This window comes from Meriones unguiculatus, chromosome 1 (genome assembly GCF_030254825.1).
Source record: "Meriones unguiculatus strain TT.TT164.6M chromosome 1, Bangor_MerUng_6.1, whole genome shotgun sequence".
Taxonomy (NCBI): domain Eukaryota; kingdom Metazoa; phylum Chordata; class Mammalia; order Rodentia; family Muridae; genus Meriones; species Meriones unguiculatus.
In genome coordinates, this window is record NC_083349.1 from 104,672,056 (window position 1) to 104,735,097 (window position 63,042).

Here is a 63,042-nt window from a genome sequence, read left to right on the forward strand (position 1 = left end):
ACATACCCCAATACAAAAAAAACAAAAACCATGAAACAGTTACCACATTTGAACTTTGGAACTTGGGGTACCCTGTTTTCCTGGGCCTTGTTCAGTCATAATTGGTGCTAATAAACCTTTGCCATCCCTTTTGCTTGCTAAATCTTTACCATATGAAAAAGCAGGAAGCAAAGCAGGTGAATTGCTGCTGGGTTAGCTAGCAACTTATAATGTCATCACGTGTTGCCGGCCAGGTGGCCACACCTGAAAGGTGTGGTTACCTTGCCCCTTAAAGGGAAAAACCGACAGTGGTCACAGTGGTTGCTCTCTTGCTCTTTGCTCTTGCTCTATGGGGTGCCCCCTCTCTCTTCCCCTTCCTCTCTCTTTTTCCCCTCTCTCCCTCTCTTTCTCCCCATCACGTCCTGCTCTCCCTTACCCCTTTCCCTCCCTCCCTTCATACAAACCTAATAAACCTCTTGCATAGAAGATCGGTTGCCAGCCTCATCTTTAATTAATAGATCTAACAGAATGAGTTCAAAGTCTCATTTCCCAGCTGCTTCTGTCCCAGTTGTGTGCTGCAATCGTACTTACTAGAGAAACCCACTGAGTGCTTCCTCTTTTGCACCATTTCCTCTCACTGATCAAGAAGTTTGGACCTTGAGAAACAGCTTTTCGAGAAAGAAACTTACTTCTTCGTTGTTGTTATTCTTGGTTTTTCGAGAAAGGGTTAGAAAGAGACTTACTTTTAAGATGACTTTTCTTCGCCCGTCAAGAGGAAGACAACTGGATTGCTTGGCCAGGTACCGTGTTTGATCTGGGACCCGTATATGAGAGAACTGACTCAAATATAACCTGTGGAGTCAGTATAACATACTTGTATATATAGTTCAGGGTTAACCATTAGACAGTGGGCCTTTTGGTTATCCCTGGGAGGACCACCTCTTTTGCTTTCAGCTTTACTCCTCGGTTGTCTGTAGTTCTCTAAGTAGGATTAGGCTTCCCAGTCCCTGTGCAGATGGCATGTTTGTTCAACTCATGTCTGGAACATCATGTGGGTGAGACTTCATTAGTATAGATTCTGACATTACTAGAAGACACAGTCTCACAGCAAATCCCCTGATCATCTGGCTCTTACAGTCTTTCCATCCCCTCTTCCACGATATATTTATTTCTATGTCAAGTGTTTTGCATGCTTGTCTATAACGTATACCCTCCATATACCAGATACTCTAGGGGGCCAGAAGTGGATCCCCTATAACTGGAGGTACAGATGTGGGTTCTCAGAGTTAAACTCGGGTACTCTGAAGGAGTGACAAGTGCTCATAATTGTTGAGCACCCACAGCCCAGTGGGTAACTCAGAGCATATGAGATCCATCATTGTGTTTTGATTTTCTTTTTTAAAGACAGGGAGTCTCTTTGTAGCCCTGGCTGTCCTGAACTCGCTTTGTAGACCAGGTTGGCCTTGAACTCACAGCAATCCATCTGCCTCTGCCTGCCTGAGTGCTGGGATTACAGGTGTGCACCACCAGATCTGGCTTGTGTTTTGATTTTCAAAGAGATTAATAATTAGTTATTTGGCTGGGCAGTGGTGGCCCATGCCTTTAATCTCAGCATGTGGGAGGCAGAAGCACATGGATCTCTATGAATTGGAGACCAGTGTGGTCTACAAAGTGAATCCAAGACAGCCAAGGCTACACAGAGAAACCATGTCTCAAAAAACAAACAAACAAACAAACAAACAATAACATTAAAGTTGACCAGTGGTGGCACATACATTTTAATCCCAGCACTTGGGAGGCATGAGGCAGATGTATCTCTGAGTTCAAGGCCATCCTGTTCTACGGAGCAAGTTCCAGGCCAGCGGGCGCTATACAGAGAAACCCTGTCTCAAAAAAAAAAAAAATTAGTTATTTGACTCTGCTTTGGTTTTCTGTTGTCGTTCTGTTGCTAAGAACAATATTTCCAGTATCCAAACTGGATACAAATTCTTAGCATCTTTTCCTGCTGATCCGTGCAGTGACTTTAATTGATTAATTGATTTAATTGACAAGTGAGTTGATGACCCACTCTGGGAAGCTGATTCCACTGACATAATAGAAGAAATTAGGCCTGGCACATTGGTGCAGGCCTGTAATCCCAGCATTCTGGCAGAGGCAGTTGGGTCACTGTGAGTTCCAGGCCAGCTTGTCCTATAAAGCCAGTCCAGGACAGCTAAGGCTACACAGAGAAACCCCGTCTAGAAAAGAACAAGAAGGAGGAGAAAGAGAAAGAGGAGAAGAAATTTTATGGGTTCTTCTTCTGTTTTCTCCTTCCTCCTCCCCTCTCTTTCTGTTCTCACTTCAGCAAGTGGAGGAATGATCTTCCCTCTTTTGGGAAAGGAAGATATTGCATTAGTTAACTATTCTATTGCTGTGAAGAGACACCATGACCACAGCAACTCTTATAAAGGAAGCATTCAATTTGTGGCTGGCTTACAGTTTCAGAGGTTTAGTTTATTATTATCATGGCAGCATGCAGGCAGACATGGTGCTGGAGAAACAGCTGAGAGTTCTACCTCTACAGCAGCAGGGAGCAGGAAGTGAGAAGACACCGGGCCTCGCTTGAGGTTTTGAAGTCTCAAAGCCAAACCCCAGTGACACACTATTTCCAATAGGCACACCTACTCCCACAAGGCCATGCTTCCTGATCACTTGAAAGCATCCCACTTCCACTAAACTCTGACATGTATAAGCCTATGTATTTAAGCCACTGTCTTCCAGACCCCAGAGCTGTGGAGGCTGCTTTCACTGCTCTTTCCCCCTCTTCGTCACAACTCAGCTCGTCAGTGGTCAAGCTGGGCCCTGAGTCCAGTTGTACCAGGCCTCTGCTTGTCCTCCTCTGCTGTGCCTACCCTGTCTTCTGGCTCTTTCTTTCAAGGCTCCCTCCTTATGGCCATTTTTCTCTCTATAACTTGTCTTTTATTTTAACTTCCTGGTGAAACCTCAGTAGGTCTGGCTCCACCTTTTGATATTCAAATCTAATTTGTCTACTAAGCTCTGACTGGCGTCAACGGGAAGCAACTGAGGAGTTGGTGAAATTCCACTTGATCATGGTATATATCTCTAGGCAAGGAGTCCAGACAACTGGGTTATCTTTAGTGGCCATAAATAGTCCATTTTGAGTGTGTGTGCGTGCGTGAAAAATCCAGAGGTCAATGTCAGGTGTCTTCCTCAATTATTTTCTAACTTTTTGTTCTTGACAAAGTCTTTCACTAAACCTGGTATCACTAGTCAACTAGTGGAACCGGCCAGCCAGTGACCTGTGTCAACCTGCCCTCTATACTAGGGTCAGCTTTTTACTGCTGGAGATAAGACATCAGGTCCTCACATTTCTACAGCAAGCCCTTCAGCCCCTGAGCAATCTCCTCAGCCCCTGAGCAAGCTCTATAAGAGAAGCACTGCCCTGACAATAAGCAACTTTAGTCTTTGCTTCCCTTTGATTGTTTCCATTCTGTCGCTTTCTTAGGATGAATACTAGCCTCGTGGGAAGAAGAGAAAAATAGTGCAATCATATTTGGCATTCCTATTTGGAAAAGAAATCTACTGAGAATAAGAAAAGTGGAAGGCTTTGACTCACAAGTAAGTTACTACAAACAACACCTGTGCGGTCATATATATTGATGGCATCAAATTGAAAAGCAATTCATGCTTTTATTTATCTGTGGGAGTCTTTTTTCTTCTTCTTTGAGACAGGGTTTCTCTGTGTAGCCTGCCTCTGCCTCCAGAGTGCTGGAATCAAAGGCATGTCCTACCACACCTGGCCCTGATTTTTTGGTTTTGTTTTTTTGTATTGACTGGTGGGATTTTTAAATACTCTTAAAAAAAAAGATTTATTTATTTATTATGTATACAGCGTTCTGCTTTCATGTATGCCTGCTCACCAGGACACCAGATATCATTATAGATGGTTGTGAGCCACCATGTGGTTGCTGGAAATTGAACTCAGGACCTTGGGAAGAGCATCCAGCGCTCTTAACCGCTGAGCCATCTCTCCAGCCCCCAATTAAATAGTCTTATATTATCTTGATAATTCATTAAAATATGGCAAGCCTATGGAAAAAGGCAGATGATAGATGGGGCAAGACCATTATAAAGAATGACTAGGTGGTACTTTAAACTGTTCATTCTGGCCACCTGCTCAGTCATAATCTTCCATCCATATTTCAGAAAACTATGTCCAATCACCTCAGAGAAATGGTGAAGACCCAACTGGTACCCAAATTAACTCTCTCCATCTTGATGCCTGTGTTGACCGGTGGTATCTGGTGTAGTTGCCACTAGCCGCTTGTGGGTATTTATCTGCAAATTTAAACTTAAAACTTTAATTAGTGTAAAACTCAGTTGCACATGAGGGTGTAGTATTGTCTACCCATGGTCCTAGCACTTGGGAGCTGAGGAAGTGGGGTCATGAGTCAACCTGGGATATATAACAAAATGCCCCAAACCAGCCAACCAACCAGCCAGGACATAAACAAACCCAAGCAAAATTCAGTTACATACTCCTTCTCATCCCACAGCGAGTGCTCAGGGACCATGTGCACTAAGGGCCCTCACACTGGAGAACGCAAGCAAGAACATGGTTGTCACTGCACAGGGTCCGCTCTAAAGTGCAAATCTAGATGCAAATGAATAATGAACTCTAAAAAATGAATAATGAACGAACAGGCTTCATGTGTGTTAAAAAAGAGCAGAATAGCTGGGCATGTGGGGCGAGCCTTTGATCCCAGCACTCAGGAGGCAGAGGCAGGCCAATCTCTGTTAGTTTGAGGTCAGCCTGGTCTAGAAAACGAGCTCCAGGATGGCCAAGACTACCCAGAGAAACCTTATCTCAAAAATAAATAAATAAGTAAACAAACAAATAAAAGAACATCTTTAGTTACATAACATAGAAGTAATTATCCATGTATTAGTTATAAGCATGGTTAGTCATGATGGTATCTTACAGATTCATAGTTAAGTCATATAGAATGGAGATAATCCATACCTAGTAACACAATTATTTTAGATATAGAATATCATAGTATGCATATGCTTGTATAATATACTTTTTAAACATTAAAACACACATATAGTTTAAACAACTTACTTTTTTTTTGGGGGGGAGGGTTTTTCTATGTAGCCTTGGCTGTCCTAGATTTGCTTTGTAGATCAGGGTGACCTTGAACTCACAGAGGTTTCACCTACCTCTGCCTCCCAGAGTGCTGGGACTAAATGCTGGCACCACCTTGCCGAGCACTTTTTCTTTTCTTCCCTTCCTTTCCCTTACCTTTTGTTTTATTTTCTAAAGGTGTGAGCCACCTAGCATTTTTCTTTTTTTTTTCTTTCCTTTCCTTTTCTTTTTGTCTCTTCCCTTCTATTTTCTTTTCTTTTCTAAGAAGGGCCCTTTTATGAATTTCTGGCCATCCTGGAACTCACTACGTAGACCAGGCTGGCCTCTGCCTGCTGAGTGCTAGTATGAAAGGCATGTGCCACCATGCCTTTAATGCCCACCATATCCAGCCCATCATTTTTTAATGTCAAAAAAAATTTAAAGATTTATTTATTCTGTATGCAACAATCTGTCTGCATGTGTTCCTGCATGTCAGAAGAAGGCATCCGCTCTCAGCATAGATGGTTGTGAGCTAGAATGTGGTTGCTGGGAATTGAACTCAGGACCTCTAGAAGAGCAGCCAGTACTCTTGACATCTGAGCCGTCTCTCCAGCATCAATATCACAACATTTTTAAGTACTAAGAGAAGTCTTCATTTTAAAGTGGGAAGATATCTAGCCTCAGAGGCGGTCCATATGAATGGGTAAGGGTCTATAGGCCTTTCTGAGACTTATATGTCTTCTGCTGTAAAATGAATATCACAGGTAAACACAGGTAGTAATTATCTTTATAGGAAAGATTCGGAAGCCAAGGATACAGAGGAAACTCTAGAGGGAGAGCAATGGGGCTCTCTCACAGAACTGTGGTGTTCTGCTGAGGTTAGCCCTGGGAATCTGCAATAGTGACAAGGAGGGAGCAGGAGAAAGGCCCCAGAGGAAGTCAGCAGTAGCCCACTGTACAAAGAGAACATGCAGACTGAGCGTATGAGACAGGGAGACCTGCCTCTGAGCTGCCAGCGAGATGCTGTCCTACAGTTCCTGGACACAGTTTTGTCCGAATTTGAGAGTTAGGCCATGAACTGGGGCTGTGGGTCAGTGGCAGAGAGTTTGCCTCCTGTGCATGAAGTTGGAGGTCAATCTCCAGTGCTGGCAAACCAAATCAAACCAAAGCAAAACCAAAAATATATTAAGACACTGCAGAGGAAGAAACTAACTAACTAACTAACTAACTAACTAACTAACTAGAATGTATTAGCCTCCCTAGACACCAGGAGAAATGAGAGCTTGGACTGAACACCGTCTAATACTTTGTAGCGCTCTTTTTCAGAAAAGACTTAAGCTTGTGAGAGGTAAAACACCTCCTTTGAGTTGTGACTGGAAGGGAAGAAATGGACATTGTAGCTAGCATGTTGACATATTACTTTGTATTCAGTGGAGTATATAAGGTCTACCAGCTCCCCAGCTTTCAGAGTATGTGCCATAGTTGGTTCTCACTGGTGAAATGTTGAATTATCAGATTTTTTTGTTAGCCAGTTAACATATATGCTTATCTCGAAACTAGCCATGGCAGAAATGGTGAATCCCTTATGGGGCTCAGTAAATGCTATAAAAAGAGATACTCTGTTCCCAAAGTGCCAGTCTGTTACATAGTTGCCAGTTTTTCTAACTGATTCAGAGAGAGTTGCCAAAGGTTACAGATGGAAAACAATTGGCAGATCCTACCTATTGCATTAACTTTACCTGGGGGAAATGTGAACAAATATCTAGTCCCCCAGACAAAGCTCCAATAAGAGACTAAAGTCCATCTAGTTTGTTGAACCAGTAGGTTTGCTGGTCTTACTTGTCAGAGCCCAGGTAACCACGAGGCGTCCACATCTCTGTGAAGCCCTACATCAGCATGGATGGTGATTCTCTGTCTGTGTAGGTATAGATGGAGTCCCCCCCCACCCCCCGTTAGCCTTCCACCCTCTAGCCTAACACCTCCCAAGTCAGTGTGAAGTTGAGGCAGGATGGCTGGGAGGGAGACATGGGAACAGAGTAGCTGGACTCTCAGGCAAGGACCTAATGGTTCCCCCAACTCCTCCTCCTAAATGTTGACAGGTGCAATATTGTAAGGAAGGGTCTCTTGCTGGGGTAAGACGATAATGGCTCTTCTGCTTGGATAAAGGGCCGTTTATTACTTCAAAATCCATGCTTTCACTACTGCGACTTCACCAGTTTCTTTTCTTTTTCTTTCTTCTTTCTCTTCTTGTTCTCCTTATTCTTGGTCTTGGTCTTCTTCTTCTTCTTGCCTTCCTCCTCCTTCTTGTCTCACTATGTAGCCCTGGCTGCCCTGGAACTCACTTATACAGACCATGCTGGCCTCACACTCACAGAGATCCTCCTACCTCTGCCTCTTGAGTCTGGGATTAAAAGTGCGTGTCATCACCTGACACTCACTAGAGACTTTCATATCAGTGGACAAAGTTACCCACCTTTTCATCACCAAAGCAAAATCATCTTGCTCACTGACTCAAGTTAGGACTGTAGAGTTTTGCAGAGCCCTTCTGGAGGGCCTGACTGTCAAGCATTTGGCATCTTCATAGTTCAAGATGGGTCTGAGGTGGAAAAAAGAGGCCACCCTGATGCTCTGGTGACACACACACACACACACACACATTCAAAGTAAATAAATGAACAAGTAAACAAGTATTTACTCCCTTCCCCTTCAGTGAACTTTGTGAAGGAAAACAGTCCAGCCCTCATTCAAAGGATGGGCATTACAGTTATAAAGCAGATCTCTGATGATCTGTTCACATCAAATGTCCTCAACTCTGAAGAAGTTGCCATCATCTGCAGTGAGAGGGTGGAGCAGGACGCTGCCCGGTGGATCATTCATATGATATTGAAGAAGGGCTCAGAGGCCTGCAACCTCTTTCTTAAGTGTCTTGAAAACTGGAACCCTGCCCTGTATCATGACTTAACTGGACAAAGTAAGTATTGCTTTGCTCACCTTTGTCCCACCGAAAGGAATCAGCCCTTGGGACCACCCTCAATCTCCTCCATTGAACTTCTTCGTATTACTGGCCAGGGACTTTGAGCCATTCCCAGTAGACACTTGACAGTGAAATCACATAAGTAACCTCAGAGCTGGGCAAGAAATGAGTAAGCATAGTCTCCCTTCAAAGCACCACTGGAATGACAGGTGAGCTAGCATTGGCTACCACAGGAATTTGGGGAAACTGAGGCAGGTAGATGGAGAGATTAAAGTCAACCTGGGCTATATATGAAAATGCTGTTTTTATAAAAATTATTAACTAGAACACAAATAGACTACACAGACAATCTTTGGTCGGTCATCTGTGGGTGAATGCCAACTACTTATCTCACAATGCAGTACCATGGAAAGGTACTCTGCTTTCCACACCAGAGTAATTTCATCATCATCATCATCATCAGGCTATGCCTTCAATTCATCATTTTAATTATTTTAAATGAATAAATTGCGTAATTGGCGGAGATCTACCCCATCCCACATTCTCAGACAATTCTTTCACTTTCCTTAACGATTAGAAGGCTTCTTTCACTTCCAATCTGCTGACATAAGATTTGATGGCAAGAAAAATAAAAGAGAAAGTAAAAAAGAGGAAATAAGGAGAAAGGGTCGCAGGGGAAATCAGTGGCCGCTGTGGTATCTTAGAACTAGGGAAGGAAGTCAAAGTCGCCCCCAGATGATTCTCAGGACCTGTGTGGCTCATCTCCCTGAGCCCTGGGCTCCGAGCAGGTGCAGAATCAATCACGCTCTTTATAGCATCACCTTTTCTCTAATAGGTCTCTCTCATCAGAACGCGGAAGAAGACTTGGAAGTTTTGGCCCAGAATTTAAAAGGCTTCTACAGCAGCCCTTCCTTTCTGAACTTCTATCCCCTGGGTAACGATATCGACATCATTTTTAATCTGAAGATCACCTTCACAGAGCCCGTCTTGTGGAGGAAGGACCACCGCCATCACCGCATGGAGCAGCTGACCCTGGACGGTCTGCTGGAGGCTCTTCAGAGCCCCTGCCTCGTCGAAGGGGAGTCTGGCAAAGGGAAGTCCACCCTGCTGCAGAGAATCGCCATGCTCTGGGCCTCTGGGGAGTGCAGGGCTCTGAGAAGCTTCAAACTGGTCTTCTTTGTCCGTCTGAGCAGTGCCCGGGATGGGCTGTTTGAAACCCTGTGCGATCAGCTCCTGAATGTGTCTGACTCCTTCAGCAAGCCAGCCTTTATGGCTCTGCTCCTGAAGCTGCAGAAGGACGTCCTCTTTCTCCTCGATGGTTACAACGAATTCCAGCCCCAGAACTGCCCAGAAATCGAAACCCTAATAAAGGAAAACCATCGTTTTAAGAACATGGTCATTGTCACCACCACCACCGAGTGCCTGAGACATATCAGGCAGGTTGGCGCCCTGACTGCGGAGGTGGGAGATATGACGGAAGACAGTGCGCAGGTTCTCATCCGGGAGATGCTGATAAGGGAGCTTGCTGAAGGCCTGTTGTTCCAGATCCAGGAGTCCAGGTGCTTGAGAAACCTCATGAAGACCCCTCTCTTCGTGGTGATCACCTGTGCCATCCAGATGGGCAGAGAGGAATTCCAAGCTCACACGCAAACCATGCTGTTCCGAACCTTCTACGACCTCCTGATACAGAAAAACAGGCACAAGCACAGAGGTGGGACAGAGTGTGACTTTGTCAGGAGCCTAGAGTGCTGTGGAGACCTAGCCCTGGAGGGTGTGTTCTCCCATAAGTTTGATTTTGAGCCCGAGGATGTGTCTGGCATAAACGAGGACATCCTGGTGACAACTGGGCTCCTCTGCAAGTACACAGCTCAGAGGCTGAGGCCCAAGTATAAATTCTTCCATAAGTCATTCCAGGAGTACACAGCGGGACGGAGACTCAGCAGTTTGTTGATGTCCAGAGAGCCAGAGGAGGTGAGCAAGGGGAATGACTACCTGAAGAAAATGGTTTCCATCTCTGACATCACATCCCTGTATGGCAATCTGCTCCTGTACACGTGTGGGTCATCCACAGAAGCCACCAGGGCTGTCATGCGTCACCTTGCAGTGGTGTATCAGCATGGCAGCCTACAGGGGCTCTCTGTCTCCAAGAGGCCTCTCTGGAGGCAGGAATCAATGCAAAGCCTGAGAAACACCACGGAGCAAGATGTTCTGAAAGCCATGAATGTAAATTCCTTTGTAGAGTGTGGCATCAATTTATTCTCAGAGAGCATATCCAAATCCTCCCTGAGCCAAGAATTTGAAGCTTTCTTTAGCGGTAAAAGTTTATACATCAACTCGGAGAACATCCCTGATTACTTATTTGACTTCTTTGAACACTTGCCTAATTGTGCAAGCGCGTTGGACTTCGTTAAGCTGGATTTCTTTGGAAAAGCTGCAGCCTCACAGGCTGGAGAGAATGAGGCCAGAGCCCACATGGAAGGGCCCTCAGAAACCTACATTCCCAGAAGGGCTGTGTCTTTGTTTTTCAACTGGAAGCAGGAATTCAAGACTCTAGAGGTCACGCTCCGGGATATCAGCAAGTTGAATAAACAAGATATCAAACATCTGGGGAAGATCTTCAGCTCTGCCACAAACCTCCGTTTGTACATCAAGAGATGTACTGCTGTGGAAGGAAGGCTCAGCTCCATCCTCAGCACCTGCAAGAACATCCATTCCCTCATGGTGGAAGCCAGTCCCCTCACCATAGATGATGAGCAGTGCATCACATCCGTGACAAACCTCCAGAACCTGAGCGTCCACCAGCTGCAGACTCAACGGCTGCCAGGTGTGGGCATATCCAAGTATGCTAGCAAGACCTGTGCAGGTGCTAGATGGGACTGAGGCTTTTGGTAACATTTCTAATGCATTTTACCTTCTGGGTGTATCACTGAGCCTACCTACCATCTCTGTATTTCCTCTGTTCTTCCTCATTTCAGCTCCCTTGACTATCTGTGGTTCCTGCCCCCAATCACTCAGTGGAACTTTTCAGCTGCCACAGATTTACTTGTTTTCTGTTTTATCTCTCCTTTCCTCTCCTTTCCTCTCTTCCCCTTCCTTTCCCTATCCCTTCTCCCCTTCCCTTCCCTTCCTTCTCATAGATAGCCCAGGATGGCCTCACATTTGCCGTAATCTTTCTGCTTCAGTCTGGCAAATGCTGGGATTGTAGATGTGAGCATAACAGCCAGCTACCTTTTATCTGTCTGTTTACTTCTATTATATTTGAACTCTACGCTTATAGCTGAGTGCTATACCCATTTTTGACAAAATAACTCTTGAAGGATTTCTGCAAATATCACCACTGGTGGGGAAGTGAACCACAAAGATAGAAATAAGAGAGAAAACTTGGAACAGTGACATTTTTGCAGATCAAGACATCTAGAGACTGACCCTGTGGTTTACTTCCCTTACACATTTAAACATAGTAGAACTTGTAACCTGTGACCTTTACAATAAGCATTAATTCTATTGTCTGATAAACAGAGCTCAGGGAAGGATTGATGGTAAGCACAAGGGTAGATCGATTCTGTTGGTGGAAGATGCAGAGTCCATGGGCCTCTTTCACAGGGATGTGCTCTATTCACGGAAGAGACAAAGCTCAGGATTAGGGCCTAAACAATGCTCAGGACATTAAGGGATTCAGGAAGCCTGGCCCATAGAATAGCAAAAAGATCACCAGGCTGATTGGGCACTTTTCACTCTGGCATTCCAGGTGACTAGGCGACCCTCATTTCCTTCCTTTGAAGAAAATGCGCCCACATGATTGACGATCCCAGGTTCTCCAAGGCTTCTTCTGAGCTGTGCTTCCTACAGATAACCACCTTCCTGTGAATTCCCTGAGCACTCTCTGCACTTTGTGATAACTGAAACCTCCTAATTGGTAATGGGTATGACAATGACCTAAACAATGACAGCACAAGGGAGGTGATCTGCTCCTCTGCTTTCTTCCGGCAGGCGGTCTGACAGACAGCTTGGGTAATCTGAAGAACCTCGAGAAGCTCATACTGGACAACATTGGGATGAACGAGGAAGATGCTAAAAACCTAGGTCAGATGTTCGTTTCTTTAATATACTTATTATTGTAGGTATGATGATAAGACTGGTTAGCTTAAGATCATTTTGCCACATCTGTAGAAGGCATGTCCCTCTCCAGGCACATCTGTAGAGGGACATGTTCATGGCACGGCCCACATGTAGGGTGTGGTGCTTTGAATATGAACAGCCCCAGCAGGCTCATATATTTGAATGAATAAATCTCCACAGAGTAGAACTCTTTGAAAGGATTAGAAGGATTAAGAAATGTGCCTCTGGGCTGGAGAGATGGCTCATCAGTTGGCAACACTGACTGTTCTTCCAGAAGTCCTGAGTTCAAGTCCCAGCAACCACATGGTATCTTACAACCACCTATAACGTGACCTAATGCTCTCTTCTGGCATGCAGGTGTGTATGCAGATAGAGCACTCATAAACATAAATAAATAAATAAATAAATAAAAAAGAAATATAGCTAGGTTGGGATAGATGTGGCTGAGTTGGAGGAAGTTTGTCACCGGGGGTTTGTTTGTTCATAGCAACAGAGTGCTGACTAAGGCCGGTCAAAGGATAACTACAGCTTCTGTCTTCGCCTTCCACCTTGTTTGAGGCAGGGTCTTTTGTTTGTTGCTGTACTCTGTTTAAGCAGCTTGGTGGCCCACAAGCTCCTGGGGATTCCCTGGTCTCCACCTCCCATTCACTTTAGGAACACCGGGATTAGAGATGCAAGCTAGATGCTTGACTTTCCATGAGTCCCGAGGATCTGAACCTAGCTCTTTGTGCAGGTGTTGTGTGCACTCACCGAGCATCTCCCCAGCCCCAGCGATCTAGTTCATGAACTTGTGACCACGTTGGTTTCTTGGGACGCTCTCCTTCTGCTATGACAAGCCTTCAGCAAAACCCCATTCAAGCTTTGCCCTTCATATGCATGATCTTTCTTATAGGGGAAGTCATCACGTGTTCAATTTCCCTTTCTCTGGATGATTTAAAAGCTCAAAGTTGTTTCATTAGTAAAACTTTAGAAGAGAAATGAGATACAGGAAAGTGTGAACCCAGGAACAAAAGCAGAACTCATGGGTTGCCACAGAGCCCAGGCCAGGGAGGGCTGAGTGGAAGCCACCTTTTGGCAATGTCTCTGCTTTTCTTTCTCTCTTTTTTTTTCTTATTCTCATGTTTACTCTTTTGCTCTCTCTCCCCTCCTAAGCCCTCCCTAAAATGCTCTTCTTTTTATTCAGCATTGTTCTTCACTTTACTTCCTTCCCAAATATAACTAAATGCAATAACTAAAATGTGCTTGACCTCTTTTTCTTTATATGATTATCAAATTAATTTAGAATTCAGTAAGCACACACATCATACCTACGGGTTCCTTGGAAAGTCGTAGCTGGTAAGAGCCCGGGCACAGCTACTTCAATGCATTCATTTGTAGAAACAGGTTCCTAGCATGGTTTGCTGATTTGCCCAAGGTCTCCGGAGTACACCCCACCCCAGGACAATGTGCTTGCATTATTAAAAAACCTAAATGTAGCCAGGTAAACTCCTGTTTTCTCTGCTTCTGGGGGGTGGTAGTGGAAGGATCAGGAGTTTGGCTACAGAGTGAGTTTAGGCAAACCTGGGCTACATGAGAAGTCCTCTCAAAAGAAAAAAAAGTTCCAGGTCATCCAGGGCTACACAGTAAGACCCTGTCTAAAAACAAAGCAAAAAACAACCAAAATAATCAAAAACCAGGGCACATGAGATGGCTCTGAGAATAAAGGCACTTGCCACCAAACCTGATTTCAATATCCATGCCCACATGGTAGGGAGAACTGATGCCTACACGTTGTCCTGGGTCACTCTCTGGCACCATGGCATATATGCTTTCCTACACAAATAAATGGAATACATATTCATTACTATTATTGGGTTTGTTTGATACAGGGTTTCTCTGTGTAGCCTTGGCTGTCCTGGACTCACTTTGTGGATCAGACTGGCCTCAAACTCACAGATACCTGCCTGCCTCTGCTTCCTTGAGTGCTGGGATTACAGGTGTTCGCCACCATGCCCAGCTACAAGTATTTTTAAATAAAAATAAAATAAGAAATAAAGAATCAAAATCTGATCATGAAATCAATATAGCTGGATGGTGGTGGCGCACACCTGTAGTCCCAGAACTTGGGAGGCAGAGGCAGGTGGATCTCTAAGTTTGAGGCCAGCCTGGTCTACAAAGCACGTCCAGGACAGCTAGGGCTAAACAGAGAAACTCTGTCAAAAAGAAAAGAAACCAGTATAATGATAATGATATTAGTAATAGTTACTATGTATTAAAGAGCTGCTGCACACTGGGCCAGAAACTTACCTTTTGCTTTTCACACTTTATTTTAGCAAATCCTCACAGCAGCCCTAGTGTGTAGGACTAATGACCCCCTAAAGCCACAGCTGAAATGTTGAATCACTTGTCCAGGTTTATACAATCATCGAATGCTGAATCTAGAAGTCTAAACGACCACAAAGCTCATGTAAACACCTCCCCTGGAACCAGCATTTACTGTGGGTTTGCAGTGTTATACCTACCGAATGCATCACATATGTTACCTGCAGTTTTCCCTATGCTTCCAGACACAGGGACTGATAAAGCCTGAGTCTGAGGGATGCAGCTCAATGGTAGAGCACTTGCCTAGCATGCACAGGGCCTGGGTTAAAGCTCCGGTGTCCAAGAGGCAGAGAAGGAAGAGACAGACTGTACCCCAAAAGTCACTGTGTGGTCCCTCCTCCTGTACCACTGACTCAGGACGGAGATGCATGATTTCAGTTCCGCCTACTCAATCCTAAACTCCAGCGCCAGGGCTAAGAACCAGGGACACTCTATTGCCTTCAACTGTGCCGCTGGTAGATGGGAACACTGACCTCGGCTAGACCTGCCGCCCTGGGTGTCGCATTCATTGATCTGAAGTTCAGAGCAGGGGTCTCGGAGGCTGGGAAGTTGCACTACCCTTCACAGGCCTGCAGCAGCTGCTGCTCCTCTGGACTCTGCCTCCTGAGGGACGTGGAAACCATGAGAGAAAGTGAAAACCAGGAAAACATTTTAAAAAAATTAGCTCTTTTGCTGGCTGAATGGCAACTGTCTCCTTACCTAGAAAGCAAAGAAATGCATGAGTGTATTAAAAAAAAAAAAAAAAAAAAAAGACCATGAACCAGTTTCTACACAGTTGTCTTCCTTGCATTCCACGAGTCTGTATTTAACGGGATAAACTGGGTCTGCTCATGAATTCCTTTCCCATCTCCTTGTAGCGGAAGGCCTGGGAAGCCTGAAGAAGATGCAATTGTTTCATCTGACTCATTTGTCTGACATTGGGAAGGGGATGGATTACATAGTCGAGTCTCTATCGGGGAAACCCTGCGACCTGCAAGAGATGAAGTTGGTGGCCTGCTGTCTGGGCGCAAATTCTCTGAAAACTCTGGGTAAGCATCGGCGTCCTTGCCTCTACTCCCCGGATGCGCAACAGAACGTCTGACATGTCTACACTAACTTCTGGGTGACTCATGTGGACATACACTCTTAAAGGAAACTGGAAAAAACGATGTGGTTCACGTAGAATCTTTATTAGCTGTCCTAATCCTTTGAAAACCAGTCTACAGGAGCTAGAAAAAACAGCTCAGAGGTCAGGGCATGCTTCCTGCTCTTGCAGAGGAACTGAGTTTGATGCTTCCTTCTGGCCTCTGTGGGCAATTGCACTCACTTGCACACCCATATAGAAACACACACACATTTACAAACAAAAATAAAATTTAAAAAGCGCTGGGAATCCATAAAGAAAACCTTTTTTTTTTACATTGATATAAACTTATATCCAAAGAAGCCTGTGGTTGGAAAAGGCTAGCCCAATACTGGGGAACATAGAATGATGAGAACACGCCTTCAGTTCTCCACTTGCTGGGAATTCCAACGGAAAAAGGGCTTAAAAGGGAAAAGAGAAAATATAGATAAAAAGCTTTACCTGGTTTTTGAAATAGGTATTGAGCTTTGTTGTATTAAAATCTATTTCACTTTGATACAAGGTACCATTTTAGTATGGGTATCTCATTTTTTAGGTCCCCAGTATCTACCACTCCCTGCCAGTCCAACAGGGGCCTGTGACTGCCCCTGTGTGTGTGACCCAGGGTCACAGACACCCTGACCCTGAAGCTGTGTGAGCAAACAGCACAAGAACTGTGGCAGTTTTTCCCAGTTGTTTGAGACAGACAACAGCTTTAAGGCTGAAACTTGTCTCTTTTCTTTGGTTTTTCAAGACAGGGTTTCTCTGTGTAGCCCTGGCTGTCTTAGACTCACTTTGTAGACTAGGCTGGCCGTGAACTCACAGAGATCCATCTGCTTCTGCCTCCTGAGTGCTAGGATTAAAGGTGTGAGCAACAACTGTGACCAGAAGTGAATTTTGTCTCTTTCTGAAAAGCTGTGGAAGACAATCTATTCCTTTTAAAATATGTCCAAAATGTCCAAGTGTGATGATGAACGCCTCAATCCGAGCCCTCAGGTGGCAGGGGTGAGTTTCAGAGTTTGAAGCCAGCCAGGACTGCATAGTGAGACCCTATTTTAAACAAACAAACAAACCAAATTCAATAAAGAATAAACTACAATGTCGTGTCTAGAATTATAAGCTCTATATTCCATACAGCTTCAGGCTCTGTGTGACCCAGACGGACCAGGAAATATCTGCCTATTTGGTCAAAGCCATGGAAATTGAAGGTTCTACACATTCTACTTCCTTTGAGAAATAATCAAGTCAAATGACAGTGTATATTGCCATCAGCAAAGATAACAAAAATACAGAATTATTAAGATGTTGAAAAATGTATATATGGGTACCTGAAAATCTTTTTTTTCTTCCAGCAAAGAATCTTCACAATTTGGTCACACTGAGTGTTCTTGATTTATCAGAAAATTATCTGGAAAAAGATGGAAATGAAGCTCTACAGGAACTGAGTAAGAACGAGGGCTTTGCTCAAACATCCTACTTTTCAGTATGTGTGCTTGATGACTAGGAAACCACAGCCTGAGCCAGGGCCTCTGTACCCATGTGGACCTTACTGCCTCATCTTTCTTAAAATGCCATTAAAGGACAGAGGCCCACGCTGGGCATGGTGGTGCATGCCTATGATTCCAGGGAGGCAGAGGCAGGAAGATTGCTGTGAGTTTGAGGACAACCTGGTTTGAAAAGCCAACACTACACAGAGAAACCCTTCTTGAAAAACAAAACAAAACAAAAAAGAATCACAGACTTGTGTCTTTTTTTTTTTTTAAGATTTATTTAAATTGGCCACTAGAGAGATGGCTCAGTGGTTAAGAGTACTTGATGCCATTGCAGAGGACCAGAATTTGGTTCTCAGCATCTACATGGCAGCTCACAAATATCTGTAACTCTGGTTCCAGGGAATCTGATGCCTTCTTCTGGCCTTTGTGGGTACCAGGCACACATGGGTACACATGCATAAATGCAGGTAAAATACTCACATACAAAAATAATTTTAAAAATTATGTGTGTGTGTATGTGTGTGTGTATGTACACATGCCTGCAGAGGCCAGAAGAGAGGACTGGATCCCCTGGAGCTGTAGTTACAGGCATTGAGTCACTGGGCATGGAAATCAGGCTCTCTACAAGAATAGTACATGTTCTGAACTGTTGAGCCATTTCCACAAGCCCCACCTTGTGTCTTTTGAGCTATCAGCTTGTATATCTTTATTATACCTGAGGCTTCTCCTGTGTGCCAACAGCAAGGAAGTCAGTGTTTGATACTGAAGATAAATTTGCTTAAGCAGTAAGTGATAAGGTTTTTCTAGCCCCAAGCTCATAAGATTGGTCTGTACACATACTGTATCAACTTATCCATCCAGGGACTGCACTGTTCTTTTTTTTTTTTTTTAAGATTTATTAATTTATTTTATGTATATGAGTGCTCTGTTTTCATACACACGGGAAGAGGGAAGCAGATCTTACTATAGATGGTTGTGAGCCACCAAGTGGTTGCCGGGAATTGAACTCAGGACCTCTGGAAGAGCATTAGCAGCCAATGCTCTTAACTGCTAAACCATCTCTGCAGCTCTGGTCTGCACTGTTTTTATGCTGTCTGATGGCAGCATGGGACTATGCGTGAGCTCTCAGATGGGTGAAACATTTGGAGATTTTTTTAAAAGCTTATTTAACTCTGCAGCTTGGAACTCTCTAAGCAGACAGGGTGTCCTTGAAATGACACAGATCCATCCGCCTCTGCCTATTAAATACTGGTATCAGAAAGATTTTTATTCTGATCATTTTGTTACAGGAAAACGAGGCAGGGAAGCCACCGTGCTTAAACCGGCACCAGAAATGCGGTGGAAGATCAGGAAGGCTTATTATGGCAGGGAGTTCATAATAAGTGGCATTCCCTTCATGACTCTGAGCAACTAATTGTATAGGATTATAGGCTTTTCAGCATTTTTTTCTTTGCTTGTTTATCGAGATGGTTTCTCTGGGTAGCCTTGGCTGTCCTGTACTTGCTTTATAGCCGAGGCTGGCCTCGAACTCACAGCAATTGGCTGCCTCTGCCTCCCAGAGTGCTGGGATTATAGGCATCCTACACCGCGCCTGGCTCAGCGTTGTTTTTAACTGTTACATCATTGGTGGGCTTAAGTTTCTATCAAAGCCACATGGCAAAGACTAACACAAGAAATTCAAGATGGGAGTGGTGGTGTACTCTTTTGACCCCAGCACTTGACTAGTTAGGCAGATCTCTCTAAATTTGAGGCCAGCCCTGGTCTACACAGTCAGAGAAAAGAGAGGGGTGAGGTGAGGATTAAGACAATTTTCATTTTATAAAACAGGGTAACTGTAAGCAGCTGTTTTTGTTTTTTTGCTGCTGTTTTGTTTTGTGGACCAGGTTGTCCTGGAACTCACAGAGATCTGCCTGCCTCTGCCTCTCAGAGTGCTGGGATTAGACCACTGCAAGCACGACCCTGCTGGCTAACAAGCAGCTGTTTTACCAGATAACTAAGTAGCCACTTCTCCCCGTGTGGTTCTTGCAGTTCTGTTTCCTCTTTAGACAGGATTTCTCTGCACATCCCTGGCTGTCCTGGAACTAGCTCTGTAGGCCAGGCTGACCTTGAAATCAGAGATCCTCCTGCCTCTGCCTGTGCTGGGATTAAAGGCCTGATTTACTTCCTCTTTCAATTTCACTGGAGTGATAAAATTCTTAAAGAGTTATACAGATATATGGTTTTGACCAAATGACTGATATATGTGTGGAATTCACTTCAGAAAAATACAGGGGTCTGGTCAGGCTAAGCAATCCATGATTTGTTGCTTTTTAAAGATTAGGTAATAGTAATAATGAAATTATTATTACAGTGTTTATGTATTTGAATATTCTCTATAAAAATAACCCAAAAAAAGAGTAGATTCTCATGAAAGATTTAAGTACCCCGAAGAGCCACCAAATGTGAAAGCCACCCCTTCATCTGCATCCTGCATAGATTTTGAGTTGATATCAGTCCCGAGTTGTTTTCTGTTTAAGTTGGCAGGCTCAGCATTCTGGAAAAGCTAACCACGTTGATGCTGCCTTGGTGCTGGGACGCGCACATCAGCTTGCCCAACCTGCTGAAGGAATTAAATGGGGCCCCAGGGCTTGGCAAGCTTGGATTGAAAAACTGGAGACTCACAGACACAGAGATTAGACGTTTGGGTAGGTACACCTAAACAGAGCCCAGAGCACATAGGCTGATTCTAATCTAATCTCTCTGTCTCTTTTCTGCACAGGGTCTCCTTGTGCAGCTCTGGCTCTCCTGGACTCCCTCTTTACTGGCCTGAACTCACAGAGATCTGCCTGCTTCTGCCTCCTGAAGTGCTGGGATTATAGATGTGTGGCACCATTGGTCCTTTAATCTCAGTACTTGGGAGGCTGAGGCAGCCAGAGCTCTGTCTTTATTCTGAGCCATCTTCCAGGCCTTCTTTCTTATTTATTATGATCCCATTTCCATTGACTGTTAATCTCTGGAAAAAAAATATTTTTGAAGTTGTTTTGTTTTGTTTGTATCCTATGTTGCCTTTTACTATAGTTTGAATGTGTCTACTAAAACCACATGCATAAAACAAGATCTAGTGCAGAGGTGCTGGGAGGTGAGTGAACTAAAAAAAAAAAAAAAAAGAAAAGAAATAAATGAGGAGGACATGACTGCTCCTAGCACAGAAAAAGGTACAGACATCTCAGAGAGTTCAGAGTAAACATGACCCTGAGCAAGCCATGAAGAGAGGGTGGAGGGGAAAAAAATACACCAAACACCCAAAACAAAATAAAAAGAGCGTAGGTAAATGGCTGGATTATACAGGGAGGGACAGCCCAGCCCCAGGGCCGGAGTTCAGGGTAGGGGACTGTGTAGGGACTGAGGAATGCCTGGATGCCAGTGGCCAGGTCTGTTTTGGTATGTTAAATAAGCACCCTGGTTAGCCATTTGACCTGGTTTGAGACCTAGCAGTGGGAAGTCAGAGAAAAAGTTTAGATCACCAGCCCCACCCTCATGGATGAGTAGAGCAAACTGTAAAAGGGCCTGGTGAGCTTGAGCTCTGGCTTGCTCTTTTCACCCCTTGTCCTTCTGCCATGGGGAGAGACAGCAGGAAGGCCCTTGCCAGATGGTAGTCCCTCAACCTCAACCCTGAGTCATGAGTCATTACATTTCTGTTTGTTGTAGATTAACTAGCCCATGGTATTTGGTGACAGCAGCACAAGACAGGCTAAGAACACCCCTTTTGGTTGGTAGTCTGTGGGTGTTGAAACTTGGTCTTCTCTGTTGGAGTCTGTTTTTCAGGCTGCTGTTCTTTTTATATTTTAGAGTGAGGCGCAAGTTGATAGAAAGCTCTTTGTGTCTAAGAAAGATGACTTTTAACACATATGTCTGTTGTCCATGGAGCCAGAAGAGGGCGCTGGATTCCCTGGTATTGGCCTTACAGGTGGTATGGACTGTCATGTGTGTGCTGGAAATCAAATTCAGGTCCTCTGCAAGATTTGGCCATTTGCATGCATTCTCTACAGCCCTCATATGCCCAAGTTCCAAATACAGATTCTGTTCTTGTTGGACCTAGTTTGATTCATATTCAATTAGCAGAAAGCATGTCACTGGACCATGAGACCCTCTGGTTGTTCTTAGGTCCCATGCTTACACACATTCTGATAGTCACCCATACATACATCACTTACATTTGCCAACTGTATCTTTATATCACTGATGCCTTAGGCATTAGGAAACAGAATTTGTAAATATAATGGGCTGCCGGTGACTGGTTTAAACACAGTCATTTTAAAACTGGAAAAGTATTCATGTGTGCATGTGTGTGCACAGAACTCATTTTATTTCCAATGTGGATTTCTTCCAACTAACCCTTATTTCTTTACTCAGGTGCATTTTTGGAGGTGAATCCTCTGAGAAACTTGCAGCAGCTGGATTTAGCAGGAAACTCTGTGAGCAGTGATGGATGGCTTTCCTTCATGGATGTATTTGGCAACCTTAAGCAATTGGTATTTTTTGACTTTAGTACTAAAGAATTCTTACCAGATGCGGCACTGGTGAGAAAACTTAGTCAAGTGTTGTCTAAGTTAACTTTTCTACAAGAAGCAAGGCTCACTGGATGGGAGCTTGATGACTATGATATTAGTGTTATTAAAGGCACCTTTAAACTAGTGAATGCTTAAAGGTGCCCAAAGCCACAAAGACTTGATATACCATGTTCATCTGAATTTAGTACACTACCTGGTCTGTACAGATTCAATAAGTACTTGATAAATATGTGACAATTAAATAAATGGGACTGGAGAGATGGCTCAGAGGTTAAGAGCACCAGCTGCTCTTCCAGAGATTCTGAGTTCAATTCCCAGCAACCACATGGTGGCTCATAACCACCTATAATGAGATCTGGTGCCCTCTTCTGGCGTGCAGGCACACAGACAGGCAGAACATTGTGTATATATCAAGTAAATCTTTTTAAAAAATAAATTATTAATAAATAAGCTAAAATTAATTGTCTATGATATGTTATCTAACTCAACCGGTTTGATTAAAACATTTTGGAATGTATAGAATACTTTCTCACGTGAAAAGTATTATCAGACTTGAAAAACAAAACATTAATTTGTGTATGTGGTGTGTACGCATGGTGTGCACCTGGGCGGGGGCGGGGGGCAAAGGACAACTGTGGGAGTTGGTTTTTCCCTCCTTCCTTCCAGAGGATTTACCTCAGACACTGGGCTTTGGTAGTAAGTGTCTTTATCTGATATGCTGTCTACCAGCCCCAAGTGGGTACGTGTAGTCAAGCAAAAATTGGCAGTTCAAAAGCATCTTTATCAGAGACATTAAAACTCAGGCCATTTGTCAGGAGTTGATATGATCATTGTATTTAACTCCAACCTCAGAAATCAAGGATGAAAGGAAATCTGTATCCTATTCTTTTGTACCCCAGAGAAGTATGAGGGGTACCCTGCTCTAATCTCTGTTACCCAGAAAAGAGGGATACCCTGCCCTAATCTTTTTGTCTATCCCCTTCCAAAATAAGTTTTTCCCACAAATGAAAAAGCCTAAGAAAAAAGGAATCTCTCTTGTCTAAAGATGTAAATACAGGGAAGTCTGGGAATGGTGGGGACAAAACACCTAAAATGAAGTTAGCCTGTAGTTTGCCTTCTGTTCTCATGGCAATCCAAGGGTGCTGGTACGGGCATTACTTGCCCTGTATGTTGTGGTCATTGTTGAACATGTTCTCTGCAGGTTATTTATAAAACTTTAGACTTAATAATTTACAAATTAACCAATTCCTTTCCCTACCTAACTGTATAAATGAGAGTTCAGAGAAGATAAATGACTTGCCCATGATTATGAAATTACTCATCTATGAGACCATCAGGATTGGAATAAAAGCCTTTTGCCTAGTCCAGTCATTAAGTCTACTAAAAATACCTTGACTAAAATTTCCAATTATACGATAAAAATATGTTGATATGTTTTGCTCATAAAATAAAAAATTAAAAGCTAGTCTATTAAAATGAACCCAAAATAAAATTCCGTTATTGTCAATGTTTATGTGATGTGCATTATATTGCCATGTGTTGTTTAAGCTCACGGAGAAGCTGCTGTGGAAGTGGTGTTGCCCGACCCCCATTTCAGACCCAAACACGTTGGTCTCAGAGCATCCTCCAAGGCTCCTTTCAGGATGGGCTGCCTCCCTAACACTGTGACAGAGGGCGAGAGAACAGCAGAACAGCCCAAGAGTTAACACACATGTCCTGGAGAAGAGCTAGAAGGTGAGAAACACCCCAGAGAAGTTACTATTGTTTGCCCCGAGATAGAAAAGGGATGGGGGGGGGGTGCTTGTTTGGGCATGGAAATCTCATGTGTATAGAGGTCCATCTTCCTTTCTCTTGCTGTTTATTTTACTTTGGCTTACTATATATTTAATAAATATACTCAGTCAAAACCAAAAGTATGGCTATTGAAGGTCAATGGACAATTGACTAAATGTAACATAGAAAACTGAGATTTGGGGCCAGACATGGAGAAGCACACCTTTAATCCCAGCACTCAGGAGGCAAACGAGGGCGGAACTCTCTTGAGTTCTAGGCCAGTCTGGTCTACAGAGTGAATCCAGGACAGTCAGGGCTGTTACACAGAGAAACCCTGTCTTGAAAAACAAAACACCAAAACAAACACCAACCAACCAACCAACCAACCAAAAAAATGATAACAACAAAAACACACAAAAAAACCTGAAACAACATAAAACAACCCTCCCTTCCCCCCAAACAAAGGAAACTGGAATTTTAAAACCTCATTCCATTTTACCAAAGGCTTGGTATTTGCACTTGGAAGACTGAGGCAAGATTATGGGTCTGAAGCCAGCCTGTTCTACGCAGCAAAGCCCCATTTCAAAAGACTAGTAATAAGAATTAAATTGTGCTATGTAGTAGAATATGTCTCACAATTTCTTATAGAAACTTTTACTTTTTATTTAACAAATGATTTAGGAGGACCTAAAAAAATGTAGCAAGTAAGCTTAGAAAAGCTATAAAAGAGACGCTTACTTTTCAAATGGACACCTATAGTTTCATTTCCTAAGATGGGCACCCTAACATGAAACATGTTTATAAATGCCACTGAAGGAATTGAAAATTCTCAGTAAGACACTGATCCATCCAACACATGGCTTTCCTGTAGAGACCAGGTCATACCACGCTGTTGGCGGCTACAAAGCAGCTGACATTCAAACTTCCTGAAGAAGGCTTACTTAACACCCGGGACATTTTCAAAGACCTCACTGCCACAAGGACATTTTACAAAAATATAGTTTATAGGTTTCATGAAATACGAACAAGCCTACAACAATCTGACACTTAAGTGGTTGAACAGTCAATGCAGGTTGGATTACTAAATACAGTGGAAGCCAAGGAGTCGATATTCCCCATGAAAATAAGTCAGAGTCCTTCAAGGTCTTGGCTGCCCAGTCCTGTTGTTTCCATACCTACTTGGTATATGTGGAAAGGCTGGCCTCAATCCCTGGCCTGCTCCAACTCCTGGAACTGGAAGTCCTTGGCTGAGCACACTGCTGTATGGTGTTCCACGATTAACACCTAAACCATACGGCCTCATCTGTGTGTTCAGAAGAATAACTGGGCTCACGTTTTTCCCAGGCGTATTAAATGCAAACTCTGGAGGTGGGCTGCTGGGTTTGGCCGGTGTTGATGTGACAGGGGTCATATCATCAGTGTTCTTCAAGAGAGGCATTGGGATTATGTGATGGTCTGAGAAGTTTAGGACATTGGGCGCAACAGGCCCAGAGAGTAAGGCAGGCCTGTTCCAATCATCTTTGAAAATCTGAACAGTCAGAGTAGACACAAGTGTGTACAGTCTGTTGGTCACATGAGCAAGAACCATTTGTTCATTTGCATCTCGTCGAATTCTTACATGCACTGATCCAGCCTAAAAGGGGAAGAATCATAAAAGACTGCTTAAAATTATAATGCTGAGAATTTTGTTTTATTTATTATTTGATTAGTACTAAGTATTTTTCTTAAAAAAAAAATACAACAACAACACAGCATCCTGCTTATTTACTACTGGTACTTATCAATGTAAAAAGTTAATGAAATGATTTGTGACCCTTGAAAAGATGGACTAGGGAAGCCCTACAGTTGACAGGGTCATGTGGGGGCCCTGGGTTTGATCCCAGCACTGCAGAAACCAGGCACAGAGGGTGTCCTGAGATCCCAGCACTGGGGAAGGTAGAGCATGCAGAAAAGCTAGGATTTCATTGCAGCTGTTGAAGATTTGAAAAGACAACTTCATCTGACCCAAAGCTGATGATTAAATGGTATTTCAAAAAGTAGAAAAGGAGGCGGGCTGTAGTGGTGCATACCTTTAGTGCCAGCACTGAGAGGCAGAGGCAGGAGGATCTGTGTGAGTTCGAGACCAGCCTGGATGCAACTGAGAGACCCTGCCTCAATATGTGAGTTAGGAAGTGATAAGGAAGATACCTGACCTCAACCTCAGGCCTCTACACCTCTACACCTCTACATTCACCGCAACATTTACAGACACATGAACATGAACAGCAGGGGACTGTTAGTTGGTATAGCTGCTCTGCAAGGCCATTTGATAACCCACATTACAAGCCATAAACATTTGATTATTCTGTGATTGACAAAACTCACTTATAAAAACTAATTTTTTCTTTTTTCTTTTTTTTTTTTTTTTTTTTTGAGACAAGGTCTTTCTGTGTAGCCTTGGTTTGGCCTGGAACTTGCTATGAAGACTAGGCTAGCTTTGAACCCACAGAAATCCACCTGCCTCTGCTTCCTGACTGTTGGGATTAAAGGCATACACAATCATGCCTGGCTAAAAATTAATCTTGAAGAATAATCATGAGTTTCTATAAAAATTATTTCATAAAACTACTCATCACAGCCTATTTAAACAGGTAAAATGGAAAATAATCTAAATGAGCATTAGGGGACTGATGAAGAAATTTGAAGATATTTACATAAAACTCTATAGCCATTAAAATATATACCGGGGAGTCCAGGGGTGTGTCTTTGCGGCTGAGTACTCATCTATCACATACAATGCCCTGGGTGTGGTCCCCAGCACCACAATACATGTATGCATGCATGCATACATACACACAAATGATAGCATCAGTTTCTGAAATGCCCAAATATTTCCACAAAAACTGAGACACTATGACACCAAAACTGAAACCCTTTGAACAGATGTTTAAAACTAAGTGCTATGCTACCTTACAAAATTGCAAGCAAAAGCTGTAAGACCTGTGAGCGATCAGAACTGTGCAAGAGAAAGCACAAGGAAGTACCGGACACACCGACTGACCTAAAAACCCCAAAGCGGTTAAGTGATAGCTACTGAATGGAAATCTTAGACAGTGATCTGAGAAAGGCAGCTGAAAGCAGAAGGGCCCTGGCACAGTGCAATGATGGGCAAGCACACTGGGTCTGCAATGAGATCTCCTGCTCTGCAGTAGCAGAAGCCCTGAGCTTACAGAACTAACCAGGCACAGCTCCTTTCTAGTACAAAGGCCCACACGAAGAAGTGGGGAGAGAATCCAAACAGCACAGCAGAGACAGAGGGTGAGGGAGGGTAGGCCAACAGGGGCTGTCAGGAGAAAGACGACACTCAGATTCTCATGAGTTTATATGGACTGCCTTAAGTTGGTCACTCTTCGTTTTATTTAGAAAGGCATAAAGACAAGCAGCAGAAGCCAGGCTTTTAAGGAGTGCAGGCAGGTGGATCTCTGCGAATTTGAGGCCGGTCTGGTCTACACAGTGAGCTCCAGGACAGCCATAGCTACATACTGGTCTTAAAAAGGGGGGAAAAAAAAAAGGGACATGTAATCCAAATGTAATGGTACATGTCTAGAATCTGAGTATTCAGGAGGCTGAGGATAAAGGCTTGCCAGGCTATAAGAGTGGGTTCAAGAACAGCCTACCTACGCTGTGGAATGAGATACTGTCTCAAAAGAAAACAAACAAAAACATGTTGTAGGAGAGTATTTAAAGAGGAAAAACGATGAGGCATGAGGTCCCGGATTCAATTCTCCACACATCCATAACAAAAACCCCCCAGTAGTTTCAAGGTTAAGTAAGAAAATAAAAGAAGAAAAAAGGACTCTTCAGTTTTCAGTAAGTAAATGCGTGCATCAATATTTTAGATGCCATTAAACAGGAAAAAGAACCAAAACTTCCAAAAAATTTTAAAGATTTACTTATTTGAATGGTGTGTGTAGAGTGCTTTGCTTGCATGATATGTATGCGCCATGTGTGTGCCTGGTGTCTGATGAGGCCAGAGAGAGTCGGATCCCCTGGAACAGGAGTTCTGATGGTGAGCCACCATGTGAGTGCTGGGAATGGAGCCCAGGTCTTCTGAAAGGGCAGCCAGAGCTCTTGACCACTGAACCATCGCTCTAGCCCCAACGTGGAAGAAACCTTTTCTTAGATTTATCTTATTATTGTGTATATGAGTGCTCTGCCCGAGTCTATGTTTGTGTACTGTGTGTCTGGTGCCTGCTAAGTTTCCCCTGGGATTGGAGTTAACAGATGTTAATACCATGGTTGTGAGCTACCAGGTGGGTGCTGGGTCCTCTGCAAAAGCAAGTGCTCTTAAACACTGAGCCAACTCCCCATCATGAAACATTTAAAGAAATACTATTTTAAGTCTTAAAAATCATGATTAAATTATACTAAACTAACTTGTAGAAGACATACCAATGAGCCAAATCCAAGGGTCCAAAAGTGCTCATTTCGGACTTCTAATACTCCATCCAAGGTAGATACCTAATCAAAAGCAAAGAACAGGTTATCATTACTGCATTTGACACAGCAGTGCAGCCTGAGAACATTATAGACTTGCCATAAGCCTGGAAATGACACAGGTAAACCCTGACCACGGACATGAATTAGTTAGCAGAAGTCAGAGAACTCTTGCTTATTCAGCCCTGACCCAGTGGCCCACCCCTGAATCAGGCACAGACTGCTCAGGGCTCTACATTGTATGGTTTTGAACAAAGTAGCCATATTTATGACAAGCATGTGTGGAACCAGGTTTCTATTTTAGGGCGTGGGCGTATGTGTGCATGCATGTTTCTTTGCCTGCATCTTCTTGCAACAAACCTCTGTTTGAATGTAGGCCACTGGGTAAATTCCAGGCCAGACATAGTCATGAGGACAGTGACAAAAAAGATACACTCAGGGCCAGGATTCAATCTGAGACATGCAGCCAACTGTGTTGGAAACATGGCTCTTGGGATGCTGATAACCAACAACAGTGTCAACATCCGAAGCCATGGTCGTTCTTCTTTAGCAGGTGCAACTTTCTAACAAAAGAAAGCTACCTACGAACTAAGAAGTTGGGTGTGCTAGCATGTAGGTGTAGACTTTCGGCTTTAGTCAAAGAGCGAGGAAAATCATTTACTCAGCTGATATGTCTTCAGGCCATTACCTTCTACATTTACTTCAAGTCAGTTTGTCTTTTCAACTGAGCAACTCCTCAAATTCCATTTTTGTCTCCATGTTATAGTTTCTACTCTGATAGTATAAAACACACAAATATCCCCTAGAAGAAAATTCTACAGTTGAATATAGTATACACACCATACCCACCCTTTTGTTTCCCTAACATAAATTTAAAAATAACTTATTGGGGCTGGAGAGATGGCTCAGAGGTTAAGAGCACTGTCTGCTCTTCCAGAGGTCCTGAGTTCAATTCCCAGCAACCACATGGTGGCTCACAACCCTCTAAAATGAGATCTGGTGCCTTCTTCTGATGTGTAGGCACACATGCAGGCAGAATACGGTACAAATAATAAATAGATAGATGGATAGAAATTTACTATTCCATATTACCTCTCTGATCAGTTTGTCCAACTGGCCAATAACATGAGGTGGTGTTGTCTAGAGAAAGAAAACAGAACATGAAGAGCCTGGGGAGAAAATCATTCTGCAATAATGATTTTGAAGCCCCTCAACACCCACAAATGGATTTCAAACCAGCCCTAGATTTATCTATTTATTTTTTAAGATTTATTTACTTTAGCTGAGCGCAGTGGCACATGCCTGTAACCCCAGCACTTGGGGAAGTAGAGGCAGGCGGATATCTGGTCTACAAAATGAGTCCAGAACAGCCAAGGCTACACAGAGAAATCCTGTCTCAAAGAAACCAAAAAATTTTACCCCCATGCACAGATCTAAGGACCACATCCATGCCTGGTGGGATGGATGCCCTGGAACTGCAGTTACAGACAGTTGTGAGCTGCCATGTGAGTGCTGGGAATTGAACCTGGGTCTTGTAGAGGAGCAGGCCAGTGCTCTTAACCACTGAGCCATCTCTCCAGTACCCCGCCTTAGATTTTTGACATGTCCCATTAAGATTTTGGGAGGTCTCATTGGCTCAGCAAAACAACATCACTAACTGGCCCACACTCTTTTGTTTGTTTGTTTATGAGCAAAAATAGAATAAGAAGACAACTAGGCTGTAGAGATGGTTCAGTGATTAAGAGCACCAGCTGCTCTTCTAGAGGTCCTGAGTTCAATTCCCAGAAACCAATAGTGGTTCATCTGATGCCCTCGTCTGGTGTGTGATCACTCATATACATAAAAATAAATAAATATATTAAAGTTAAAAAAAAAAAACACAAAAACTAGTGAAGTGGGAGGGCCTTCCAGGGAAGAACAGACCACACTCTTCCTCATCAGAAAAAAAGCTGCTTTTTCTAGAATCCAGTGAGACTTAAGGAACCAACCACCAAGGGGCTGATGGATAATTCAGCAGTTGACAGTGAGCTTCCCGATGTGGTGAGACACATCTTTAGGAGGATCTCTGTGACTCTGATGCTAGCCTGGTCTACACAGTGAGTTCCAGGACAGCCAGGGCAATGAAGAAAGACCATGTCTCAATAAATCAAAACCACCACCACAACAAGCACTTCCTGCTTCTGCTGAGGACCGCAGTTTGGTTCCCAGCACCCATGTGAAGGCTCACAACTGCCTCTAATCCCAGTTTCAGGGTATCTGAGCTCTGTTCTGACATCTGAGGACTTCTCTCTGCACAGGATGCACATACAGGTACTCAGGTGCACACACATAAAATAAAACAGCTGCTGGTCATGGGGCTTACACCTTTAATCCTAGCACTAAAGGCAAAGGCAGGCAGATCTCTGTGAGTTCCCAGCCAGCCTGGGTTATATAGTGAAATATTGTCTCAAAAAACAAAACCCCAAAACAAACCAAACTATACACAAATAAATGAATGAATAAATAAATAAATAAAGTGGAAAAAAAAGACAAAGAACCAACCAACAAACTAACAAAAGTCCATAAGAAATGGTTTGACAAGTAACACTTCACTTAGGACATAGTACTATGTAAGTATTGTGTTGTCTTTATTACTAAGTTCTAGGAAAAGCATGAGCTTAAAAGACAAAAGGAAGAACAAGACTTACATGCACCTAGATCTGGGAAACCTGTTTATAGTATTTGTTTTGTTTTGTTTCTCAAGACAGGGTTTCTCTGTGTAGCCTTGGTTGTCCTGGACTCACTTTCTAGACCAGGTTAGCCTTGAACTCACAAAAATCCATCTGCCTTTGCTTTCTGAGTGCTGGGAATAAAAGTGTACATCACCACACCCAGGCTATTTATTTTATTTTAATACCACATTTGTCACTGTGATGATCCAATGACAGGAAACAAAAAAGCAATCGCAACTAGACTATGCATATAAGGTAGTGCAGATGTACCCAAAAAATTATCTAAAAATATTTAAATAACATTATTTGCATGTAAAATATGACTAGAACAATCATAAATTCATGGCTGCACACAATAGGAACGTAGAAAAGAGTGAGCCGAGTGTCACAGGAGCCTCACCTGGAGAAGAACTTTCCCACTGTACACACTCATGGGGTACATGGTGCCAAACGTCATCAGGGCGATGGCTATTGCAGAGGCAGTGTCCACAGCAAAGTAATTACTGCAAGGGAAACAGGAGCTGAAGTGTACGGTTCAACATGCAATTTGATAACACGTAAAAACTTATGATAAAAAAACAGTTTTTAAAAGCAAGCACAAATAGTTATTACTGTCAAGAGAGTACCTGGAGGGTTCAGGGTGTGGGAGGGGATAGCAAAACTCGAAAAAGTCAGCTTTTTTTTTTTAAAGATTTATTTATTTATTACATATACAGTGTTCAGCCTACACACTAGAAGAGGGCACCAGATTTCATCATAGATGGTTATGAGCCACCATGTGGTTGCTGGGATTTGAACTCAGGACCTCTGGAAGAGTAGCCAGTGCTCTTAATCTCTGAGCCATCTCTCTAGCCCAAGCTTTTAGAACCCTTGCCTGTCAAAGTTTAGTGGAAAAATAATTAGTGTGAGTGGGGATGATAAGAAAAACAAACGAGCCTTCCTTTACTTTTCATTTCAATATACCTGACACCAGAAAGACTGCAGACTTCAACTGATAACTTCCGATACTGAGACAAATGACTTTGCATTAGTGACTCCACCCATTTTTCTCTCAGCAATTCTTATATTAAAAACTTCAAAACCAGAGGGCTGGAGAGATGGCTCAGAGGTTAAGAGCACTGGCTGCTCTTCCAGAGGTCCTGAGTTAAATTCCCAACAACCACATGTGGCTCACAACCATCTATAATGAGATCTGGTGCCCTCTTCTGGCCTGCAGGCATACGTGCAGGAAGAACACTGTATATATAAATACATAAATCTTAAAAAAACAAAAACAAAAAAATTTCAAGGCAGAGGCAGATGGATCATTGTGAGTTCAAGTACAAAGCAAGTCCAGAACAGCCAAGGCTACACAGAGAAACCCTGTCTCAAAAAATCCAAACCCAAACAAAAACAAAAACAAAACAAAACAAAAAAACCTACTTCAAAAATAGCCAGGGGCTGGTGACACACACTTTTAATCTCAGCAATCAGCAGGCAGATCTGAGTTCAAGGCCAGCTTAGTCTATATATCAAGTTCTAGAACAGCCTGGACCACACAGAGAAACCCTGTCTAAAAAAGCAAAATAAACAAACAAAAAGTTTCCAAGTTTCCTAGGACTATGCTATGGTGACATTATGGCTAAAGGCCTACATCATATCAATGTGTCAAATTCTGAAGCTCTCCTAACAAGACAGACCAATATGCTAACTAAGTGCTACAAGCTGATTCTGAGCACTTTTACTTTCCCACTATACTTGGAATAGAAACAGGTATAAGACACAGTTTCTGCCTTTCAAGGAGCAGGAGTGCACACTGAAAGCACAGGGAAGCACTCTGGGTGGTAAAGAAGTCCCAAAAAGGGCATGGCACGCAACAGTAACGGCAGCCTTCGGAAGGTGAGAGTTCCAGAGTTAAAGGCCAATCCTGGCTATGTGCAAATTCCAGGTCACCCTGGGCTACTGAGGCCTTAGTGTAAAAACCTAATAAATGAAGTAATAGTAATGATCAAGTACAAGTCTGTCCAGGACATTACTGAGTGAGTAATGAGGCTCCCAAGGTAGGGGGTAGTTCAGAAAAGCTAGAGATGGAGAGATGGCTCAGCAGTTAAAAAAATTGCAGCTTTTCCAGATGACCCAGGTTCTGTAACCAGCACCCACAGGGTGGCTCACAACTATATGCAATTCCACTCCCAGGATATCCAATGCCCTTTTCTGGCTTCCATGGGCACCAGGCACATACACAGTGAATGGACATTCATGCTGACAAAACACCCTTACTCATTATTTAAAAAAAAAAAAAGGAGTTGGGCTTTTAGAGCTGAGCAAAACAATGAGAGGAAGACACTCCAGAAAGTGAAAGCAACATGGGCAAGGAGATGAAACTATGATGCAGAAGTTGACACTATGGTCCAGACGGGTGATGGATGGTTAGGTTTGTAGAGGGCTGACCACACAGGACCCCAAGCTAACCACCTTCAATGTTTTACAAATGGAGGGATTTGAAACTGGAAAATCCTACTGGTAATTTGGGAAGATGATGAAGACATAAACAGTAATGTAGAAAATTGACTAGAGATGGATGAGAATGAAGACAGAAGACCAAGAAACAATTTTAATGACAGTGATGATGGCAATGGCTTTATTTGAGACAGCAAAAGAGCAAAGAGGAGCCAATAAATAGTGAGACTGCATTTTCCTCATGATCAATCAGATTTGCCTTGGGGAAAACTGAGCAAAGAGGAAGGCAGAGCAGGCACTAAAGAAAGCACTGAGATTTCTCAAAGCACACATGAGTCTACTTCAGTGTAGACATCACCAAGCGACACTAGGGACTGGACTGGGTAGCTATACACTTCAGTTCACACTGGCATTATTCACAGCAGCCAAAAGGTGGGATCAATTCAAATGTTTACGGGCAGATGGGTGGGTAAATAAAATCTGGGATTTAGCCTGAAAAAGGAAGGAAATGCAGATATATACATCATGGATGAACTGTGAAAACACTGCTATATGAAACAAGCCAGTCACAAAAACATGATTGTACGTTGTACTTATACTGTAGTTAAAATGTGAGGCAGAGTGCAGAATGCTTGCATGGGAAATAGGGGGGTATTATTTAAATGAGGACAGAGCTCTAGTTAGAGATGAAGGAAAAGTTCTACAGATGGATGATGGATGGTAATGATGACTGTACCAAAATGTGAACATACTTAACAAAAATGTGAATGTACTTAATGTCACCAAACTATATGCTGTAAAATGGTTAAAATAAGAAACAATTTTAAAAAATATTGAGCCGGACTGGGTGGCACACTCCTGTAATCCCAGCACCCTGGGAGGCAGGCAGATCTCTCTTGAGTTTGAGGTCAGCTTGGTCTACACAGTGAGTCCAAGACAGCCAAGGCTACACAGAGAAACCCTGTCTGGTAAAGCAAACCAAAACCAAAACCAACAAATGTCAGGGCTTGGGAGATGGTTCAGTGAGTTTGAGCACTTGTCTCTCAAGTGCTGATGACTGAGTTGGATCATTAAAGCTCACATAACAGACTGGATGTGGTGACCCACATCAGTACTGTAATCCCAGTACTTCCACAGTGAGACGGGAGGCTCACCAGAAGCCCATGGGCGAGTGAGGCTGGAGCATGCTGCAGATGTGAAAAGTCCTGCTCCAATAGGAAGTCCTGGAAGGTGAGCACAGGCTCCCAGAGCTGTCCTCTGACACACAGACGCCAGAGCACACACAGATAGATATTTGTAAGAAAGAAACCAGTGCACGGCACTGTGCACTGGGAGAGCTGACAGCTGCGGTCACCCAGACACAATGTCAGAAAGGTTTCAAAGATTGGCAAGTACGCTTAGGGGAGGACACACCACTACGAGTTAGGGAGGTATAATGCCTTGGAATTCAATCTAAGTCTGGGTGGAAAAAAGGATTTGGGAATCCTCACTGAGGCAGTAAATAAAAACATAACTGCCTGTGACATTTTAGGAGAAATGATAACTAAAAAGCCATTACAGTATATATAACTGGTTAAAGGTAAGTTAATCAAAGAATTCAGTTGTAAAATGTTGGTCTAAAAGCAGGTTACTGTCTACTTTAAAACGCTTTAATTTTCTTTTAAGTTGCTTCTGGCCTACCCCCTTACCCCCACCCTCCCACGTGGCAAGAGCAGCTTAGTGCCTCTCCCTCTTAGTGCCTCTGCCTCATTCATCTGGCCAGCAGTAGGAATTAATGTTCTTGTCTTCATTCTAAGTGTGGTGAGAAATACTAATGCCTGATTCCCTTAATTTTTCGGATGGAAATACTTGAGAGCAAGACCTGACCAAGTCATACAGGTCATAAGCAAAAATGCTAGAAGCCTGACCCCAATCCATCTTGTCAATGCCACTGGAGTCAGGTCCCAGGATCAAACCCCATCTGAGAGCAATACAATATACTTACTTAATTTCAATCAGCATGTACGTTATGCACAGAGCAAACGCCCCGGCAAGATCAATCAGGACAAATGGATTCATGCGGGGCAGGAAGATGCTGCTGAGTCCTGGAATGATCCCACACAAACTATGGAAGACAAACAGTATTGGTTAGAGTCCGCACAGTACGGTGAGAGCTGAGGTGAGCCTACTTCTCGGAGAGCAGAGGGCTCGGGAGCAAAGCTCTGCCACTGTACAGACGTCTTCTGTGTCATCCAGCAGAAAGCCAAGAGAAGCTGAGAACTGAGCTGGGCAGCTCATGCCGTGAGTTCAGCTGCAAATCTAAGCTTTCATGATAAAGGCACTGCTTGGGAATTCTTGTTAAATGAGGAAAATCAGAAAACTCAAGAGCATCTTACCTTCGACTGAGGTCTGCAACATGCTCCTGAAGCCAGCTTGTGCTAGCAGCTTTAAGGAGAAAATACTTAAGTTATCTACATAGAAGAACAAACCATCACTATAAAAATGAGTTCTTTCATTTTAAAAATAAGTTTGGCAGTGAGCATGTAACATGACAAAGGGCAATACTTCTCAAATCTACAGCCTTTTCCTTTCTCATGAAAAGAGATAAGGCTGAAGCAATTCCAACTTCGATGGACAGTTGACTTGAACCATCACTGCTGCTTTTAAAGTAAAGTTTTAGGGATGGCAAGATGGCTCAGCCTGATAATCTAAGTGTGACCCTTGAGACCCACATGATGGAAGAATGAGCACTTCAGAAAGCTCTCACGTGGTCTTCATGGTGCTCAAGTCCAAAGCCCGAAAGCTCATCATGTATCAGTGTCCTCTGTTTCAACATGGGAACTACTGTGTACCCACTCCCTTCTCCATCTGCTAAGAGCTAAGTTCTTTGCTGATTAATGAGATTTCAAAACACTAAAGGTTTTAAAAACAATCAGCAATTTACACCAACGAAGTAGGAAAACTGCCTGAACCTGTGAAGACTTTGGGATTACTTTATTTGTTTTGTTGGCAGCAGGGTCTCAGTATGCCAGGTGTTTATTGTGTGACACAAAGTGGCTTCAAAGTAACTACAATCCTGCCTTCTCAGCTTCCCTCTTTCTGAGATTATAGGCATGCACTGCCATGCCTAGATAAACCTGTAATTTCTCATTATGTATGATTTAGTTCAAAGCCAGTTCACTGGCTTTTCTATTTAGGACTAATGAGATCAACTACTGTGTAATCTTCAACATGAAGACTTGAGAAGTTAGTCGGGCAGTGGTGTCGCACACCTTTGATCGGCATTCGGGAGGCAGAGGTAAGCAGATCTCTTTGAGTTCAAGGCCAGCCTGGTCTACTGAGTGAGTTCTAGGACAGCCAAGGCTACACAGAAAAACCCTGTCTCAAAAAACCAAAAAAGAAAAAGTCTTGAGAAGCTTTGGGCTAGCTCTTCCTTCTCTGCTGTATATATTTTTCATTGCTTTACCAGTTAATAAGAAACCCACCAGTTTTTCTAAGAAAAAAAGTTTAATTAACTATAAACTTAAACAAACAAACAGAAATCATACCTTCAGAGACATAAGCAAAAGGTTTATTCCGAATAGAAAGCATGGTGAACAGGTTGAAAGAAAGAGCCACGAAAGTACCAACTAATAATCTTCCCCTGGAAAGAACAAAACATTCACTTTTAATTTTTTTTTTTTTTTTTGATAATTCCCATCTGTCATTTCAGTGTGTGGAGAGAATAAGGGACAGTAGGGAAGAAGGTTCAGTGTAACAGTGCCAACTGGAATCTAGCTGTTTTCTACTTATGTAGAGCATGTCTTGCCTGCTGCTGTCCATTTTACACAGGACAGGATGGTCTCTTACCATCAACTATGTCTCCTATAGATAATTACCACTGTGGATTTATACAAATGTTAATGGACATTGTGACAACACACTATAGACCAGTCAACATGCCTGAATTAACAGGTAAGGTCCAGAGTTGCTAAGCAGGTGGGTGATAAATACAGTCTTTTCTAAAGGCAGCAAGGAAAGATTTTGGGGCCAAATATGAAAGGATAGAACACTAGAGAAAAGGAGCTGGTTTAGTGTGCTGAGCTCAGCCTGATTACAAAATCCTCCCTGTGCCATGACAGATTCTGGGAACTGCTGAAGGAGAAAAGGAGTCTTGGGGTTTGGAGAGTTTCTTCCTGAGATACCAGTGATAAGCTAGATGGCTGCACTCTGAACTCTGACGCTGGACAAAGTAATGATGGAGCAACTAGTAATTGGGATAAAAATCAACAGTAAACTACTCTCCCAAATAAAACCTTTGGCTGGTGATATGCCAGCGTAGAATATGTCCTTAGCCTGCCCTAAAAGTAGATAGATCCCAGAGTTGTGAGAAATAAATAAATAACCCATCTTACGTGTGTATCTCCGGCTGCTCCAAAAAGCGTTCTGCACTAAAAGAAAAATATATCAAATAAGTTCTACAAATTATAAAACTACAAACCTGTATTAAATATATAGTTATATATTATACATATGTAATTAATTAACCCTAGAGTTCATAAAAATCCTTTAGTGGTGACAAGGCCAGGAGACTAACACATCTTCTCAATGTAAAATTTCAACATTTCTCTACCAAACCTCCCACACGTGTCAGGCTGAGTCTCTTCCATTCAGATTCACCCATGACTGAAGTTAGTACTACCAAAGGAAGAACAAGAAGTGAAAAGAGGGGCTGGAGATATGGCTCAGCAGCTAGAGCACTGGCTGCTCTTCCACAGGCCCTGAGTTCAATTCCCAGCAGCCACATGGTAGCTCACAACTGGCTGTAACTCTAGTTCCAACAGATCTGATACCCTCACATGAACATACATGTTGTAGATGTTTTGATTTATGATATGTAAACATGTTTTTGTTTTAATACCAAGTGGAGGATTTTAGTTTGTCTACACTTGTTAATTGTCTTGTGTAGAGCATGGTCTTTGCCAGCTGGAATTAGTTGAAATCTGAGGATTTTGAGGGGTACATATATATGACAGCCCAGAGGAAGAAGGCATGGTGGCTTGGAAGAGACAGAGGACTGCTGACTGCTGACTGCATTTGCTGTTTGTTGGTTTGCTGGTTACCTGGACTTTTGGATTTCCTGACGAAGGATATTGGTATTGGCCCCAAAAGAATCCTACGACCCTATCCACCAGTAAGAAGTAAAGAGGGCTATGTCCCCCTTCCCTTACAACCTTCTTTTCCCCTACCTGGAGTTGGGGGGTTAGAAGGGAGGTGTAAGCTTTAAGGAACACACAAATGAAGTAGCATTTGAAAAACTAGCACCTACAGGTGGCGCCTTACATTGGGTGCCACTTGTCAATCTTTTTTTTTTTTTTAAAGATTTTATTTATTTATTATATATACACCAGATCTTATTATGCACCAGAACTCAATATAGATGGCTGGGAGCCACCATGTGGTTGCTGGGAATTGAACTCAGGACCTTCGGAAGAGCGGTCAGTGCTCTTAACCTCTGAGCCATCTCTCCAGCCCCACTTGTCAATCTTTTAAAACTAGTTTATTTTGGTTTCTTATGCCTTTTTTCTCTCTTCTCCATCTCAATCCCTTCCAACACCCCAACACCAGGTAGGAGAGAAAGAATGTTAGTAAGGAGTGGTGGCAGAGTTCTCTTTAGCTACTTCCTGCTGGTTAGGGCCATCAGATTCCTTAGGGCAAGTGCAATCCTCTTTCAGATTATATCCAACTTCTCATCCAACTGCATCAACAGCAATCAGGAGCCTTCTTTCTTGAAGCTCCCTCAACACTCTCTCTGGGTTCTGGCCTTTATTTCCTCTTCAGAGTCCTCAGCATTAAACTATCTGCATCTGGCAAAGAGCGTCTCTCAGAGCCTGTACAAGGCAAATAATTTGCTGTTGTGGACAATCTAAATCAGTTCCATACCCCACACCGAGGATTAAAACAAAAACATGTTTATATCCACAACACATACATGAAGGAAAAACACCAATGCACATAAAAAAGGAATCATTTAGAAGTGGAAAAGAAAAACAAAGGGTCTGAAACAAGAAGAAATTGTTCTATCAGAGCTTGAACACTGTCCATTGTAATTTGTACACTATTCAAACTGTAGGTCTCACTGGACTGTCTCATATATCCAAGCATCATGGGTGAGACTGATCATTATACATACAAAAATGTACCTTTCTTTTAGTATGAAGAGGGCTCCCAACTGTGCCAAGACGGTAGAAGCAAATACAGCCAGGACTTCTAATCTTTCAAACCTGAAATCAGATAATTAGTTAGGATACTGTGACTCTTCAGTTAATGAACCAGTCTTCCTAGAACACAAATACATTTAATTATTCACTGGGTCAGTATAAGTATGGGCAGCCTACTTTCAGCCAAACTATAAGACTACAGAGGTGCTGAATAGTGATACACAGTGGATAAGAGGATGTCTGGCTGTGACATCTGCCACCTTCCTGACTGTCAGGATTGACTGGGTTAATCTACCTCGCTGGGCAGGTATCTTCTTCCCTTACTGATCAGGTGTGTCCTTCTGGAAACTGTGCAGTTTGAAAAGGATGATTTACCCCTATAGAGGAGAGCTGTTCTTCAGTCAAGGGCATAGACTATCTGTACCCCCTGGAAGAACCTCTAAACAAGTTCCCAAAGATAACACACAATGAAAACCAAAATGCCACTCTCTATATTATACATATTTATGTAACTATTTATGGCCATTACTTTTGTAGAAACAATATTATCACAACAGTTAACACTTAATTGACCCATTTTGTACTGGACATTATTCAGTGCTTAACATATTTCAATTAATTCTTTGTTTTGTTTTGTTTTGTTTTGTTTTGTTGAGACAGGGTTTCTCTGTGCAGGCTTAGCTGTCCTGGAACTCACTCTGTAGACCAGGCTGGCCTTAAATTCATAGAGATCTACTTGCCTCTGCCTCTCAACTATTGGGATTAAAGGTATGTGCCACCAAAGCCCAGTTCAGTTAATTCTTAAGTACTGTAATGGCTTACCTTGATTGAAACACTACAAGACTAGTGAAGCACACCTCTGAGACTGTGATGGTATTTCCAGAAATAATTAGAAAATGAGGGCTCTAAGGTAATCAGTGCCAAGAGATGGTCCCTAGCTAGAAGGAACAGTGAGACGCATGCCCTGGGGGTTAGATCGTGATCTGGTCTCTTCCTATATGCCTCTTTTCTCTGCTTTCTGTCCTCCATAATACAAACAGCTGTCTTCTCCTATCCTTCCCCACTACATGATGCTGTGTTCAACCACTTATGACCAAGAGATCATGAACTGAAACATGAACTCTCTGAAACAATGAGCCAAACTAACTCCTTCCTTTCCCAAGTTGTTTTAGTTTCTGAACAGATAAAGTAACTCCCAAGTTACTTACATAGGAAAAGAAACTGCTACAGAATCACTCAGCTAAGTACCCATCCAGTCAGTCAATAACTGACACAGTAGCTGGATGAGTAAGATCTCGTACTTAGATACTCTGACTCCCAAGTTCCTAATTTTACCCATCAATGCTGCCTCCTGTTTCTACACACAGGTACTGTTAATTATGAGCCTGTGTTCTAATGTGTATCCTTTAAGTTAGAAATCATCAGTGTTTTTCTGCAATATATACTCTAAAGTAAATATACACAGAGGGTAAGTTTAAATGCTTAAAAGTCCTCATGGAAATAACCACAGAAATTGGAAAAAATATAATTAAGGATGTTCAGCACATTGCTGTTTAGAAAGGAAATGTTGTGAAATGAACAGAATTCTATGTATTATTAAAAGAATAACCAAAATATATTTATTAGCATGGCTAGATGGGAACAAAAATATTAAGTTATAAAAATATTAAAACATTATGTAAATAAAACAATGCTATGTGTGAAAAGTAAGCTGACATAAAAATGTATGTAAATATAAAAAGTGAAGGGAAGCAGACAGTTTTGAAGTATTATAGGACAGACAAATGCAACAACGCTAACAATAAAGAGACTCAAAACCAAATTGTTACCTCTCTAGTTGGCAGCATGAACCTGGGAGAGCTGAGCCTAAAAGTGAGGCGAGTCAAAGTCTCACGCAATTGCACATCAGAAAATTTAACTCTGAGGGTTAAGCAAAGTCATGTGCAACGATCACAGGAGTTTAGGCCTTAAATACTCAGGAGGGCAACCTGTGCTTGGAAACATCATCCGAGTAATAATAGCAGATGATGTGTAATCAGAAGTAAACCTGCTCCTATTTGCTCTACCTGGGAGGGCCATGAAAGCACATTCCAAGAACAATCCCGACTTACAGAGAATCAGAGATTACAAGATTACAAGATTTTCCCTGCTTCTCTGGAGTTTTCTCACAAACTCCTCGAATTCTCCTCATACAGCTTCATTCACAGACTTTGTTCCAACACCAAACCAATATACATAAAGTCGTCTGACTTATGGGAAAATGACATAAAAGCAGCAGAAAATGGAAAGTTTTGTCTCCAGTGAATGGTATTTGACAGCTGAAGATCCGTGCAAAAGTAAACATGCCTTCACCAATAACTCACGTCACACATGAACTCAGTTTCAGGAAGATTGCAGACTTAATATAAAATATGACACCAGGACTTTGGCTGAAAACAGAGCGGTATAGTGGCTCATGCCCAGATGAGGGAGCCTGGGCTACACAGCGACACTGTTTTAACTATTCCCCCCAAATTTTCCTTACTGAGATACAATTCTTTTGTATTTCAAATTGCTTTCTTGTATCTTCAAAGTCTTCATGTTTTCTAACACATCATTAGAGCTGCCTCTAATATAAAAAGTGCATCTTTCAACTCTCAGTGGTTTCTGTAACTACAGAGAAGCTGCCAAGTTTGCTAAATCCAAAGTCTTACTATCTCCACCAACACAAAATACTGAAAATATAGTAACATAAAATTCATTTGTTAAAATCCTTCATACTTTCTATGATTAAAACACCATTTTAAGGGGCTAGAAAGATGGCTCAGTGGTTGAAAGCACTGACTGCTCTTCCAGAGGACCTGGTTTCAATTCCCAGCACCCACATGGCAGCTCCACGTAACACCAAAATCTGACACCCTGACACAGATATACATATAGGCAAAACATTAATGCACATAAAATAAAAAAATTTAAAGAGCCTACCGTTTAAAAAAATGTTAAAAAACTTACTGAGATTAATTTTAGTATGCTTTCATAAAACATTAAACAACTGAATATGAATATTTTAATATAATTACTGTTTTTATTATCTATCATTTCTAGACTCTTCTTAGAAAACATTTTTATTTATTCATTTTGTTGTTGTTGTTTTGAGACAGGGTTTCTCTGTGTAGTCTTGGCTGTCCTGGAACTCTCTCTATAGACCAGGCTGGCCTCAAACTTAGAGCTCTACCTGCCTCTGCCTCCCAAGCGCCGGGATGAAGTGTGTGTGCCAACTACCGCCCAGCTAGAAAACATTTCTTATATGTGTTCACTACTTACTCGCCATGCCACTAAGTAGGCAGCATTTATTTATTTTTATTTTCCAGAAATACTACAGCCAGCCCTCTATCATTATTTTAGCAGCAGTTATTTAGTAGAAAATAAAATAATTTGAACTTACCCAAACGAATAGGCAGGGCTAGGCTTCCTCATCATTACCCAGTAGCTTATTAAACATGTTATTAAACTAAAGAAAAACAAACTCCGTTAGAAAGCAGAGCCAGAAATAACACACAGAGACAAATAAAGTGGCTTTTTATTATAAGGGTTTATTTCTTTCTCTGTGTGTGTGTGTGTGTGCGCGCGCGCGCGTGCGCACGCATGTGTACACACTGTCATGCAGGTGCCAGTGGAGGCAAGAAGGGGTTGGATCTTCTGGAGCTGAGGATGCAGGTGGCTGTGAGCTGGTAGACGTAAGCTCTAGCAGCTTACTTAGGTCCACTGCAGGAGGAGCAACCACAGTACTATATTTCTAGTTCCCCTAACAAATTAAGGTTTCAGAGTCCCACAGTTGTTGAAATTGTTCATATTTAATATACTAGGTTAACAATAAATTACATTCGGGAAGAGCGGGCCTTAATTTATAATTAACCCCAGCGATCCTCCTAACATACAGTGTCTATAAGGTAACAACAGTTGTAATGTGAAAAAACTGAGTGAAATTATAATTCACTAACTAGAGCTAAAGAGAACTAAAATCCACACTTCCTTTATGTGGCAGACACTTAACTGATGGTGGCCCATCTCCCCTTCCACTCAAAATGTACCATCCTCTACCTCCTTTTTCTTATGCTGCATGCTGCTACAGTGTCCATATGATGAGAGGAAGTGAGGTAGAGGTCATAGGCACTGTGCTCAGTTAGGGTTTCCCCTGCCGTGATCAAACCATGGCCATAGCATGCTGGGAGGGAAGCGTTAACCTCGGGTTTACAGTCCTCAGGTCACAGCCGATCACTGAGGGAAGCTGGGGCAGAACTCAAGCAGGGTAGGAACCTGGAGGTGTGCTGACAGAGGCCAGGAGGGTGCTCTCCATGGCTTGCTCAGCCTGCTTTCTTATACATTGCAGGACTACCTGCCAGGGACGACACCTCCACACAGCACCTTCCCCTATCATTAATCACTAGTTAAGACAATGCACCAAAGACCTGCCTAGAGGCAAACCCAAGGAAGCATTTTCTCAATTGACAGGCCCCTCTTCCCAAATGACTTAATCTTGTGTCAGGTGACAAAACTATCCAGAAAGAAGTGGGCATAGCAGTGTGTCCCTTTGTCAGGTCTAGCTGAGCCCAAGCACTATGGAGCAATGACTGTCCACCTGTTAACAGAAGACAGAACTAAGAGACTAACAGGCAAGTCTGCAGTGTATGTAAACTGGCAAAGTGACAGTTCATGCCCTGGGCTGGGTGAATTAGTATAGCCAGAGGTCATTACACTGCTCAGAATAGCCTGGGATTTAAAACTTATGAATCAATTGTTTATTTCTGGAATTCTCCTAGATTTTCAGACTGTAGTTGGTGAAACCATGGACAATGAAGACTACTGTAAACATTGAAATAAGTTTGTCAAGGCCAATTAAGTTCTGGAGGATTGACTTTGTATGATTTTAAATTGTTTCTTATTGTTAATGTGTATTTATGTGTGCACTCAAGCGCAGGTGAACAAGGAGGCCAGAGGTTGTCAGAGCCTGCTGAAGCTGGTGTTAAAGCGCCCTGTGAACCACCTGGCATGATTCTGGGAACCCAACCTGAGTCTTCTGGAAGAGAACTGGCTCTTGACTACCCAGCCAGCTCTCCAGCTGTCTTCTGTGTGATTTTAAGTATATGATTTATCATTTTATTTTCATCCTTCAGAATCATTTTGCAGTTTTTGTAAGCACGTGGATATGCTAAGTTTATGCCTCGATATTTACCTTTCCATTGTTACACACGTGTAATATTTTCTTGTTATATCAGTGGGTCTTATCCTTTGTGTTGTGCATTTCTATGACAATTTTTTTCTCTTTTGATTTTTTGAGATAGTTTCTCTGTGTAGCCTTGGCTGTCCTGGAACTCACCCTGTAGACCAGTCTGGCCTCGAACTCAGAGATCCACCTGCCTCTGCCTCCCAAGTGCTGGGACTAAAGGCATGTGCCACCACTGCCCAGCTTTTCTTTGATAAATTTACTTACTTTGATAATTACTTTTCTTTAAGCAAATAAAGCTTAACAAATTCAGTGCAATAAATCCTTGTTTGCTGTCTTTAAAATTTAAAGGATATTAAGGCCAGGTATGGTGGTGCACACCTTTAATCCTACAAGGGAGGCAGAGGCAGGTGGATCTCTGTGAGTTCAAAGCCAGCCTAGTCTACAGAATGAGCCTAAGACAGCCAGAGCTAGTTACACAGAGAAACCCTATCTTGAAAAATCAAAGAGGAAAAAAAATAATAAAGGATATTTAAAACAAAACAACAATAAAACCAACTTACCTAAAGAGATCAAAAATGGTGAGGTAGGTATAAGCAGTTAAAGCTGTGAAACAACAGAAAAACTCATTAAAATGTTGCTTAATCCATCCTTCTATTATTATTTTTTAAATGTACATATTTGGCCTGGCTGAGTTTTTAAGCAACATGTACAGGCAGCAGCTTGAGAGGGCCAGAGGGTGTTGGTTCCCTGGAAGCAGAGTGACAGATGATTCGAGTGTGTGCTGAGAACTGAACTCAGGTCTTCGGCAGACTGGTAGGCATTCTTAACTACTAAGCCATCTCGCCAGCCCTGTAAACTGTAAAAATTAAAGTTTCATTAGAACATACTAAAAAGTTGTGTCTTGCTGGGTGGTGGCACACACCTTAAGTCTCAGCACTTGGGAGGCAAAGACAGGTGGATCTCTGTGAGTTCCAGGCCAGCCTGGTCTACACAGTGAGTCCAGGACAGCCAGGGTTACACAGAAACCCTGTCTCAGAAAACATTAACAAACAAACAAAAGCTGTGTTTCATACCTGGCTCGAAAGGTTTTTCATTTGTTTTATATTTTTATTTTTAAATGATAGATCATTAACAATTTCTAGTTAAGGGGCTGGAGAGATGGCTCAGAGGTTAAGAGCACTGTCTGCTCTTCCAAAAGTCCTGAGTTCAATTCCCAGCACCCACATGGTGACTCATAACCATCTATGGTTATGAGATCTGGTGAGATCTGGTGCCCTCTTCTGGAATATATGCATACATGCAGACAGAGTACTGTATAAATAATAATTAAATCTTTAAAAAAATTTTTTTCCAGGGGCTAGAGAGATGGCTCAGAGGTTAAGAGCACTGGCTGTTCTTCCAGAGGTCCTGAGTTCAATTCCCAGCTACCACATGGTGGCTTTCAACGATACAATGAGATCTGGTTTCCTCTTCTTACCTGCATACATGCAGGCAAAATATTGTATAAATGATAAATGAATAAATCTTAAGGCCAGGACCACTGTGGGCTAAGTGAGAGTTTATCAAAACCAAAACCTTAAGCAACGTCCAATCAAATAAGTGAACTTTACTGTTCACAGGGATGTTTTAAATATATCCTTGTAAAAATCAAAATAGGGCCAGTAAGACGGCTCAGCAGGGCACCAGCCCTTGCCACACCAAGCTCGACACAACTGGGTTTGATCCCACATGGTGGCCAGAGAGAAACAATTTCCATAAGTTATCCTCTGACCTCCACACATGCTTCCTTCCTCACAAATAAATAAACTTGATAATATTCTCTTAAAAAGCAAGCATATGGGGCCTGAAGAGATGGCTCAGTGGTTAAGAGCATTGGCCATTCTTCCAGGGAACCCAGATTCAATTCCCAGCAACCACATGGCAGCTCACAACTGTCTGTAAATCCAGCTCCAGGGTATCTGGAACCCTCATATAGACATACTTTTAGGCAAAACACCAATGCACAAAACAAACAAACAAACAAGTAAATAAATAAATAAATGCAAGCAAACAAACCAGAAAAAATTATGTAAATTATTTGAGTTACACACATTCCAGAAAAGTGCAAAATACATAAAGGAAAATGCACTGTCTTAGGGCTACCATTGCTGTGATAATTTGGAAAGGTTTATCTGGCATACACAGCGTAAATCACAGTCTACTGAGGAAAGGTGGGCTGAAAAACAGGCAGGAGCCTGGGGTCAGGCGATGATGCAGAGCCCATGGAGGGTCTACCGGTCTGCTCATCATGGCTTATTCAACCTACTCTACGGCTTGTTCAACCATTTTCTTTCTTTTTTCCTTCCCTTCCTTTCTTCCTTCCTTCGTTTTTTTTTTGTCTTGTTTTGTTGTTTGTTTGTTTTTGCTCTGTTGAGATGAGGTTTCTCTGTGTAGGCCTGGCTGGTCTAGAACTCTCTAGGTAGACCAGGTTGACCTCAAACTAAGAGATCTGCCTGTCCCTGCCTCTGGAGTGTGGAGCACCAGGATTACAGGTGTGCGCCAAATGATCTTATTAGGTCCGATTTCTTATAGAACTCAGGTGGTACCATCCGCATGGCTGTGCCCTCCCCAGTGGTCACGAATTAAGAAAATGCTCTGCTGGCTTGCCTGTGGCCCAGTCTTACGGAAGCATTTCCTCCTCTCAATGACTATAGCTTGTGTCAGGCTGACATAAAGTTAACTAGCTCATACATTGTTATTTAAAATCAAAATCAAAAGTGAAGCTGAGCTACGACAACCAACGGGCAACATACCTATGCTGTTAGTAGAGCTGCACCACATGAGCAGGAAGCCAGTGCACAGCACGTTGACTGCACCAAAAACAAGGATCTTCCAGGACTGTGGAAAGGAAAGGCATGCCCATTCATACGGTGCTGACAGAGTTCACCAGATTCGTTCAAGCTGCTTACTTGACACCGATACAACACACACAACAAACACAACTTGTACAAAGTTTGTCATGTTTTCTACTACGTCTAACAAAACTATCAATCAAGTTACTACAGTCGAGCAGGAGGACCATTTAAAGTAGCCCAGGCAACATAGCAAAACCCTGATACACGCAACCCAACCAGAACATAAATATAAAGGTAACCATCTGAATAAAGCTACTTACTCAAGCAAGTCTCTATGCCAGGCATTGTTCTAGGCATGAGAGTAAAGCAGAGAAGAAAACATGGACCTACAATGTAGGCAGAGTGGCAATAAACAAATATTTGGGTTAATGGTAGTAAGTACTAAGAAGCAAATAAAAAATAGGTGAAGAAGCCAGGTAGGGCACATATTTATTCTCAGCACTTAGGAGGAGAGCAGGCAGATCTGAGGTCTAGGACAGCCTGGGCAATAGACTGTGTTCTAGGACAGCTAGGGTTACATGGAGAAATCCTATCTTTAGGGACAGGGATGGGGATGGGCTAAGAAAACGAAAGATCGTGTGAAGAGGGCTCTTTCCAGACAGGTTAACAGAAAAGACTCATAGTAAAGTGACAAGTAAACAGCCTCTGAAAGACTACAGACTCTAGAATGAGGATAACTGGGAGAGAGAATGGAAGCCAGAGAGCAACGTCCCCAAGTGACAAAGCCCCTAGTAAGGACAGCGAGAGTAGAGTGGAGAAGAGGGAGTCTGAGGCAACAGCCAGGAAACATTAGCCTGGGTTTGTCCCACATTCCTCAAAGAGCATTCTCCTGGGCATGTTGGGGTTCACCTGCGATCCCAACACTCAGGGAACAGAGGAAAGAAGATGGCAGCCGCAGGCCAGCATGGGCCACACAGCAAGTCTGAGGAGAGCCTAAACTACACAGGGAGGCTTTTTCTCAACCCCTCCCTGCCTAAAGAAAGCAAAAGATCATTCTGGTTTTCCTGAGGCTTGAAAACACTAGGATGTAGGAGGGTATACTAAGGGTAAAACGCTGCACATTCACTGAAGACAGCTGGCAAATTTGTTGAAACTATCCATGTGAGGAACAAGTGACTAAACAAGAATAAAAATGATTCAAAAATTTCTCACTTTAACATGTGGAAGAGTATCCAGTTAATAAGCAAGTGACTGAAGATCAAGATCCAGTCTTGACTATGCTGTGACTGAAATACCCATTAGCCATCTATGGGACATTGAGGAGATTGAATTCCATAAAGGAAGCAGAGAGGGGAGAAGTTGGGGCTTGAGAGTTAAATACAGAGTCACCAACACAGGTGGTTAGAAAACCAGGAAAGCATTTCTAGAAGTGTCAAATCATAAAGGGGTTGGAGCTCATACTGCAAAGTACAGAAGTAAGAAAAGTGGTGGAGACAACTGGAAGATAATAGACAAGTCAGTAGAAAGAAAGACAAGGATTGTTTCAGAATGTACATAATGCTATGTTTTAAGGAGATATGACCAACTTTTGCCAAGTTAAAAGGGTCAAAAAAGATGAGCAAGGAGGATGAGTAGTGATTTTGGTAACACAGATTAACAGAGACACTGCTGTTTTCCTTTTAAAATTGTCCATTACTGGGCCAATAAGATGGATCAAAGGGTAAAGGTGCTATCCTATACCTCCAAATATGCACTGTGGCACACAGACACCCACACCCATACCCACACACGTTATCTAGAAATCTGGGGAACTGATTGAACCACAGAACTTCAACAAGAGGAGCACTCATGACTTGTCATCAGCTCACAGTGAGACAAGTCGGCAGGGTTAGTTAGACTCAGTAGCTCAGGGACAGGGACAGAGTAGGGTGAGTGAGAACTTTGCGGAGGGAAGGGGCACAAAGGACTTAGAAAATAGATTTTTTTTTTTAAATTTTGTCTGCACCTGGTGCTTGTGGAGGCCAGGAAGGGCATCAGATTCAAAGGGACTGAGTTTCAGACTGGTGGGAGCTGCCACGCAGGTGCTGGGATCCTCCGGGAGAACAGCCGGTGCTCTCAACCTGAGTCACAGCTCCAGTCCCTCAAAACTTACCCTCGCTTCAGTGCAATAATGTGGCTTTGCAGTGACTCAAACCAAGGTTGAAGGAGGACTTACCCTTCGGTCAGCTGCTACAAGCCTAAATTCCTGTAGTAACTTTCCAAAAAAGGATCTCTGTGGCTTTCGAAAGAGATGAATTGTCCCCTTTAAGGTAAACAAAAAATACAAATCAGCGAAAATATCTGTTGATGTCTGAAGCTCCTGGGACTGGATAGGGCACTAACAACTACATGGGCAAACATGTAGTTATTACTCTCTACAACATCCATGCATTTCTTGATTTAATACTTAAATAACCAAAGGAAAAACAAATCACTTTTGGTAAGTGGCCCGACATCTCTGAGCTAGGCAACAGATGATCAGGAATTCAGATGGAGGCATGTTAGCTCCGGATAAGGTCCCCTACATACTGCTTTTTACCTATCAAAGCTACCTATCAAAGCTAGTCAGTAAAACCTCTATGTTGTCTTTTAGGCATTCAGCCCAAGAATCTGGGATACTCTCCATTACCCACAACAGTATCGGGCTAGCGTGAGCACTAACTGTTTTCAGTAACACTCATAAAGACCTCACTTTCCTAGTGCTGAAAATATGTTATGCTCCTATGAAGTTTTCTGCCTAGGTTTCCAAAATAAAATATTTAGCTGTGTTTCATGAGAAAATTTTGTTATTCCAAAAGCGATTATTTTGAAGGAAGAAGCTCCTTAGTGATTAATCATCAAAGAGGCACATGTCATAATTAGCTCCTTTGGCTTTAAGAAAGTGCTTTCTTGAGCAGTCAAGGCAGGGCCACTGTCACGGTCACCCTACATTTCTACTGCACTGAGCTGAGTCACACACTGCTGCCGCTGAGACACCCTGGCCCAAGGTTGTGCTAGACCTGGTGCACAGCCTTTCATCCAGCACTCAGGAGGCAGGGTGGCTGCATCTCTGTTAGGGGATCCATTGTGCGACCCTATCTCAACACCAAAACTCAACCCAAAAGATCCAAGTGTGAAAAACCCTCAGGTTGAACTGAGGCAGACGAAACCTTCCTACCTTGTTAGTGATCAATAGCTACAGAACGGTGTAAGTCAGTCATAGGGATGTCCTTACTTTCACTATGCTGAGACTAAGAAGGGCAAAAAGAAGAAAACAGCAGCCACCGTCACTACTGCCAAGTTCTAGAAATCTGGTCTAACTGCAGGCACATAATCACAGTAACTGGGAGCTGGACACAGGAGAATCAGAAGCTCTTGGCTGTCCTTGGCTACACAGCAATTTCTGAGGTCAGCCTGGGCTATCTGAGACCTTGTCCCAAAAAAGAAATGTTGATGAAAGGTAGCAGGTACTTTTGTGTGCCTAATTTTTTTTGTAAAACAGTAAAGCAAACAATTGTTTTGTTTTCCCAAGACAGGCTTTCTCTGTGTAGCCTTGGCTATCCCGGAACTAGTTCTGTAGACCAGGCTGGTCTTGAACTCAAAGATCCTCCGGCCTCTGCTGGGATTAAAGGAGTGTACCACCACCCTGAAGGCAAATAATTCTTAAATGAAAAAAAAAAAAACAAAAAAAACAAACAAACAAGGTATCAGAAAAATGTTGGTAACTTATCACTCCAAAGACCAATGTTCATGTGCTCCAAAGGGCCTGCTAAGTTAACTCAATTTTTCTTTCTTTCTTTTTTTTTGAATTCAGAGGGATCTCCCACCTCTGCTTCCTCAATGCTGGGATTAAAGCCATATGGTTTAATTCAGTGGTTCTCAACTTGGCTGTCCTGGACTCACTTTGTAAACCAGGCTGGCCTCAAACTCACAAAGACCCACCTGCCTCTGCCTCCCAGAGTACTGGGATTACAGGTGTGCGCCACTGCTCCTGGCTGAAACACATGTTCTTAAAGACTTGTATTTAAGAAAAGACTTGTGTTTAAGAACTGAGAAGAGCACTACACACCAGTAATCCCAGAACTCAGGTAACCCACAACCATAAAATTATAGTGTTATTTCAGGACTGTAACTTTTGCTAATCTTATCAATCACGGTGTAAATATCTGACATTCAGGACATCTGATATATGACCCCTGAGAAAAGGTCATTCGACACTCTCAAAGGGGTCATAACCCACAGATTGAGACCTGCTGGCCTACGGTACGTGCCAAAACTACAATAAACAAAAGAAAGCAAGAAAACATGTATGGAATAATTTTACCCCCAAATAAATGTTGCTTGATCACAGTTTCTAGGGGAGCAAAGTATACTAGAACTAGGGAAGGTTGGAGAAACAGAAGGAAGAGCAGGATCATGGACAAATGTTCAAACTACTAACATATCTGTATGAAAATGTCCTTTTGTAACATAGTCCAATGAATATACAGAATGAAACATTATATTTATTAATAGATTTACTGATTTATAATTTATACAGTACTCTACCTGCATGTAGAAGGCACCAGATCTCATTATAGATGATTATGAGCCACCATGTGATTGACTGGACTTGAACTCAGGATCTTTTGGAAGAGCAGACAGTGCTCTTAACCACTGAACTGTCTCTCCAGTCCCTAATGAAACATTTTAAATGATGTTTGACGGTGTGACACATGAGCCAGGTGTGGTAGCGCATACCTTTATTCCCAGCGCTGGGGAATCAGAGACAGTTTGAGGCCAGCCTGTTCTACATACTGAGCTCTGGGATAACCTATGTAGAGAGACCCTGTCTCAAAAAACAAAAAAGAGTGTGATTGTTGGATATTTATTTAGCCTCCACCCATTAAAAAAAATTCTTTAAAATTTATGTATATGTGCCAGGCGTGGTGGCTTATGCCTTTAATCCTAGCACTCATGGGAGGCAGAGGCAGGTGGATCTCCGTGAGTTCCAGGACAGTCAGGACTGTTACATAGAGAAACTTTGTCTTGAAAAACCAAAAATAAAAAGTATATGTTTCAGTGTGTGCACGTGGATGCCTGTGGAGGTCACGAGGCAGCATGTTCTTGGAAGTGAAGTTCCAAACTGTAAAGTGTTCATAAGTGCTGGGTGATTCATCCTCCCCAGGTCATCCCATGAACTTAAATTACTTGACCATTTAGGTTGAGAGGGTTAATGTTTTGTTTTTTAAAGGCAGAGGATCTAATGCCGCCCTGACACTGTGGAAGGTGCCTGAGAGATGGTTCAGTTGATAAAGTGCTTGCTACAAAGGCATGGGATCTGAGTTTGGAGCCCACCACCCACAGACATGCCAAGTGCGACATTAACTATCACCCCAATGTTGAGCTGGCAGCAGACAGGTGAATCACGGAAACTAATTTGTATTTATTTATTTGTTTGTTTGTTTATTTTTGTGGCAAGTTCTCCCATGTAGCTCCGGCTGCCAGGAACTCACTCTGTAGACTAGGCTGGGAGTCACTTAATGAACACCCATAGACTTCTGTCTCTGTCATTCAAATGCAGGAATCAAAGGCTAGTGCCAGCATGCCCAGTTGAAGCTTAAAACAAGTATTTTTGTGCCTGGGTGTTTTGCCTGCATATATGTCTATGCACCCTGTGCATCTGCTACCTGCAGGAGCCAGAAGAGGGGGTGGATCACCTGGAACTAGAGTTACAGGCGGATGTGAGCTGCCATATGGGTGCTGGGAATTGAACCTGGGTCCTCTGGAAAAGCAACTGGCATTCTTAACCGTTGAAGCATCTCTCCAACCACTCTTGGAAGTCTTTGGTAGGCAACCCAAGCTTGTGACCCCCAAAATGTGAAGGGGCAAGGCATGCAGTACATACATGCCTTTAATGTCAACACTAGCAAGACAGGGGTAGGAGGATCTCTGAGTTTGAGGCAAACCTGGGCTGACTACATACTGAGAGCCTGTCTCAAAATAAGTAGATTACTAATACTGTAAAAAACAAGGATGTGAAGGGTGAATTTTCAGCTCTGGCTCACATGCACACACATGAACAGGTACATATAGGACATACATACAATAAAGTGGAGAGCAAATGAAGACAGCGAACACTGACCCCTGTCCTCCACATTCATCCACACACACACAACACATGCGCACTCAGGGTAAATGGAAATGGGAGAAAATGTCTGAGAAGGTAAAAGGACCATTTCATGTTTCGTCTTTGATATGCAGTCTTCCTGGATTATTCCAAACTACAGTGCTTCCATGTTATTCCTTTTGCAGTTTAACTACAGGACAATCATCCTGTCACCTTGTGTCGTTAGTTAATCTTTAGTAACTTTACTAATGCTAATAGTTATACTTTCTTCACATTTTCTAAGAAAGCACCGTATTTTCCCACAGAGCATTATCTTCATAAGAACATGAAAGTCACAAAATCATTTCCTTATAAACCTTAAAATAGACCTTAGCAGATGACACAAGTATAACGTCCCCAGTACATTCCTGTAAATCTACATGCGTACATCTCAAATACTATTATTTCACTCTGACGTTCTACCCATAACAAACTAGTTCGTCCACTTGTTCAGTGCTTTTTTAAATTTTTATACTGTGCTGGTAATGAGTGGGCTGTGTGCTCTGATGGAGACACTCCAGTAGTCCAGAAATTCAGCACATTTATTGCATGCAATCGACAGAGGAGGAGAATCTACTCATGGAAGGGTGTTTCTATTCCAACAGTTCCAAACAGCAATAATTCTAGAGAAGGAAACTGGTTGATACTTTCTGCACAGAGGCAACAACCATTTTCCGGATCAGGGGAGGACCCTGCATTTCCAGGGTTTCTCAGGCACTGAGGTGCTTGGCATGTGCTCGTATCAGCAGGGTAATTCACTCAGGATTTCATCAATTCCCGCTATGAGGTTTCCATTTCTCAGTTCCATCATCAGCCTTACCTCATTTGGTGCTGGAAAAGGGCAACCTTGGATTTCCAGGTCATAGACAAAACACTAAATAACATAATTGGTTTCTATTAAAAAAGACTGTCAAGCTGGGCACAGTGGTACATGCGTATAATCCCAGCACTGTGGGAGGCAGAGGCGAGCCTGATCTACAAAATTAGTCCAGGACAACCAAGGCTACACAGAGAAACCCTGTCTCGAAAAACCAAAACAACAACAGCAAAAACTCCCTTGGCCTTTGGCCCTGATTATATCCAAGTGTTTGGGACAAAGTTGTTTAAGTATGTCCAACAGTAGTTTAGCCATGTCATTACAGCACTCCAGAGGGGCAGGGTACAGCTCCTGGGTCAGCTGACTCACCTCGGCTGTGTGGTGCAGGAGTTGCTTCAGGCAGAGTTTATACTACAGAAATTGACCTTGGCTCAGGGCAGGCAGAGGGGCACTGAGCTGAGAGTGCCCCATCCAACACCCCATTCAACTTCAGGGTTCGCAGGGTATCTCTAACTCAAGAAGAAGCATAAGAGGCTTAAGAAATAAACCTCTTAAAAAATATGTAGCACTCAGGTTCAGATGTTTGAGCTGGCAGATATTCAGGAATTGGGGCAGGTAACCCAAGAATGGATGTGAGAATGAACAGTAAGTGATGAACAGGGTCTCCAAGGGCTTCTTCAGGCACCTGAGCCCCTTTGTCAGGTGACCTTTAGAAAGGATGTGTTATTTAAACAGAGATTCTGGAGACAGTGGGGTTTGGGAAACTGAGATACCAATGTGCTTATTCTGTCAAGCTCTTTAGCATCATCCACAGTGCAGAGTGAAGTTAAATTTGAGGGTAGCTGGCTAGAGTGTGTGAAGATTTTTAATCTGCCCCAGGTAAGGCTCAAGAGCATCCTCAACTCCAGCTCCTGTATACTACCTGGATCTACTAATCTGAAGATTCCTATGAAAGTGGGGTTGGCTGAGTCCCAAATCTGCAACTTTCTACAGCATAGGTGAATGAAATGTTTTCGCTGATGCGCCCACTGCAGCAAGGATGCGGCACAATTATTGAGCTTGCCCCTCATAAATTTGCGGTCAGCTAGCACCTTCAAACAATACTTGACCCCAGAGTCAGGACAGTTCTCCACTGGCTGCTTATGGGTCACGGCCTGTGGTGGGCAGTCACCTTTGCGGGATCCAGCCCTTCTGCTCCAGGAGTCATGGTTCGCGCTCTTCAAATCGAGCACTCTGATTTGCACCTGGAGCAAGCCTTCTGTGCAGTCAGTCCATCCAGTCCATCCAGCACAGCCTTCAATATTTCCTGTGGGGATCCTTTACCAGGGCTCCCAAGGCATGGAAAGCACCGGGAGGGCACCATGGCCCTCAGGGTATTTGTGTGTCTGTTGGTGAAGGGCTCCTCAAACATCACTGGGATGATCTCCTCGGGCAGGTTCTCCAGAGCAGAAATGGCCAAGGCCTCCTCCCTCAGCACTGTGTCTTGCCAGTTACGGGAGAGTGGGTGGGGCCTGGTCTGCCACTGTGACTGATTTTTAAAGATAATGGGCCTGAAGTGAACAGGGTAATAGGTCTCCAGATCCCAGCAGGGGTAGGTAGTGATTCCAAGTGACTTCAGGCTCCGAGCCTCTGGTCAGTGGTTTATAAAACAGCTATTTATAAATATAAAATTACTGCTTCGCTCCCCCAGATTCCACAGGGTAGTATGAGAGGACAAAGTATATTAAAAAAAAAAAATGTCAGGGTACTGAGACATGATTATATGAGGGCTGGTTGGGGGGCGGGAATGACGGACCAGTCTGATTCCATCATAGGGTAAAAAGCCATTTTTTAAATAAGAATAAGTTGTTTCTATTTAACACAAATTTCAAGTTTGACTCACATACACTCTACACTAATGAGGGTAAAGTGCTCAGCTGGTAAAGAGCTTTCCACAGAGGCTTGAGGACCCAAGCTTAGAGCTGCAGCACCCTGGTAAAGAGCTTGTAAGCAGGACAGGGACAGCAGAGATAGGGCTGTAGTGTAACTCATGGTAGAGCATGTGCCCTAAATGCTTGAGGCTGCAGGTTTGGTCCCCAGAACTGCAAAAAGTAAGATCCCTAGGACTTGCTGGCCAGCCAGTCTAGAACAGAACTCCAAGTTCAAGACCCTGTCTCAAAATAACATGGGGGGAACAAGCAAAAAAGTGAAACACAATTGAGGCAGGCACCTGACACTGACCTCTGGCATCCACACATAAGTATACAGACCTGCACAAGGATCACACTGATAAGGATGAGAATAAGAAATGGAGAATACAGACAGATGGAAGAGCATATGCAAATTAGGTGCAAAGGTCCAATTCAAACAACCGTCTGCAAGCTGCTCACTGTTACTACAATATGGATACTGTGTATGTTTATTTCTTTTTAAAGCTGGAATAACTGAAGGTTACCTGATTACTGTCCCTCCCCACAAAGAACAAAATTTTACACTTTCCCCTTTTTGTTTTCTGAGACAGTTTCTCTGTGTGGTCCTCCTTATCTTGGAACTTGTTCTGTAGACCAGGTTGGCCTACAGCTTAGAGATGTACCTGACCCTGCTTTCAGAGAAACGGGATTAAAGGAGTTTACCATGGCTGTCTGGTATATTTTAACCATTTTTTTTTCTGTCTGCAAAGGCTTTCTGAAATTTTATGAAACTGCTGTGTGAGATTTCCCTCGCACAAGGGCTAGAACTATGACTCAGAAGTTAAGAGCACTTACTGCTCTTACAAAGGGCAGGGGTTAGTCAGGCAGTGGTGGCACAAGCCTGTAATCCCAGCACTAAGAGGCAGGCAGATCTCTGTGAGTTTGAGGCCAACCTGGTCTACAAAGTGAGTCCAGGACAGCCAAGGATACACAGAAAACCCTGTCTCCAAATCAAAACAAAACAAAAACAAAGGACAGGGGGTTCAGTTCCCTGTGCCCACATGACACTTAGAATACTTTGTAACTCCAGTTCCAGGAGATTCAGCACCCTCTTCAGAACTGCCCAGGCACCAGGCACACACTTTGCGCACCAAAATACATGCACACAAAACATCCATATACAAAATTTAAAAAAAGAAAAAGAGAGAGAGAGAGAGAGATGGCTCAGTACTTAAGAACACTACTTATTGTTCTTCCAAGGACCCAAGTTTGACTCCTAGCACCCACAAGTGCTCACAACTGCCTATAACTCCAGCTCCAGGGGATTTAATATCTCTGGCTTTTCCCCACACCTGCACTCATGTGCACATACCCACACAATAAAAGAAATTATTTAAAAGACCTTCACTAAATTTTTTTACATAATTTTAAAGTATTTAATTTTTTTTTTTAATCTCCAAAGAAGGAAACTTTATGGTGGTAAGAGTAAAAACAGGAATGAGTCATGGCCATATGTAAGCTACCAATAAGGGCCCAGTGAGTTTTTGTGACTCTTTCAAAGGGCGGCCCTCATTCTGACATCTGAAAACGTGCAACCACCTGCTCACCTTTACATAAAATTAAGAGATTCATGTCTAACTTCTGTGATTTGTTGTTTGGTGTGTGTGTGTGTGTGTGTGTGTGTGTGTGTGTATTTTTTCCATAGTCTCTATGTAACTCAGGGTGGCCAAATCCCAAGCTCCCTGCCTCAGTTTCCTGAGTTGTAAGCCACAGGCGTGTGCCGTGACACAGTTTAATATAAGAACTACTTAGCCTAATTATTTTTAAGGAAATCATGACATTCCAAAAACCATAGCGTACACTAGAACCCTTTACTTTCTGTAGCCGCTGGTGCTTCATGGAGGATGTTTTAGCGCCAACACTGAAATGCAATAAACGCGTGAGCACCGGCCCTAAAACCCTGCTCCAGGCGTCGTTACTCTAGCCGCCACGGTGTTGACTTGTTGTTTTTAACATCAGGAAAATCTCGGATCACCAGCTGTACAAGCACGGCGCAGGAGCCCTTAAAAAGACCAGAGCCCCGGGGGCCTGTGAGTGAGCAGCCTCTCCTCCCTGCAGCGCTGCCCCGACGACCCGAAGAGCGGCTGCGGCACAGCACGTCCCTCCGGCGAGCGGGAAGAGGAAGAACCCCGCAAGGAACCCGCACCCCCGACGGCCAACTCACCATGGTAAGGAGCCGGCCAGCTCCCGCCGGAAGACGCCCTGGGAGCTCGCTTTGCCCAAGCGGAAGGGGCGGGCCATCGGGGTCCGATTGGTTGGAGGGACGGCCTCTTCCGGCCACCGGAGCCTGTGGAGAGGTGGGCGGGTCGCGGCTGTGCTGGGCAGGCCTGCTCGGGTCGGGAAGGGAAAAGTTAGGAACGCTGAGGATTGTTCAAGTGCTTCTGCCTGTGACTTTATCACATTGGTGTCCTGTTTGAAAAATGAAGAAGCTGGAACATTAAGAAATGTCACTGTAAGCCTCCGATCCCAGCATCTGGGAGGCAGAGGCAGGAGGATATCTGTGGGTTCGAGGCCTGCCTGGTCCGCAAAGCGAGTCCAGGACAGCTAAGGCTACACACACAAACCCTGTCTCGAGAAACAAAAAACAAACAAAAAGAAAAAAAAAAAAAAAGAAAGAAAGAAAGAAAAGAAAAATGTCACAGTAAGGTCGGGTGAATCCCTGTGAGTTTGAGGCCAGGATCGTCTACAGAGACTTGACCTATATCAAAATCCATGTATCAAATTCTCAACTCAGTTTCATTAAAAGTAATGTCGCAGAAAGCGCTTGTCTTAAAACAAAGACTCGGGTTAAATTCCAGTACTCAGGAAGCAGAGACGGGTATATATATCATCAGCGACCCTATTTCAAAATCCAGCCTTAAGTATGACGTTGTTCTCTGGCTTCCACGTGCACTTCCCTGGCACACCTCACTAGTCAGGGCGCACTATTGGTGTAGTTCCAACACCGGAGGCTGAAGCAGGAAGACTGAACTACACAGCAACACCCTGTCCCCAAAACCAAAACGGATTCAAAACAAAACAACGAAAACCAAGGAAACAAACAAACAAACAAACCACACAAGGGCTGAAGAAAAGGTTCAGCGGTTAAGAGAGCAGACTGCTCTTCCCGAGTCCGCAGGTTTGATGTTTAGCATCCACATGGCTGCTCCAGTTTAAGAGGATCTGACACCACCACGAGGTGGGAGAGCCCTTACGTATGCCGAGTAACACGCAGAGGTTCAGTTGCCTAAACTGAGTGCAGAGCTGTAACCCTATAGATTTGATGACTGAGGTAGGACAGGCACGTTTGGGCTTTAGAGTAGGTTCACTGTCAGCCTCCCCAATTTAGTAAGCTCATCCCAACCTTTAGGAAAAGATAAGCTATACAAAGCAAAAATGTGCCGCACTCTGTGTGGTACCTGCTTTAGAGGATGTGGCAGGACACTGAATTCAAGTCATACTCCACTACCAAAAAGACATGAAAGAGAGGGATTTGTTAGGAAGAACAGTTTCAGTTGGAGGAAATGAGACAGGACTAAAAAAAATTCATATATATACACACATATATTTTTTCAAGACAGGTTTTCTGTGTAGCCTTGGCTGTCCTGGACTTTGTAGACCAGGCTGGCCTCGAACTCACGGAGATCCACCTGCCTCTGCCTCCCCGAGTGCTGGGATTACAGGTGTGCACTACCATGTCTGGCTATAAGATATTTTTAAAAATCTGAAACATACCTCAAGTCATATCTGTTTCACAGGCTTGGTGTGGAACTCAGAATACCTGGGTTTGAACTTAACATATTCTGGTTTATTCCCTGGCATATCATTTTTTTAAATCTCTATAGTTTCTTTTTTATACAGTATTGTTATAGAAAAATAAGACAGTAGTCTATAGACTATATTTGGAGACCTTATCTGTTATGCACTGATCTTCTGGAAATTGTATTCTAGTAAGAGACAAATGCAGGAAGAAAAAAAAAGCTATTTGTAATAGTATAATGTCAAACATAGGACAACGTTCTAGGTATGGTGTATCATATCATGCCTTTAATCCTAGGAATCAGAGGCAGAGGCAAGTAGAGTTCTGTGAGTTCCAAGCCAGCCAGAGCTTCACAGTGATACCTGTCTTTAAAAGAAAAGGGGGAGCAGCATTGTGTTATAAAGACTGACTGGTAATTAAATCATAGTAGTCATAAAAGGGTTTTAAAGCATTTTGTGTGCTGCAGTGTCTGCAAAGGCCAGAAGAGGACATTAGAAGCCTTGAAGATGAAGTTAAAAGGTATTTGTCATCTTCTTTTTTTTTTTTTTTCTCCAGAGCTGAGTACTGACCCCAGAGCCTTGCACTTAGCTAGGCAAATGCTCTACTGCTGGTCTAAATCCCCAACCCCTTAAAAGGTATTTGTGAGTCATCAAATATGGGTGGCTGGGATTCGAACTCAGTCCTCATGATTTAGCAGGAAGGACTTCTAACCTCTGAGACATCTCTCCAGCCCCTCAGAAAAGTTTCTTCAAGGTGAGATTCAATTCTGAATGATAAGCATTCTTGGAAAATGATTTTTTTTTCCCTAGGCAGGATAAACTAAAGCAACTATCTCATTGAAAAGGTGTATTTTAGCCTGGTGTAGTGGCACATGCCTGTTATCCCAGCACAGGGAGGCAGAGGTAGGTGGATTGCTGTGAGGTTAAGGCCAGCCTGCTCTAGAAAGCAAGCCAAGGACAGCCAAGGTTATACAGAGAAACCTGTCTCAAAAACAAACAAAAGACAAAGGTGTATTTTAAGACAGTTGGTGGTGGCACATGCTTTTATTCCTAACACTTGGGAGGGAGAGGCAGGAGTATCTCTGAGTTCAAGGCCAGCCTGGTTCATAGAGGGAGTTCCAGGACAGCCAAGGCTACACAGAGAAACTGTTTAGAAAAAGAATCAAACACAATGCAACAAAACAAAAAAGCCAAAAAAAAAAAATTAAACTAAGAAAGAAAAGGTGTATTTTGAGATCTAAAAGATGGAAACATATATACCATGGTAAAATATGGATCATGAATTCACTGGAAAGTGTAGTGATTGATTTACACAACTGTAAAGTCAAAGAATGGTGGCAAACTATTCTGAGTTAGGACCCATTTAAGTTAATCTTTTTTAATGCGATTATGTCTCAGGCAGCTCATGCTGGCCTGAAGTCACTATGGAGTTAATGGTGACCTTGATCCATCTACCTCTACCTCCCAAATGCTTAGGATTACAGGAAAAATACAAACACAACTTACTAAAATGTTTCAAGGGTATGCTCCACAGGAAACAGGTACAAGATAAACCCAATGAAACTCCAACACAAGCAAATCCTGTTTAGACCCCTTAGACTGAGATACAATTGCTGAAAAATACAGACTCTTTTCCACCGTTCTGTTTCACAGTTGTAATTCTTGACTGGTTGCCCATACTTAAATAGCTCATCATCGTAGATGACCTCTCAGGCCACCCGGTCTGACACCCAACCGTGGACTACCACAGGAACCATGATTTGAACTTCAGTAAGAGAAAACATCAGGCCCCAGACTGTTCTCGTTAGAAGGTCTCGCTTTAAAGCTAGTTCTTGGTTGGTGACGTAAATGTAGATGTGAAGCAAGCTCACCCATTTTCCTAACGAATAGTCCACTGTTGCTGGAAAAACTAAAATCTGCATTTTACAGATCCTGTGGCTCACTGAACTTAGTCTGTTGAGATCTTTTGACCATATGGGGGCTTCAGGCATCACATTTCACCTGTTTCTCAGGTGCATTATTTTCCTCTTCTCCTGAACCCCAAGTCACAGGTACTGATACTATCTTATTGTCACAAACCTTTCTTATGGTCTTGTTCAGTCTTTCCTATGACTGGTTTAGCATTAAAAACTTTGATAGGATGCTTACTTCAGTTACCTTTGGTTGTCAGATTTTCCTGAGTTTGTAATGTGTATTTCTCTGCTGAAAACTAGGATCTGGTGTCCCCTTTCTCTAAGTTAGTCAACATTTTCAAGGCATCTAATGTTCATGTATCTTGATTGTAGGTCAGGTAACTTTCCTTTGGATACTTAGATATTACTGTATATCTGACCTTGGGTTATATTGTGGAAACTCTGGATTCTGTTTTCTCCTATAGAAAGTTGTGTCCACTCCTTTGCTGTTCTACCTGAGGAGTCACCATGAGCAAGGCTCATCCTTCCAAACTGAAGAAATTCGTGGACAAGAAGTTACCATTGAAGTTTAAATGGTGGCAGACTCCTACAAGAAACATACAGCCTTTGATCCTTTTATGAATCTTGTGATTGATGAGGGTGTGGAGAAGGCAACTAGTGGCAACAGAATAACATTGGAATGGTGCTAAAGTAACTGATTTGTCTGAACTAATTATCATCTTGAAGGCTTACTGCCTGTCTGCTGAGGCCTAGTCCTGGAAGATTCTAATCTGGACCTAGAGTGTTTTCAGGCTCTGAGATTTGCTGCTAAATAAACTCATGCTTTCTAGCTCTTTTGAACTCTCGCTGGCTGGTTCAACTCAGCTGTTCTGGCTCAAACTCCTCTCCTAGCTAACTAATCTTCTGGATCCTTCTCTGGCTCATTTTCTCTTCAGCCAGTCTCTGTAAAACTCTCCTGGTCAAACTGCCTATGAATTCCACAAACTCAACACCATTGCCCTGCCTCTCAACTTACTGACTCAACCAAACTGTCTCAACAGCACTGTCTAGAACTCAAGAAATCTGCATGGCTATCTTCTTCGTGTTGGTATTAAAAGCATACCTCCACACCTGGACCTAAGTTTCTCTTTACCAG

The 63,042-nt window shown here is 42.9% G+C and overlaps 2 protein-coding genes across 6 annotated transcripts; one reads left to right on the forward strand and one right to left on the reverse strand.

Moving 5' to 3' along the window:
• The first annotated feature begins 497 nt into the window (after positions 1-497).
• Nlrc4 (NLR family CARD domain containing 4) lies at positions 498-23,555 on the forward strand. Of its 3 annotated transcripts, XM_060364490.1 has the most exons (10): positions 498-779; positions 3,485-3,597; positions 7,818-8,078; positions 8,917-10,905; positions 12,072-12,164; positions 15,419-15,589; positions 17,016-17,108; positions 19,673-19,840; positions 21,549-21,667; positions 23,255-23,555. In XM_060364490.1, coding segments are annotated over exons 2-10 (3,015 nt in total). In that variant the 5' UTR covers positions 498-779; positions 3,485-3,596; the 3' UTR covers positions 23,375-23,555. The 3 variants fall into 3 exon arrangements, with proteins under 3 accessions (XP_060220473.1, XP_021518377.1, XP_060220475.1); XM_021662702.2 differs by lacking the exon at positions 23,255-23,555 and having other exon boundaries at positions 499-779; positions 21,549-22,167; XM_060364492.1 differs by lacking the exons at positions 7,818-8,078; positions 23,255-23,555 and having other exon boundaries at positions 500-779; positions 21,549-22,167.
• A 134-nt stretch (positions 23,556-23,689) lies between these two features.
• On the reverse strand, positions 23,690-58,493 carry Slc30a6 (solute carrier family 30 member 6). Of its 3 annotated transcripts, XM_021662703.2 has the most exons (14): positions 58,421-58,493; positions 49,540-49,626; positions 47,283-47,367; positions 45,051-45,093; positions 42,709-42,774; positions 39,267-39,347; positions 37,479-37,514; positions 36,633-36,727; positions 35,481-35,529; positions 35,090-35,209; positions 31,067-31,169; positions 29,048-29,095; positions 27,911-27,979; positions 23,690-25,112 (listed from the first exon to the last, which is right to left on the reverse strand). In XM_021662703.2, the coding sequence occupies exons 1-14, from the start codon at positions 58,421-58,423 to the stop codon at positions 24,618-24,620; spliced, it is 1,380 nt and encodes a 459-aa protein (XP_021518378.1). In that variant the 5' UTR covers positions 58,424-58,493; the 3' UTR covers positions 23,690-24,617. The 3 variants fall into 3 exon arrangements, with proteins under 3 accessions (XP_021518378.1, XP_021518379.1, XP_060220496.1); XM_021662704.2 differs by lacking the exons at positions 47,283-47,367; positions 58,421-58,493; XM_060364513.1 differs by lacking the exons at positions 42,709-42,774; positions 45,051-45,093; positions 47,283-47,367; positions 49,540-49,626; positions 58,421-58,493 and having other exon boundaries at positions 37,479-37,509; positions 39,267-39,335.
• Between the last annotated feature and the right edge of the window lie 4,549 nt (positions 58,494-63,042).

What these genes read in the sequence shown, in the direction of transcription:
- Nlrc4 (XM_021662702.2), top strand. An exon ending in TCATGACTTAACTGGACAAA is followed by an intron (nt 8,079 to 8,916) that starts GTAAGTATTGCT and finishes TTTCTCTAATAG; the next exon opens with GTCTCTCTCATCAGAACGCG. An exon ending in GCAGACTCAACGGCTGCCAG is followed by an intron (nt 10,906 to 12,071) that starts GTGTGGGCATAT and finishes TTCTTCCGGCAG; the next exon opens with GCGGTCTGACAGACAGCTTG.
- Slc30a6 (XM_021662703.2), bottom strand. An exon ending in ACCATTTTTGATCTCTTTAG is followed by an intron (nt 42,775 to 45,050) that starts GTAAGTTGGTTT and finishes GTTTTTCTTTAG; the next exon opens with TTTAATAACATGTTTAATAA. An exon ending in TGGACAAACTGATCAGAGAG is followed by an intron (nt 27,980 to 29,047) that starts GTAATATGGAAT and finishes GCTTTTGATTAG; the next exon opens with GTATCTACCTTGGATGGAGT.